The 72089-nt window shown below is 40.4% G+C and overlaps 1 protein-coding gene across 1 annotated transcript; it reads left to right on the top strand.

The window, feature by feature from the left end:
* Positions 1–14485: 14485 nt before the first annotated feature.
* On the top strand, positions 14486–70631 carry si:dkey-251i10.3 (uncharacterized protein LOC553498 homolog). Its single transcript, XM_060832262.1, has 14 exons — positions 14486–14568; positions 20193–20268; positions 22094–22164; positions 22615–22679; positions 27991–28139; positions 29273–29428; positions 34205–34324; positions 35397–35491; positions 41944–42067; positions 50972–51049; positions 54108–54980; positions 61219–61409; positions 65113–65212; positions 69436–70631. Exons 1-14 carry the CDS (start codon positions 14519–14521, stop codon positions 69691–69693), a joined length of 2406 nt encoding a protein of 801 aa, XP_060688245.1. The 5' UTR covers positions 14486–14518; the 3' UTR covers positions 69694–70631.
* The last annotated feature ends 1458 nt before the right edge of the window (positions 70632–72089 follow it).

Here is a 72089-nt window from a genome sequence, read left to right as displayed (position 1 = left end):
GATGTATGCAGATGAAAGGCATATCTGGAGTTGTGGAACCAATCATCATAATTTATTTGACAGATTTATCAGTTTAAAGCTTTGAATAAGCTTGTTCCTATTTTCACAAACTCTGCTGGTGATTGGAAATTGACTGATAAGGTATTTTTTGTTTGAGTTTATCCTTTTATTTGTAGGTAGGAAATACCTGAGTAATTTTTCACACTGTAAGATAGATGCTAGGATTATAGATGCACTGGAACAGCTTAGCTAGTGGGAAAGCTAGTTATATCGTAACTCATATAATATATCTACCAACCTGAAATGACTAAAATAAAATGCCTTTAAGTACCATGGATTTTTTTCCTCAGGTTTCTCTTCATCATATCAGTACTATCTATGTTCTTGTGATATGCAGATTCCTTAAGAAATGCACAGGAACAGTTTGCCTTGTGGGAAAGCTAGTTATAGTATAATTCCTACAGTATAGCTACCAACCTGAAATGACTAAAATAAAAGGTCTTTACGTGTCATGGAATTTTTTCCTCAGGTTTCTCTTCATCACATTGATAAATCTAAGTTACCGTGATGTGTGGATTCCTTAATAAATGTAGTCCAATTGATTACTTACAGCTTGAGCATAAAGGTCAATTGTATCAATGTATTTAACAAAGGATTTTGCATTCGGGAAATTACATGTGCAAACTCAAAATTTATATTTGAGGTAATATAATTACATTTTCAGCAAGCAAGCCTGTTATAATGGCAAACATCCACACATTATCAGACACTGCAATAATTGAAAGGACAAAAAATGTCACTAAGAAAGAAAGTATTGCAGCTAGAATTTAGTCTCCATTTATATCCCAAAAGGAATTATTACAGTGAAGGGTAGATTTCCTGCCTTGGTAGCAATCATCCTTGGTAGCAAGGATCCAGGACTATCTTGCCTTAGGCATAGCAATGACAGCTCAGAAGCTCATAAGTTCCACATTGGTAAGGGATGATATTCAGTCCCTTGCGTGGGAAAACCTAGAATCAGGGGATGTAGAGTCAGTATGGATAGAGTTGAGAAATTCTAAGGGCAAAAAGACCCTCTTGGAAGTTATCTACAGTCCCCCAAACAGTAGTCTGGATGTCGGATGTAAGTTGAATCAGGAGCTGAAATTGGCCTGTGGTAAAGATGTTATTACAGTTGTTATAGGGGATTTTAACATGCAGGTAGACTGGGAGAATCAGGCTGGTATGGGACCTCAAGAAAGAGACTTTGTGGAGTGCCTCTGAGATGAATTCTTAGAGCAGCTGGTGCTGGAGCCTACCAGGGAGAAGGCAATTCTGGATCTGGTATTGTGCAATGAACCAGAATTGATCAGGGACCTCGAAGTGAAGGAGCCATTGGGAAGTAGTAACCATAATACAATAAGTTTCAATCTGCAATTTGAGAGGGAGAGGGTACAATTGGAAATGACATTATTTCTGTTGAATAAAGGGAACTATGGAGCTATAATGGAGGAGCTGGCCAAAGTTCAATGGTGCAATACCTTAGCAGGGATGATAGTGGAGGAACAATGGCAGATATTTCTGTGTATAATGCAGAAGATGCAGGATCAGTTCATTCCAAAAAGGAAGAAAGATCCTAGGAGGAGGCATAGGTAGCCATGGCTGATGAGGGAAGTTAAGAAACATATAAAGTTAAAAGAGAAAAAGTATAACATAGCAAAGATAAGTGGGAAAACAGAGGACAGGGAAGCTTTCAAAGAGCAACAGAGGATTACTAAGAAGGAAATACGCAGAGAAAAAATGAGGTACAAAGGTAAATTGGCCAAAAATATAACAGAGGATAGTAAAAGCTTTTTTAGGTATGTGAAAGGCAAAAAAATGGTTAAGACTAAAATTGGGCCCTTGAAGACAGAAACAGGGGAATATATTATGGGGAAGAAAGAAATGGCAGAAGAATTGAATTGGTACTTCAGATCTGTGTTCACTGGGGAAGACACAAGCAATCTCCCTGAGGTAACAGTGTCTGAAGGACCTGAACTTAAGGGAATTTATATTTGCCAGGAATTGGTGTTGGAGAGACTGTTAGGTCTGAAGGTTGATAAGTCCCTAGAGCCTGATGGTCTACATCCCAGGGTACTGAATGAGGTGGCTTGAGAAATCGTGAATGCGTTGATGATTATTTTCCAGAGTTCAATAGATTTGGGATCAGTTCCTGTGGATTGGAGGGTGGCTAATGTTGTACCACTTTTTAAGAAAGGTGGGAGAGAGAAAGCAGGAAATTATAGACCAGTTAGTCTGACCTCAGTGGTGGGAAAGATGCTGGAGTCTATTATAAAGGATGAAATTATGACACATCAGGATAGTAGTAACAGGATAGGTCAGAGTCAGCATGGATTTATGAAGATGAAATCATGCTTGACTAATCTTCTGGAATTTTTTGAGGATGTAACTCTGAAGATGGACGAGGGAGATCCAGTAGATGTAGTGTACCTGGACTTTCAGAAACCTTTGATAAAGTCCCACATAGGAGGTTAGCGAGCAAAATTAGGACGCATGGTATTGGGGGCAAAGTACTAACTTGGATTGAAAGTTGGTTGGCTAACAGGAAACAAAGAGTAGTGATAAACGGCCCCATTTTGGAATAGCAGGCGGTGACCAGTGGGGTATCGCAGGGTTCAGTGCTTGGACTGCAGCTTTTTACCATATATATTAAGGATTTAGAAGATGGTATTAGTAATAACATTAGCAAATTTGCTGATAATACTAAGCTGGGTGGCAGGATCAAATGTGAGGAGGATGTTAGGAGATTACAGGGTGACCTGGACAGTTTAGCTGAGTGGTCAGATGCATGGCAGAAGCAGTTTAATGTGGGTAAATGTATGGCTATCCACTTTGGTGGCAAGAACAGGAAGGCAGATTACTACCTAAATGGAATCAATTTAGGTAAAGGGGCAGTACAAAGAGATCTGGGTGTTCTTGAACACCAGTCAATGAAGGTAAGCATGCAGGTACAGCAGGTAGTGAAGAAGGCTAATAGCATGCTGGCCTTCATAACAAGAGGGATTGAGTATAGAAGCAAAGAGATTCTTCTGCAGCTGTACAGGGCCCTGGTGAGACCACACCTGGAGTATTGTGTGCAGTTCTGGTCTCCAAATTTGAGGAAAGACATTCTGGCTATTGAGGGAGTGCAGCATAGGTTCACGAGATCAATTCCTGGAATGGCGGGACTACCTTACGCTGAAAGACTGGAGCGACTGGGCTTGGGTTTAGACGACTGAGAGGGGATCTGATTGAGACATATAAGATTATTAAAGGATTGGACACTCTGGAGGCAGGAAACATGTTTCCGCTGATGGGTGAGTGCCGAACCAGAGGATACAGCTTAAAAATACGGGTAGACCATTTAGGACAGAGATAAGGAGAAACTTCTTCACCCAGAGAGTGATGGCTGTGTGGAATGCTCTGCCCCAGAGGGCAGTGGAGTCCCAGTCTCTGGATTCATTTAAGAAAGAGTTGGATAGAGCTCTCAAGGATAGTGGAATCAAGGGTTATGGAGATAAGGCAGGAACAGGATACCGATTAAGGATGATCAGTCATGCTCATATTGAATGGTGGTGCAGGCTCGAAGGGCAGAATGGCCTACTCCTGCATCTATTGTCTGTTATCTATTTGTATTGTCTGTTAAATAATTCACAACAATGCACACATGAACTGATCTGCTAAATAATCTATCCAAGGCTAAGTCATTAATTGTTATTCTTTGCAAGCTGATTTCTTTCTCTTCAGTTATGTGTCTTGTTAGATTATTACTATTTGGGGAAGCCTGAAAGAACTCAGTCCATCCATTTGAATGTCACAGAGACATAGAGATGCACAGCACAGAAACAGCCATCTGTCCAACTCATCCATGCCAACCAGTTATCCCAACCTAATCTAGTCCCATTTGCCAGCACTTGACCCATATCCCTCTAAACCATTCCTATTCATTAACCTATCCAGATGCCTTTAAATGTTACAATTGTACCAGCCTCGACCATTTTCTTACACATAATACCCTCTGTGTGAAAAGGTTGCCCCTGAGGTCCCTTTTATATCATTTCCCTCTCACCCAAACCTATGTCCTCTAGTTCTGGACTCCCCCACCCCAGGTAAAAGACTTTGTCTATTTATTCTATCCATGCCCCTCTTGATTTTATAAATCGCTATAAGGTCACCACTCAGCCTCCGATACTCCAGGGAAAATAGCCCAACCTATTCAGCCTCTCCCTATAGCTGAAATCCTATAACCCTGGCATCATTCTTGTAAATCTTTTCTGAACCATTTCAAGTTTCACAACATCTTTCCGATAGGAAGGAGACCAGAATTGCACGCAATATTCCAACAGTGGCCTAACCAATGTTCTGTACAGGTGCAACACGACCTTCCAACTCCTATGCTCAATGGTCTGACCAATAAAGGAAAGCATACTAAACACTTTCTACACTATCCTATCTACCTGTGGATCTATTTTCAAGGAGCTGTGAACCTGCACTTATTGTTTAACAACACTCCCTAGGACATTACCATTAAGTGTATAAGTCCTGCTAAGATTTGCTTTCCCAAAATGCAGCACCTCACATTTATCTAAATAAAATTCCATCTGCCACTCCTCAGCCCATTGGCCCATCTGATCAAGATCCTGTTGTAATCTGAGGTAACCTTCTTCACTGTCCACTACACCTCCAATTTTGGTGTCATCTGCAAACTTACTAATATACTTCCTATGTTCACATCCAAATCATTTATAAAAATGATGAAAAATAGTGGATCCAGCACTGATCCTTAAGGCACTCCATTGGTCACGGGCCAGTCTGTAAAACCACCACCCTCTGTCTTCTACCTTTGAGCCAGTTCTGTATCCAAGTGGCTAGTTCTCCCTGTACTTCATGAGATCTAACCTTGCTAACCAGTCTCCCATGGGGAACCTTGTTAAACACTTTACTGGAAGTCCATATAGCTCACATCCACTGCTCTGTCCTCATCAATCCTCTTTGTTACTTCTTCAAAAAACTCAATCAAGTTTGTAAGACATGATTTCCCATGCACAAAGCCATGTTGACTATCCCTAATCAGTTCTTGCCTTTCCAAATACGTGTAAATCCTGTCCCTCAGGCTTCCCTCCAACAACTTGTCAAACAGCAACATCTGGCTCACTGGTCTATAGTTCCCTGGTTTGTCCTTACCACCTTTCTTAAATAGTGGTACCACGTTAGCCAACCTTCAGTCTCCTGGCACCGTACCAGTGTCTATCGATGATATAAATATCTCAGCAAGGGGCCCAGCAATCACTTCCCTAGCTTCACACAGCGTTCTCGGGTGCACCTGACCAGGTCCAGGCGATTTATCCACCTTTATGTATTTCAAGACATCCTGTACCTCCTCCTCTGTAATATGGACATTTTTCAAGAAGTCACCATCTATTTCCCTACATTCTATATCTTCATGTCCTTCTGCTTAGTAAATACTGATGCAAAATACTCACTTAGTATCTCTTTCATCTCCTGTGGCTTCATACAAAGGCTGCCTTGCTGATCTTTGTGGGGTCATATTCTCTCCCTAGTTCCTCTTTTGTCCTTAATGTATTTGTAAAATCCCTTTGGATTCTCCTTAACTCTATTTGCCAAAGCTATTTCATGTGCCTTTTTTGCCCTCCTGATTTCCCTCTTGAGTATACTCCAACTGCCTTTATACTCTTCTAAGGATTCACTTGACCTCTCTTGTCTACACCTAACATATGCTTCCTTCTTTTTCTTAAACAAAACCTCAATTTCTTTCGTCATCCGGCATTTCCTTTCACCTTAACAGGAATATACTGTCTCTGGACTCACGTTATCTAATTGCTGAAGGCTTCTCATTCTCCAGCCATTCCTTTACATGAGAACATCTGGCCCCAATCAGTTTTTGAAATGTTTTGCCTGATACCGTCAAAATTAGCCTTCTGCCAATTTAGAACTTTAACTTTAGATCTGGTCTATCCTTTTCCATCACTATTTTAAAACTAATAGAATTGTTTGAATGTGTGCAATCTCGCTATTAATAAGCTAGATTTTCAACTTTCCACATTGGCCTTGTGGATTAGAATCTGATATCGTGATCACCCAATTTCCATTCTATTCCAGATGAAATTTGGTAGTTAGACTATTGGCAATCTTTCGCATATCTTACAAGTCTACCATAGAAATGTTTTGTTTTATTCACTTACATGATGTGGGTGTTGCTGGCAAGGGCAGCATTTATTTTGCATTTCTTGTTGCTCTTTGGAAGATGGTAATGAACTATCTTCTTGAACCTCTGCTGTCCATTTGGTGTCAGTACTGTAACAATACTATGGCTTTAAGGGGTGTATTTTATTTTTTTTTTATTTGAAGTTTTATGACAGAGGGATTAAGCTGTCTATTTGAATCCAGTAAGGTGAACAGCTACTGAGGCCTTGGAGTTTTTTTTAAAGTTGGAATAATAGAAGTAGCCTGAATGGGTGGAGCCAAGCTCCCACAGAACCAAGAATTTTAATTTTAGTTTTCAGTAATGGTTGCTGGGTTCTTGAAGCTGAGTTTGGAAGCTGCAGTATATCACACTCTCAGAGTTTTCTCTTGTTTTTTTCCTCCTGGACTGGAGAATTGCATATGAGACAATCTATTTTACTGAAGTTGCCTTTGCCAAAGGTGTGTTTATGGAATATTACTGTATGGGAACAGTTACTGTTTAGTAGTTAAATAATTTATTGTTCTGTTAAGATTTCCAATAGAGTTGTTATTCCAATTTCTTCTTTTTGTCACTGTATTTTAACTATAGTTCATGAATAAAATGTGTTTTGCTTCAAGACTGGTAGTTTGATCAAGCAAATTGTATTTGGAATGCAATGACTGGCACTTGCCTTTAAAATAAGAAAATGTTAGGGTCTAGAGTATCTTCTTAATTTATTTTGAGGTTTGGACTGGTCAATAATAGTATACTATAATACAGTTAGGGAGAGTTCCAAGATTTTGACCAAATGATACTTAAGGAATGGCAATACTTTGACTAGCTTGGATGAGATCTTGCAGGTGGTGGTGTTCCCATGTATCTAATGACTTTGACCTTCTAGGTGGAAATGGTCATGGTTTTAGAAGTCTCTGTCTCAGGGACATTGGTGAATTTCTGCAGAGCATCTTGTACACGGTCCACACTGCTGCTCCTGTGTATCATTAGTTGGGGGGAGTGAATGCTTGTGGAAGTGGAGACAATCATGTAGACTACTGTGTCGTGGATAGTGTCCAGTTTCTTGAATGTTGTTGGAGCTGCACCCATCCATGTGGGGAGTATTCAATCCAGACTTGGTAGATAATAAAGCAATGGACGATCAGAAAGTGTTATTTACCTCAGAATTCCCAGTATTTGACATTGTAGCCATAATATCTATATGATTCGTCCACTATAGTTTCTGAACAGTGGTAGCACAGGGATATTGATTGTTGGAGATTCAGCAATGATGTTGCCATTGAATGTTTTGGAAGATGACTAGGTTTTCTGCATAGAGAATTCTTAATCATTACCTGGAACTTTAATACTGTGAATGCTACTTCCATCTGATCAGCCCAAGCCTGCATCTTGTCCAGGAAGCGCTGCTCATAGATATGGACTGCTTCAGTCCTTGAGGCATTCCTACTTCTGATCTTAAGATGGAGGGAAGGACACCAATGGAGCAGCTTAAGATGGCTGTCCCTAGGGAACAACTCTGAGGAATTAATGCAGTGATGTCCTGGAAATGAAATTATATACACCTAACAATTTTCCCAATTGGTGGAGTGATTTTTCTATAATTCCCATTGAGTCTAGTTTTTCCAGCCAGAGTCAAATGCTGCACGGAGTCAAGGACAATCATTCTTACCTCACCTCTGGAACTCAGTTCTTTGTGTATGTTTGGATCAAGGTTGTAATGAGGTCAGGAGCCAAGTGGCTCTTGTGAATTCTAAACAGAGCATTAGTGAGCAGGTTAAAGCTAAGTGTCCCTTGATAGCACTGTCAACAACTTATTCCCTGCAATATGCTGATAGTTGAGAGGAGGACAATAAGGCAATAATTAGCTTGGATTGGATCTGTGCTGCATTATCTGGCTAGGTCTTACCTAAGCAATTACTTATTTTGTCAGGTAAATGCCAGCAATGTCACTGTACGGAGAACTATTGTCAGAATGCTGTCAGGCACCGTAGCCCTTATAGCATACAATGCCTCCAGTCATTCCGTGATATCATGTGCAATGAATGAAATTGGCAATAGATTTTCATCTGTGATGTTAGGGACCTGAGGAGAAGATGGATGATCTACCTAGTATTTATGAATGAATAAGGTTAGAAATGCATCAGTATTGTCTTCCATCTACAAGACGTAATTCATCTGCATGTTGTAATGTTCTGCACTTGTCTGGATGAGTGTAGCTCCAAATACGTTCAAAGAGCTCTCCACCATTCAGGACAAACATTCATTGAATTGGCATCCCATCCACCACCTTAAACATTAACTCCTTTCATTAGCTTCACACCATGTTTGTACTGTTAATATGTTACACTTACTTCAGGAACTTATCCAGATTTCTTTGACAACAACTCTCAAGAAGAAACTTCTACTTCCTATTAACATAGGATAGGAGGTACATGCGATTACTAATACCTTCGAGTAAAAAATCTTCGACTAAAAAATGAGGTCTGCAGATGCTGGAGATCACAGCTGCAAATGTGTTGCTGGTCAAAGCACAGCAGGTTAGGCAGCATCTCAGGAATAGAGAATTCGACGTTTCGAGCATAAGCCCTTCATCAGGAATAAGGGCTTATGCTCGAAACGTCGAATTCTCTATTCCTGAGATGCTGCCTAACCTGCTGTGCTTTGACCAGCAACACATTTGCAGCCGATTACTAATACCAACAAGTTCCCCTCCCATCATATTGCATGTTTTGTCCAATGTGAATTGGCTATAGTGCAACTGACGAATTGTGGACACTGTTTGGATAATGCAAACTTTCTACTGAACAGGTACAGCGATTCTCCATAACGATCTTCTACAGCACGATTTTCTTTAGCGGTTTTCCATAGCACAATTTTTCAAAACAGGAGGGTGCAGAAGAATGTGTTATGGACCAGACCTTACCCCTCAAAACATTTTAAGCAGGAAGCTGAAACCGTAACTTTGTTATTTATTTAGGTAAGTGTATATTGGATATTCCTGGAGTGAATTAGCTGATTCGACCGCCAAGTTTTAAACAAACACTTTATTTACAAAGTTTCGGAATGAAACACAAAGAACAAAAAATAGAATATCGGATAACTTATCCCATCCAAAAACCCGACAGACTATCCCGACTTAATGATGCTGTTCTGAAAATACACGCAACAATCTCCATAAACAGACCCCTTAGCACAAAGAGTAAACATGACACAAAAAGCTTTTAGGTTACAAAGTCAAAAGGGCAGAAGGAGGGAAAGAACCAGCAGCCTTTCTTCACACACACTGCTGCTGAACTGAATTAAAACCTCTCATCTAAACGAAGGCTAGTTATACATTCCCCTTTGATTTACCGTTTTCTTTTAAGACATGAAAGTCTTAGGCTGGAGGCATTATCTGTTAGAAGTAAACAAAAAGGGCCTTAATAAACCTTTCAAACCTAGCCTAGTTGGAGCCTAGCCAATTACCCCCTCTCTGGGAAAAAACTTAAGGGCATGGAAACCTTGTAAAAAGACCAACGTTGTGACAAATGCAACTGTCGCGTTAAACAAGAACACACTTTATACCATTCTGACTCACAAATATATTGCTGTTTCTTCAATATCAAAGAACCAAAATCTCAGAACTCCCTTCTTAACAACACTGAGAGTACCCACTTCACAAGGACTGTGTTGGTTCAAGAAAGCAGTTCACCACTACCTTCCTAAAGGTAATTCGAAATGAACAATAATATTAGTCTTGCCAGTGATTCCAATATCCCATGAATAACTGGGAAAACATATTGAGAGGTTGCAGGAAAATAATAATTTTAGAGCAGCAATCATGACATCAATGGGGAGACAAGGCACCGTGGTGATGCTACTAGTTATCCAAAATTCCGGGATAATATTTTGTAATAATAGTTTTTAATTGCATCATGGAAAATGATGTTAATTGTATATCAATCAATCTGGTTCACTAATGTCCATTAGGGAAGGAAATTTACCATTCTTCCACAGAATGCTGATGTAAGACTCCAGACCCTCAGCAATGTGGTTCACTCTTAACAGCTGTCTTAAATGGCCTAGCAAACCACTCAATTCCAGGGTATAGAATTAGGCAAGAAATGCTGGACTAGCCAGCAACACCCAAAACCCATAACAGCATAACACCTAGGAGCAGGAGTAGGCAATTCAGCTCCTCATTACTGCTCCCCCATGTAATACGATCATGGTTGACCTCATCTCGGCCTCAACTCAAATTTCCTGCATGCTTCCCATAACCCTTTTGATCCATTACTAATTCAAAATTTATCTATACAGTGTCCTGACATCCATTGCACACTGTGACATTTATTTTGATAGATCCACGACCATTTGAAATAAATAACTGTTCATCATCTCTGTTTTAAAATTGCCACCCCTTAGCCTAAAAATATAACCTTTCATTCTATGTATCGATATTAAAAAATAGGTGCTACATGGTGCTAACTTCTTAAGATTGCTGTGCGGTGAACAATTTAGGACAAAGAGGAATATTTTCGTCAAAAGGTGGCTGAACATGATAACACCTGTCATGCCATTTTTCTTATTTTAAATATGTCCTTGTAACATCATGCATTTTCCCCAACATGACTTTCCCTTGCTTCAATGTTTATCTCTTAACCAACATTGCCAAAACAAATTATCCAATCATTTACCTTATTGCCACTTATGGGATCTCAAATTTGTGTTCCCTTTAAAACAACTCTTCAAACACACTTTCATCAGCTGAAAAGCTCTTTGGGAATTCCAGAGATGATTTAAGATACCATTCTTGATTGCACATGAATGAGTTTCACTTTGTTTTTATTCTTCACAATGAAGAATTTGCTTCCATTCAGAGACTTCTCTTGGATACACACATCGCTACTCAACATGATACACTGCTTCGGACTTCTTTAGTCCCCGTTCACAGGGTGACACTAAGCAATTCCAATTTTTCTTGCAGGACAAGCTGGAAAATAGTAGATAGGAAACTCTAAGAACAAAGGGAGCTACAACTACTTGCTTTCTTTATGATCATCTTGGTGATTTTCTCTGATGCTTCAGCCTTTCCATTTGACTGGAGATAATCTGGAGATGAAGTAGTGTTGAACATCCCAAACTATTGTGAAGTGGCTGAGTTCTTCACTCATGAATAATGAGTTATCAATTATCTTAATGTCTGGAAAGCCTTAATGACTGAAGTATGCTTTTAAGTATGCTACAATCTCACTGGTAGTTTTTGAAGTTAGCTGGACTATTTGCTAATAGTCAGCACAGTAGTCAACGGTGATAAGATAATCAATTCGTACAAAAAAATGGTCTATTTCAAACTTCATCCATGTCACACATCATAACACATTTTCAGCCATCATAGCTTGTTATGTGTCATTGCACTGGCTGATGTGGTCTTTCAGTCTTATTACTCATGTCAGGCTGTACAACCATTCTCTAGCATTCCTCAGATTTGAGTTAATTAATTGATGGTTTACATAGATGCACTTCAGCATCTTTTTTCTTATTCCTTGAGGAAAATGACTGTTTCTTTTGTACAAGATGACAGTTCAGGTTGTCAACTCATCTTTCACGTGGATTGCGGTCATGCTCCATGTCACTTTTTCTCTCCCAGCTATTTATTGAAATGTTCACAAAAAAGACAAAAGTTATCTCTCTGAGTGTTATTATGTCTCACTGGAGTGGCACACTGGAAATAAAGCCCTGCTACTCTTCGAATCATCAGAGAAGTCAAAGATTTTTTTTAGTGTGGAAAGTCCTAATTTCTTCTCAGAAGAAGGGTTAGCAAACCTGAAACATTACATTTGCTTTCTCTTCACAGATGCTGCCAGACCTGCTGGGTTTTCCCAGCAATTTCTGTTTTTGTTTCTGATTTTCAGCATCCGCAGTTCTTTGTATTTTTTTCCCCCAATTTACCTTTTTTCTAGACCATGATTGACAGAATGCATGGACCAGTTTCCATACCTAATAGAATTACTATTTATGACAAGTAGTTAGGCTCTAGCAACAGATAAATTATCATGAACCACCAGCACATCAGAGTTACTTGTCCAAGCTTTAGACTTGCTTCAATTGAGATTGGTGGATTTTGCTGAAAATCTATTGTAGATCTTTATTCTTCCCATCCTATTGGGCTCTCAGCTTTATTTGTTCTTTTGGGATGAGTATCTTATAACCATACAGCCTCAAGCTCACCACTGTGGGCTTTATTTTGGATCACCACCTTGCGTGACCTATTTCGCACAGATCTAAGGAGGTCATCTTCCAGTTGTCTAAGTTCTCAGGATTCCATGAGATGTATCAGTGCAATCATATGCTGATTAATAGTTTTTCTCTCCATCGAGCTCGGTTGTTGAATAGATACTGCTGCTAAGTCTTCAAAATTTGAAAAGTTTCTTCTATGTGGCATTTCTCCTCCATAGAGATTTAAGCCACAAACAGCTGGTACCACACTTTCTTTAGTATCGACAGCTGGATTGTTACTCTTAATTGCTCAAAATTAAGTATGTAGCTAATTCATGGTTTTGCCACTCAAGTTGTGGAAAAAAAACTAATTCTGTTTCATATCTCCTTTCATTTCCACAGCAGCATGAAGTGAAAAATATGTGGCCTTATTTTAAAAAAAATCTTCCTTTCTGTTTCTTTTAGTTCCTGGCTCTCTTGCAGCTTTGAAAATCCACATATTTTCAGGCACACTGTTTTGACACCATGTTTCAAGTGAAATGTTTTTAATGACTGCACACAAGGCATTGACAGCATAGGTAGAGTTCACATGACAACGCAAGCTAGCCAGTACACTAAGGGTACAATTTCTTTCATCAATGAGCAGGGATCTTTCATGAATGGGAAAGGAGCAGAGGGATACCAATCCTTGGAAAATTGACGACAGGTTTAGATAGAGGATCTGGATTGGTGCAGGCTTGGAGGGCCGAAGGACCTGTTCCTGTGCTGTAATATTATTTGTTCTACATTTTGAAAGGCTCTTGTCGTGTAATGATAATACCCCTACTTCTGTACCAGGAAGTCTGGCTTCAAGTCCTACTTACTCCTTAGGTATGTAATATACCTTTGAACAGATTAATTAGAAAATGCCTACAATAGAATTATGAGGGGCTGTTGTAGTGCAGTGGTCACATCCTCAGTTCAGGTGTCATCTGGTCCAAGAAGTTTAGATTAGATTAGATTACTTACAATGTGGAAACAGGCCCTTCGCCCCAACAAGTCCACACCGACCCACCGAAGCGCAACCCACCCACTCCCCTCCATTTACCGAACACTATGGCAATTTAGCATGGCCAATTCACCTGGCCCGCACATCTTTGGACTGTGGGAGGAAACCGGAGCACCCGGAGGAAACCCATGCAGACACAGGGAGAATGTGCAAACTCCACACCGTCAGTCGCCTGAGTCGGGAATTGAACCTGGGTCTCAGGCGCTGTGAGGCAGCAGTGCTAACCACTGTGCCACCATGCCGTCCACAAGTGTGGCATAACACATCTGAACAGCAATATGTAGAGGTCTTGTGACGTGTTAGTGGTGTCACCTCTGGGTTCAAATCCCACCTGCCCTGTAGGTGTAATAACATACCTGAATGCATTGACTAACAAATATATACAACTGCATTTTGAGGGACTCAAATGGTGCAGTGAGAATGTCCCTACCTCTAGGTTATGTTCAGGTCCCACGTGTTCTAGAGGTGTGTCACAGTATCTCTGAATTGATTGATCTGAAAACATCTCAAATTACATTTTTCCAAACAGCTACTTTCCTACATTCGGTTTGTTCAAGCAGGTCTTTATAGTTATGCAAAATATATTTACTGCAAATATCTATTATTCTTTTGCCATTTTTAACAAATACGTTTGCAACTTTAAAACAAACATCAAATATTATAGCCAATATTGCACATTGCAGTCAAATCTTGTTCAATGAGTTGAAACAGTCCAATTTTCAGAACCTAAATTGTAAAATAAAACCTAATTTGACGCATTTTTTTATTTTAAAAAAAATATTTAAAATGTTTTTAAATTACAAAGCTCACTGGATTGCTATAGGCATTCTACCTGCTTCACATTCAAATCCACATTCATAAGATTATTCTTGTAGTGTGTGACAGTAGAACCTGCTCCTGCTGCATGTCTGGGCCGTTGAAGCTGCCAGCCTGTTGCCATGGTTACCCTTACGCCTGGCCAGATTTACGGCAGGCCGCCCGTACATTGCGACAGTTGGTCGTCAGCGGAAGTGCGTGGCTTGACGGCGGTTGGATCCATGCGCGGGGCCTGAGGGATGGTGGAGGAGATGGAGCCGGTGCTGGGACAGCGGGGAGGATTGTGCCGGTAAGACCGAGTTTGTGGTTTCCCTCTGCGCTGAGTGTCGATGATCCTGCGGCATGTTCGTGGCAACAGGAGGTGTCTGGGTGAAGACCCATCAGTCAGTAATTCAGAGAGGGTGGTGATACCAAACCGGTCCGCAGGCCTGTCACACTTCCCTGGGCTAAAGTCAAGTTGCACCTTTACTGGTGACGTGACTGACTCTGATCATCGCTGGACATAAAATCAGGGGGTAAAAAGTGAGGTCTGCAGATCAGAGCTGAAAATGTGTTGCTGCTTAAAGCACAGCAGGTCAGGCAGCATCCAAGGAGCAGGAGAGTCGACGTTTCGGGCCAGAGCCCTCCATCAGGAAGATCAGGTCTGCTAATGGCTGGTGACAACGCAGCACATGGTGGAACTGAGATTGAATTCGCCCCTCCAACTAATATAAGTTCACCTGTTGACATAGCAGCAGCTTCGTGGCGTTTCTCCCAAGTGTTGGAGCAAGTTAGCTTTAGAAAGTAAATTGAACGAGTAGTTCTTTTCAGAGATATGCTATAATAGGCCAGATGAAGCGCATGCATCTTTTAGGTACCATCAGAATTAATTATTCAATGATTGTCACCTGAAAACAAAGTTTCCAATTATTTGAGTTTTGCCAAGACATCATTTCCTGATGAAGGGCTTATGCCTGAAACGTCGAATTTCCTATTCCTCGGATGCTGCCTGACCTGCTGTGCTTTAACCAGCAACACATTTTCATCATTGCAGCATTGTTTGCCTCTGTGATAAAATCTCTGCTTCGAAGTGTAATTAATTTTCTGATGACTGACACACAGGGCAGAAGAAGTGCCAGTATTCTTTTCTTGCAGTGCACAGTTTGCTCATAGTTACATGTTCAGAAGTGGAAGGGTATTTTATGTAATCTGTGTTTTGATCTCCTGTGCTTGCAAGTCCAATAAAGAATAAAGTGCTGTTCATGTTTCAATGCAGACAGGCAGAAGGCTGGAAGAACACAGCAAGCTAAGCAGCATCAGGAGGTGGAGAAGTCGACATTTCGGGTGTAATCTTTCTTTAGGACTGGGAGTGGGTGTAGGGGAAGCTGCAGATAAAAGGGTGGTGGGGCAGGGTGGTGAAGATAAGTAAAGGGTACAACCTGATGTTTCAATGGCAATGATTAGCACAGCCAGCCTACACAATTCAAAGATCAATTGCAACTCATTTCTGTTTTCAATCAACTTCCTCCTCTTTACCAACGAAAAACAGGCTTCAGTTCAAACTCACCGGCCAACTTTGCTTTCTTTCCAAGAGCGTCTTCCCTTTCTTTAGCCCTATCTCAGACCAACTGAAGTATTCACAATTTAGGTGTCTTTTTCAACTTTAATCTTAAGTTTTGGACTCCATTTATTTGTTATCGAGGCTACTCTGATCTCTACCTCGGAACATAGAATTTTACAGTACAGAACGGCATGGTGGCTCAGAGGTTAGCACTGTTGCCTCACAGCACCAGGTACCCAGGTCCGATTCCAGTCTTGGGCAACTGTCTGTGTGGAGTTTGCACATTTTCCCTGTGTCTGCATGAGTTCGCTCCGGTTACCACCTACATTCCAAAGATGTACAAATTAGGTGTATTGGCTGTGCTAATTTGTCCATAGTATTCAGGGATGTTTTAATTTGGGGTAAATGCAAAGTAATAGGGTACGGGTTTGGGTGGGATACTCTTCACAGGGTCGGTGTGGACTTATAAAGCTGAAGGGACTGTTTCTGCACAGTAGGGAATATATGGTTCTATGAAGAATGCCATTCGACCCATTGTTTGTACTGGCTCCTGAAAGAGTTACCAGTAAGTCCTGTTCTCCGGCCCTATCTCCGTAGCCCTCTAACTTTATCTTTTTCAAATATAAATCCAGTTCTGTTTTGAAACCTCCTATGAAACCTCCACTCTCCCAGGCAGTACATTCCAAGTCTTAACAATTCAGTAAAGAATTTTCTCCTCATGTTACTTCTAGCTGTCTTGCTAACAGTCTTGAAGTTGTGACTCCTACTTCCTGACTAATGAAGAAAGAAGATCCTTTTTTACACTGTCAAAATTGTCCATAAATTTGAACACTTCAAATGTTCTTCTCTGCTCCAAGGAGAACAAGCCCAGTCTGTCTAATCTTTCCTTACAACTAAGATCCTTAATTCCTGGTATCATTTGAGAAAATCTCCATTGAACTCTTTCCAGGGTTATAACATCCTTCCTTACATAATGTGTCCAGAGTTGAACACAATACTCTGAATGTGGCCTGACCAATGATTTGTTGAGGGATAGCATCACTTCATTGCTTTTATACTCTGCCTCTATTTATAAACCTGTGGATCCTATAAGCCTTTTCACAGCTGCTTCAACTTGCCTGGCCACCCCAAGGTCCCTCTGCTCCCGTACTCTCCTCAATGTTGTACCATTAAGCGTGTATTGTCTCTCTGTATTGCTTCTGCCATAATGCAATCCCTCACATTTCTGTGCATTGAATTATATCTACCAGGCGTCTACCCATATGGCCAACTTGTCAATGTCCCTCGGTACACATGGTACCGAAGTCACACGGTATCAGACCCACAATTTACTATTCTCTTGAGCTTGGTATCATCTGCAAGTGTAGAGGTTTTGCCCTTAACACTCATCTCCAAATCCTTTATATCAATCAGAAAAAGCAAGGGTCCTTACACTGATATCTGGGGAACACTGCATTCAACTCATCTCCATTCTAAGAAATGCCCATCTATACCTACTCTCTTTCCTAACCTTCAGCCAGCAACTAATCCATGCTGCCAAAGAACTATCAATTTCAAACATTTCTGGTTCACTAATGGACTTGTCATGTGGCACCTCACAGCATTTTTTTCTTTTGTACCTCTACCCCGTTCACTCTGAAACTTGTGTCCTTCTGTAAAAGATTGCTTAAGTGTGGCTTTGCTACTTTCACTAGCCACAAAATTCAATTAGTAAAATTTCTGGTAACTTCCTTTCATAAACATCCAAATTTTTGCTGATCTATAAGATCTATATTAAATTTCATATCGTTTGTATTATTTAATCATGCATGATCTATCCCAATCTGTCTCAAAAACCTTCTCCAGTTCTATATCCAGCCCTTTCAGCTCTCTGTTCCTCTAATTCTGACCTCGCAGAATATGCATTCCTCCCTTGCACCTATGTCTTTAGTAATGTTAATTGTTTATTTGTTTGAAGTGTGACATTTTTGCATGTGTTCTGTTGAATGTATGACAAAAACACTCTGGTAACGGGTCTGCCTTTTCGACAACATTTAAGTCCTAGCTTCTGGAATTCCCTTGCTATACTTCATTGCCATTTCTTTAAAAATGGCTTCCCAAAATCCACCTGTCACCAAGGTTTCAGCGTTGGTGTCTCCTTAGTCTGAAGAATATTTTCTGAGGGGCTGAGTGAAATTTTCATACTAAACAAATTTATAAACGATCTGCTTTTATGAAGCATTTCTGCTGAAACTGGGGATATTACTTCAAGAAATCTGTAGATCCAATTGCTGTTTTTCAAGAGGTGATGTGTTTTTCTTTTGTATTTCTGTTGTCGAGCCATGTATCTTTCCATTATTTAAGTTCACATACTGAGAAGCCTAGATAATTCAAGATTGACTCTGACTCTGAGGTGTTCTCGGAGAAAGTGAGGACTTCAGATACCGGTGATTAGAGTTGGAGAGTGTGGTGCTGGAAAAGCACAGCCAGTCAGGCAGCATCCGAGGAGCAGGATAATCAATGTTTCGGGCATAAGCTCTTCATCAGCAATGAGGCTTGCGGGGCAAGGGGGCTCCCCCTTATCCCAGTCCCTACCTTCCAACTTGGCACCGCTCTCTTGCACGTTCCTACCTGTCCATCCTACTTCTCACCTATCTGCTCCATCCTCCTCTTCAACCTATCAGTTCCACCTCCCCCTTCATCTACCTATCACAGTCCCAGCTACCTTCCCCTTCATCTCCACCTCCCTCCCATTTATCTCTTAGCCCCCTAAGCCGACACGCCTCATTCCTGATAAGGGCTTATGCCCAAAATATCGATTCTCCTGCTTCTTGGGTGCTGCAAGACCAGGTGTCCTTTTCTATCACCACACTCTTCGACTCTAAGCTGTTGTATTCAGTATAACAGAACATAAGAGACTGGGTAAATTAGAATGCTTTAGTGCCTGTCTTTCATTTTCATTCATCTGGTAACTTCATGAACTTCTGCATACGTTGATCATGTTCCTTTCATTATACATTATGATCAGATTAATAATAAGTATCCACAGATACCAGCAGAAGCAGTTTTAGTCTGTGATCTGGTTCCCCTTCTGTATTATGGGCTTGATTCCAAATCTATTTGCTGTAATGTAGATGTAATCCTTCAGTTACTGCCAGTGCTGGAATTAAACCTCTCCGAATTCTGTCTCTTTTCATCTTCCTCTGTGCAGAAGGAAAAAATCTACAATGTTTGCAGAATACAGAACAAGAGTTGTCACACAATTTCAAAATCCATTCAAATGTTGTGTAACTGCATTTTGAGTGTGATCTGAACATTCGAGTCTGTTTAGATGAGCGACAAATGACTCTCAGCATTTTCCTCTGCTGAATTATGTTCTGTCAGGTGTTGTTCTTCGTGGATATGAACAAAATCAGAGCTGAAGATTCTGACAATAATGTAGGAAACTGCAGTCTTGGAAGTTTTTGTTTCTCCTTGCAGCCAAAAGCATAACATTTGCTGTCAGCTGCATTTTTGCAGTTCCGACTTAAGATATATTTATGAGGTGGTTTGTTCAAACAACTTGAAAGGGTTCAGAAAAGGTTTACAAGCACACTGCCAGGGTTGGAGGATTTGAGCTACAGAGGTTTAACAGGCTGGGGCTGTTTTCCCTTGAGCATCAGAGGCTGAGGGGTGACTTTATAGAGGTTTATAAAATCATGAGGGGCATGGGTGGGACAAATAGTTAAAGTCTCTTCCTTGGGTGGGGGAGTCCAGAGCTAGAGGGCATAGGTTTAGGGTGAGAGAGGAAAGATATAAAAGAGATCTAAGGGGCAACTTTTTCATGTGTATGGAATAGGTTGCCAGAGGAAGTGTTGGAGGCTAGTACAATTGCAACATTTAAAAGGCATCTGGATTGGTATATGAATAGAAAGGGTTTTGAGGGACTTGGGCCGGGTGCTGGCAGGTGGGACTATATTGGGTTTGGATATCTAGTCGGCATGGACAAGTTGGACCTAAGGGTCTGTTTCTGTGCTGTACACCTCTATGACTCTAATACTGTACTGTATATTTTATTGATCCATATGAGTTGGCAAAGAGATGAAGCTGTCAGACGGTAGAATGACTGCCATTATTCAATGCTTGCCACTCCTTAAGATGGTATTCCCTACCTATGAAAGCAATACCATGGTTGTACAAAACTGGGTCAGGAATTGGTTTATGTTATTCTTGCCCAGAAAACATTCTAAAATTCTTACATGTTTCATAAAAGTTCAGCTGTCCTTTAGAATAATTTAATTAATGTCAATTTTACCCAACCCCTCTCAAAACAAATTGTTCTGTTATAAATATTTTAGTTTTGAATTATTCAATCTGTGGGACTGTCAATGACCTTGTAAATTTCTGATTCTCAGAGATTTACTTTTACTTGGAATGGAAGAGGAGGATTTGCTTCAAACTGAACATGTCTTGACTGCCAGTGAGGATGAGGTACTACTTTGTTTCTCGGAAGTTTTTTTTAATCCATCACTTAGGTTTGTTACTGTAAAGCAGAAATAATCAAATTATGGCTCATGGGTGACGTGAATGCTCCAAGCATCAGAAATCTGAACATTAAAGTTTTTGTAACTCTTTCTGAATGCTTCTGTGTCTTAATCACCAGTTTGCCTTGTTAAGGTTTGAGAGGTTGAAGGTGTGGAAGGAACTGTTCTTAGTACTCTTACCTTATTGGTGAAACAATGAAACAGAAAACCCCTTGACATTTGCAGCTTGGTGACACAAATTAAAAGGAGCATTGTCATTGGAATATTTGTGTGATTATTGAGACATTAAAGGCCACAGCAGGAGTCACCAGCCCGATCAACAGAAACAAAGTGAGATAACTTTGGAATTAATCATCAGATTGTAACCAATGGATATCCTTGGGTATTGAGAAGAACTGGAAATTCAACTGTCAGTTATCTGTTACAATTCTTTATCCTGTAATTGTTGAACTTCTTGGTGTGCTTGTATTTAAAAGAAACCTTTCACTGCTGCTAATTCTGTTTCAGTAGTTGCTACTGCCTTTAGGCTAAGGAGTGTCTGGGTTTATATTTAGATCAGTATATTTTGATGAAGAAACATTTGATGCATACAGAATTAGGCGGCCAAAAGACTTAGGAGCAAAAGTAGTGCATTCAGCCCATCGAGTATACTCTGCCGTTCAATGAGATCATGGCTGATTTGGTAATGCTCAACTCCACTTTCCTGTCTTTTCCTTACAACTCTTGATTCACTTACTGACTAAAAATCTATTTGTTTCAGCTTAGAATATACTTAATGAGCCAGCTACAATAACCCTCTGTAGTAAAGAATTCCACAACTTCACTACCCTCTGAGGGAAGAAATTCCTCCTGATCGTTGTCTTAAACGTGTGACCCTTTTATTCTGAGATTACAGCCTCCAGTCCTAGATACTACCATGAGGGAAAACAATCTTTCCACATCTACGCTGACAACTCCCCTAAGAATCTTGTATGTTTTGCTAAGTTTACATCTCATTCTTCTTAATTCTAATTCCAGGCCTAACCTCTTCCAACCAATATATTGTCCAGAAGCTCCATCTACTAGACCTATCCTCATAAGACAGCCCTTCATATCTGCTTTCAACGTAGTGAACATTCTGTATGCTTCCTCCAATGCCAATGTATCTTCCATTGGATAAGGAGCCCAAAATACTGGATTCCAGATGTGGTCTGACTAGTGCCTTGTACAGTTTTACTTTTGTACTCCATTTCTTTAAAATAAGCATACCGTTTGCCTTCCCTACTACCTGCTGAATTTGGATGTTAGCTTTTTACAATTCATGGACGAAGACTGTCAAATCCCTCTCTTCTGTAGCTTTTGCAGTCTTTCGCCATTTAAGTAATATTCAGCTCCTCTCTTCTACCTGCTGAAGTGCATAACCTTGGACGAGATGCACATTTTGGGTTATAAAAATTGAAGATGTTAGAAAGGCATTGCACCTGTGCATAGAGTTAGTGCTGACTTAGGGGAGGTAGATATCACATGAACAACATGTTCTGCACTGTCCCTCATTTTTCAAGCAACTTATGACTGAATATAATCAGAAATCGAACTGAGCTGTACTGATTTGCATGTGACTGAATCCTAGATTCCGTAATAGTGCTGATATTTCCTGGTAGATGAAGACAGCTTAAAATGTAGCAGTTGCAAAACTTGAACCTACACCTCTAGTACTGATTGCTTAATCTGTTGCTATAGTTATCCTTTTTATGGAGTCACTGATTCAGATTATTACTTTCTACATTTTTCAGGATGGCAGTGATGATGAGAGGAGGCATCAAAAACTATTGGAGGCAATTAGTTCCCTCGGCGGCAAGAGAAAGTAAGGACATCAAAGGCCTTTTCAAACCACAGTAAAAATAGAGATGACCGTTTGTGTGTGGCAAATAGTGTTTATAAATCATTGAACAAATATTAACCCTAATAAGGAGTGCAATTGTACTTGTTATTGAGAAGCTTATAGTGAAAATTTGGAATAGGATTGTTCACTGGCTATACACAACAGCTAAATTAATCTTTTGCAGTGAGCTTGCAATGCTCTAATGTTGACATTGTGAGTAAAGCAGCATTCTATGTATTTGTATAATTTTCATAATGTTCAGCATGAGAACTAATCACTTCACCATTCTATATATCTGCTGTTATTTTTTTTAAATTAGTGTACAATCAAAATTCAAAAGAAATCTATCTGAGTAGTATTTATCAAAAATATGTAAATATTTTCTTCAAATAAACAATTAGACTTTGTTTTTTATTTTCATTTCTATTTTAGGAAGAAATTGGCAGAGAGGACGGAAGCCAGCTTACAAGTGTCAGAATTCACTGTCAGTTCAGAAGGTACAGTACTCAAAAGTTTCTGCGCAAATAAGAGTTCAAATTAATATGTGTAACGATGCAGTCATGTGTTAAGAACTCATGCTTTTGTTTTTCTTTGCCTGCTGGTCTCCTTTGTCACTGTTTCAAATTCATATTTTGTTTGCACACACTGATGTAGTTGCCTAATAGCTTCTCTTGGCTGAGAGCAGAAAGCTTCAGGAAAGCACAACAATGTCTCTACTTCCTCAGGAGGCTAAGGAAATTTAGCATGTCCATAAAAGCTCTTGCCAATTTTTATAGATGCACCATAGAAAATGTTCTATCTGGATGCATCACAGTTTGGTATGGCAACTGCTCTGCCCATGACTATACAAACTATGGAGTTGTGAACACAGCCCAATCCATCATACAAGCCAACCTTCCATCCATTGACTCCATCAGTACTTCTTGCTGCCTCTGGAAGGCAGCCAACATAATCAGAGACTCCTGCACCCCTGTAATAATCTCATCAAATCTCTTCTGTTTGGCTGAGGTTACGAAAAAACGCAAGCATCAACAGATTGAAGGTCTTCCCCACTGTTAAGACATTTGCATGGACCTCTCACATTAATATTAATATTGATCTCACTCTTTGTGCCTCTTCTGTGCTGCCGTAACATTGCATTCTTCACTGTTCTATTACCCTAATTCACTTTATATGGTATGATTTGTCTGTACTGCATGCAAAACAAACGTTTCACTGTACCTAGGTACATGTGGCAATAATAAATCAAATAAAAAGTAATAGAAACCCATAGTTTTTTTTCTTGCAGTCCATTTTGTTTTGCTTACATTTCTGCTACACATGATCATTCATTTTCAGCCAGTCAAAAAGCAGCTACCAAATTATTCTACAGCATAGACTGGACTGGCCTTTGTTTATTAACCTACTCAGCTTTTCAACCTCAGAAATCCAATTGAAGTTAGAATGTACCGAATTGTAATGATAAACCTGCTTCCTTTTATAAATGTGATGAAAACATGAATGTGTCTGTATCATGATCTGATATCTATTTCCTCTTATATGCATCTGGATTTGCATCTTATGACATTTGCCATATGATATCAATAGTGGCTACCACATTAGAGACCTTAGAGTCAATGTCCTACATTTGAGGTCGGGTGAACTGACCGTGTCAATCATTCTTTGTGCTTAAGTATAACCATGCATAAAAGCAAAGCTTTACATGAACTTTTATAGTAGAACTTAATCAAAAATCCAAAACAGCTTAATACCCTCTTCAGGAGGTCTGGGATCTCTTTGAACAGGACAAGCAACTGTGTAAAATCCTTCATCAGATTGAAGATTTCTTGCTGAGACATGCAGTACTTGAACGAGGTAGTGGAATTTAGAATAGATAATTCAATGCCAAGTCATGTTCAAGAAGTAAAATAATGTGAGGAAAAGAAAGATGAGATTGAGAGAAAGATAAAGTAACGTAGATATGTTTTAAATCTCTTAACAGTAGTTAAAATCTGAAGGATTGAAACTCCAGACCTGATTTCCACATTTAACAGTGCACATCTGATCATCAGAAGTTACTGTCTAAATTGGTCTTTAATAATATAGTGAGCATTACATTTACTTCAAACCTCTGGTTATTATTTCTGAATCAATGGATTGATAACATCCCAAAATCAACTGTTCTAATCTGAAGCTAATATTTTGACCAAATCAGTTATGATTTAGGTGTTTTGTCAGTTTGTCACTGGGGAGCCAGACTAAAGAAAATTCCAGATTGGATTTCAAGTATGCCAAATTAGTTCAATTTGGATTGCAGTAAAGCCCTGCATATACAAACATGAAGCATGGCAAATAGAATTAAAGAGAATCCAAAGAGTTTTTACAAATACATTAAGGACAAAAGGGTAACGAGGGAGAGAATAGGGCCCCTCAAAGATCAGCAAGACGGCCTTTGTGTGGAGCTGCAAAGTACTCATTTAGTATCTCCCCAATTTTCTGCAACAGTATTTACTGTAGAAAAGGATATGGAAGATACAGACTGGAGGGAAATAGATGGTGACATCTTGCTGAATGTCCAGATTGCAGAGGAGGAAGTGCTGGATGTCTTGAAACAGGTAAAGGTGGATAAATCCCCAGGACCTGATCAGGTGTACTCTAGAACTCTGTGGGAAGCTAGAGAAGTGATTGCTGGACCTCTTGCTGAGATATTTGTATCATCGCTAGTTGCAGGTGAGGTGCCGGAAGACTGGAGGTTGGCTAACGTGGTGCCACTGTTTAAGAAGGGTGGTAAGGACAAGCCAGGGAACTGTAGACCAGGGAGACTGATGTCAGTGGTGGGCAAGTTGTTCGAGGGAATTCTGAGGTATTTGGAAAGGCAAGGACTGATCAGGGATAGTCAACGTGGCTTTGTGCGTGGGAAATCGTCTCTCAAACTTGATGATTAGATTACTTACAGATTAGATTAAATTACTTACAATGTGGAAACAGGCCCTTCGGCCGAACAAGTCCACACCGACCCGCCGAAGCACAACCCACCCAGACCCATTCCCTTACATTTACTCCTTCACCTAACACGACGGGCAATTTAGCCTCGCCAGTACACCCAACCTGCACGTTTTTTTTGGATTGTGAGAGAAAACCGGAGCACCCGGAGGAAACCCACGCAGACACGGGGAGATTGTGCAAGCTCCACACAGAGAGCCACATGAGGCGGGAATTGAACCCGGGTCTCTGGCACTGGTGAGGCAGTAGTACTAACCACTGTGCCACCGTGCAGCCCACGTTGATTAAGGCATTCGACAAGGTTCCCCATGCATGACTGGTGAGCAAGGTTAGATCTCATGGAATACAGGGTGAACTAGCCATTTAGATACAGAATTGATTCAAAGGTAGAAGCCAGAGGGTGGTGGTGGTGGGTTGTTTTTCATACTGGAGGCCTGTGACCAGTGGAGTTCCACAGGATCGGTGCTGTCTTGTCTACTTTTGGTCATTTACATGAATGATTTAGATGTGAGCATATGTGGTATAGTTAGTAAGTTTGCAGATGACACCAAAATTGGAGGTGTAGTGGACAGCAAAGAGGGTTACCTCAGATTACAACAGGATCTTGACTAGATGGGCCGATGGGCTGAGAAGTGGCAGATGGGGTTTAATTCTGATAAATGCGAGGTGCTGCATTTTGGAAAAGCAAATCTTAGCAGGACTTATACACTTAATGGTAAAGTCTTTGGGAGTGTTGCTGAACAAAGAGACCTTGGAGTGCAGGTTCATAGCTCCTTGAAAATGGAGTTGCAGGTAGATAGGATAGTGAAGAAGGTATTTGGTATGCGTTTGTTTATTGGTCAGAGTATTGAGTACAGGAGTTGGGAGGTCATGTTGCAACTGTACAGGACATTGGTTAGGCCACTGTTGTAATATTGCGTGCACTTCTGGTCTCCTTCCTATCGGAAAGATGTTGTGAAACTTGAAAGGGTTCAGAAAAGATTTACAAGGATGTTGCTGGGGTTGGAGGATTTGAGCTACAGGGAGAGGCTGAACAGGCTGGGGCTGTTATCCCTGTAGCATTTTGGCTGACGGGTGACTTCATAGAGGTTTACAAAATTGAAGGGCATGGATAGGATAAATAGGCAAAGTCTTTTCCCTGGGGTCAGGGAGTCCAGAACTAGAGGGCATAGGTTTAGGGTGAGAGGGGAAAGATGTGAAAGAGATCTACGGGGCAACTTTTTCACACAGAGGGTGGTACGTGTATGGAATGAGTTGCCAGAGGAAGTGATGGAGACTGGTACAATTGTAATATTTGAGGCATTTTGGATGGGTATATGAATAGGAAGAGTTTGGAGGGATATGGGCCGGGTGCTGACAGGTGGGACTAGATTGGGTTGGGATATCTGGTCGGCATGGACAGGTTTGACTGAAGGATCTGTTTCCATGATGTACGTCTTTATGACTCTATAAGTGCTGGAGACACTCAGCAAGTCTTGAAGCCTCTGTGTAGAGAAAAACAGAATTAGCATTTCGAGCCCAGTATGACTCCAATTTCAGTGTTCAATTTTTTAAAATTCCTATACGGGATGAGGATGTTGCTGGCTGGGCAGGATTTATTACCCATCCCTAATTGCCCAGAGCGCAATTAAGAGTCAACCACATTGTTGTGGGTAGGGCTGACCTGGTAAGGATGACGGTTTCCTTCCCTGAAGGACATTAGTGAACCAGATGGGTTTTTCTGGCAATCGACAGTGGATTCGTGGCCATATTAGACTCTTAACTCCAGATTTTCTTCTTATTGAATTCAAATTCCACCATCTCCTGTGGCAGGATTTGAACCCGGGTCCCCAGAACATTACCTGGGTCTCTGGATTAACCATTCGACCACTGCATCCCCTCAGGGGAAAGCTTTGTGGTTGGGTTTGTCTCTGTGGGCTTTATGATGTGGAGGAGCCGGTGTTGGTCTGTGGTTGACAAAGTTTAAAAATCACACAACACCAAGATATAGTCCAAGGTTTATTTGCAAGCACGAGCTTTCGGAGCACTGCTCTTACAGAAGGGCAACCGCTTAATGAAGGCGCAGCATTCCAAAAGCCAGTGCTTGCAACTAAACCTTTTTGGACTGTAACCTGATGTTGTGGTTTTTAATTGCGGGCTCCAGAGTTATCTCCCATGGTTCTCCACTGTTCACATCATAATGTATCCATTAAATTTGTACTGCCCTTGGGTTGAGGAAGGAAGAAAATTTGCATTTGTTTTATAGTTTAGTAGCCAGAGTTGGTTGCTGCTAAGACCTCCTATATTGCACATTTTAGAAAAGATATGCCTTTTCTTGGAGTTAGAGTATTCATTATAGCTGCTCTCATTATAATGTTGGATGGGGGATTACAGGATTCTGACCTGGCAGGAACTGCAGAGTGGTAGTATTTGTTCAAGATAGTATGTGGCTTGTATTATTTTGATGGCATAGCTGCTCTTTACTAGGCAGTATTACTTGCTGGAGTGGAATGCATTTTGACATTTGGTGTAAAAAAAGAGGAGAGATTTCAGCTGTGAATTCTACCTCCTACAGCACATAAGTAGCCTTCTGACAATTGGCAAAGCATGCTGCAAGAAAGCAGCTGGTGTGCTGCTGCAGCAAACATGAGAGGAAGAGCACACAAAATTTGTGACAGAAGAAGTCTGGGGAGAGGTTTGGTTTTATATAAACTAATGAGCAAAATTATGCACAGCAACATTTCATTCTGGCTGCCTGAATGAATGCCATGTTAGATAAGATAATTATTCACCATTTGTTGCTGAAGATTTTTAATTTATTTAATCAACACTCACACTTTCTTCCAGGTGCTAATGAGAAGATTGAGCTATCAGATCTGCTGCGAACCATTCGACCATCCCTTTCATCACTGAGTACAGTGAGAAAACAGCTCAAGACATTTGAGAAGACAAACAAAACCCTAGATTTACCTCTGAGCAAACAGCAAAGCGAAAAGGTAAATTTATTTTATGATTCATATAGCTAGGGTTGCATTTGGAATTATGAGTTTTGTGCTATGATACAGCATGGTAAGAAATAAATTGATGTTTCAAATGAATTAAAAATACGAAACTGTTCCGGATGGGAGAAATAAAGGTATCGGTGACTTCTCTTCATTTTTTTTAAGCTGAAATTGTTTGGTTTGACTCATTTTTGAAAAAGGAGATGATGAGGTCTGCAGATGCTGGAGATCAGAGTAGAATGTGTGTTGCTGGAAAAACACAGCAGATCAGGCAGTATCCGAGAAACAGAAAAATCATCGTTTCAGGCTGGTGCCCTTCATCAGGAATTCCTGTTGAAGGGCTCTGGCCCGAAACATTGATTTTCCTGCTTGGATGCTGCCTGACCTGCTGTGCTTTTCCAGCAACACACATTCAACTCGTTAGTGAAAAATAAAAATCATGTCAACATTATTCAGTGCCCTCGTGTTTCCTTAAGTCAGTGACTAGCAATGTCGCCCCAAATCTATTTTGTAATGTACGTAAGTGTGCGGGGCCGGTAATAGCTTTTGTCTGGCCATGTGAGTTCAGTTATTCAAAATGGGTCATTTTGTGCTCAGCCTGTAGGAAACTTCTGGATTGTTGCATAGCCAGACAATTTAGAACAAACGCTTCTTAGTCATGTGATATACAGGATAGTTCCATCATTTTACAGGTAAAAAATGAGGTCTGCAGATGCTGGAGACCACAGCTGAAAATGTGCCGCTGGCAGGGCTTATGCCCGAAACGTCGAATTTCCTATTCCTTGGATGCTGCCTGACCTGCTGTGCTTTAACCAGCGGCACATTTTCAGCAGCCATCATTTTACAGGTAATATGTTAGGTCTGTCCAATCGACATGGCAAAACCATTAAATGTTCTGAATGAATTGGATGTTCATCAGCATCTGAAATACATATCTTGGAATTTGTAGGTATATAATATCGAAATTCGAACACTCATTATTCTGAAAAAAATTTTCCTAATACAATATTGGTAATTATATAAATAGTATATACCCAAAAGAGTGAAATTATTTCAACTTTGTCAGTTTATCAATGTAGATTGATTGATTATTTGAACATTCTCAAACTGTTTGTTTCTGTCAAAAGATTCAACGGTCTTTGGCATATGAGAAAACATCAAAAGAGGTTACAAAGTGGAATCATACTGTGCTACAGAACCGGAAAGCGGAGCAGCTCATCTTTCCACTAAATGCAGAAGGACTTACTGTCAAACCAGTGGAAGAAATGATAGCCGGCTGGAAGGTATGGTGCAGCATGTGGTGCTTCGAGGATGATTTTTGGAAAGTGTTGCTTTGCTGTGCTCATGACATGAATTAAGGCAAAAATAAAATTTCCTAGTCAGCCTGTAATCATAGGTTGGATATAGTTGGGATTGTTAAGTAACTTTCCAAAAGCCAAGAACAGCATTGTACGATTCCTATGGATGAAGTCTTAGCATTCATACTTTTGTTGATTTGCTAATGGTGCTAAACAGTTTTTTTTAAGAAAAGCACCATTTAGTAAGCATTTGTTCAAAAATAAAATCATTATAAACTGGGAGCAGGAGTAGACCATTCAACACTTCAAGCCTACAGCAATATTCAGTTTGGCCATGGATAATTCTCGATTTCAATATCATATTCTCACTTTCTTCCCAAAGCCCTAATTGTCTTTAAGATCTAAAGATGTATGTATTTCTTTTTTGGAATAGATTCAGGGAGGTGCATTCAAGCTGGGAATTCAGCAGGCAGGAAATCATTGATACAAAGCAATATCCAATTTCTCTCAGTTGTTTTGTGCACATTCTTTCTCTGAAATATATGCATCATAACTGAGTAAAAATATGTGACTCAATTGATGGCAAGTTTTGAGAAGATTTGTAGCTCAGGTTGAGGTTCTGGATGTAGGTTTGCTCGTTGAGCTGCAAGGTTCATTTTCGGATGTTTCGCCACCATACTATGTAACGTTTTCAGTGAGCCTCCAGATAAAGCACTGCTGGTGTTTCCTGCTTTCTATTTATATGTTTGGGTTTCCTTTGGTTAGTGATGCCATTTCCTGTGGTGACATCATTTCCCGTTCATTTTCTCAGGGGGTGGTAAATGGGGTCCAAGTCAATGTGTTTTTGTTGATATAGTTCTGGTTGGAATGCCATGCCTCTAGGAATTCTTATGTATGTGTCTGTTTGGCTTGTCCTAGAATGGATGTGTTGTCCCAGTCGAAGTGATGTCATCCTTATCTGGATGTAAGGATACTAGTGAGAAGGGGTCATATTGTTTTATGGCTAGTTGATGTTCATGTATCCTGGTGGCTAGTTTTCTGCCTGTTTGTCCAATGTAGTGTTTGTTATAATTCCTCCACAGTATTCTGTAAAGGACATTTGTTTTGCTTGTCTGCATAGATTCTTTCAAGTTCATTAGCTGCTGTTTTAGTATGTTGATGGGTTTGTGGGTTACCATGATGCCAAGGCGTCTGAGTAGTCTGGCTGTCATTTCCGAAATGTGTTTGATGTAGGGGAGAGTGGCTAGGGTGTCTGGACGTGTTTTGTCTGCTTGTTTGGGGTTTTTGCTGAGAAATCGGTGGACTATGTTAATTGGGTACTCATTCTTTTTGAATATACTGTGGAGGTGATTTTCCTCTGGTCTTCGTAATTCCTCTGTGCTGCAGTGTGTTGTGGCTCGTTAAAATAATGTGCTGATGCAGCTTCGTTTGTGGATGTTGGGATGATTGTTTCTATAGTTCAATATTTGGTCCGTATGTGGTGTTTTCCTATAGGCGCCAGTTTGAAGTTCCCCATTGGCTGTTTGCTCTACTGTGACATCTAGGAATGGCAGCTTTTTGTTGTTTTCCTCCTGTTTAGTGAATTTTATGCCAGTAAGGGTATTATTGATGATCTTGAAGGTTTCCTTTAATTTGTTTTGTTTAGTGATTACAAAGGTGTCATCCACATAGCAGACCCAGAGTTTGGGTTGGATGGTTGGCAGAGCTGTTTGTTTGAGTCTCTGCATTACTGTCTCTGCTAAGAATTCTGATATTGGAGATCCCATGGGTGTTCCGTTGGTTTGTCTGTAGGTTTAGTTGTTGAAGGTGAAGTGAGTGGTAAGGCATAGGTCCACTAGCTTGGCAGTACTGTCAGCCTTGCTGATGAAGTTGGTGGTTTTTGATGGATGTGTCTTTGGGTTTTCTAATAGTGTAGTCAGTGATTCCTTGACCAGGTTGATGTTGATTAATGTGAACAGGGCTGTTACATCAAAGGAGACCACTGTTTCATCCTCTTCTATCTTGGTGTCTTTGCTCTTCAGGAATTCTTGGGTAGGGTGGATGGAGTGGTGTGAGTCTTCTACTAAGTGTTTTAGTCTTTGGTGTAGCTCCTTGGCCAATCTGTAAGTTGGTGTTTTCAGGTAGTGAGATTATGGGTCTATATAAATAGAAAGCAGGAAAAACCAGCAGTGCTTCATCCGGAGGATCACTGAAGATGTTACCTTCTATGGTGACAAAACATCTGAAAATGAACTTTCCAGCTCAACAAGCAAATCTACATCCAGACTCACTTAATGTCTGTCCAGTTCAGGCAACTGAGCCAAATATCAAAAGACTCTAACTTCAGTAATTAATAGTGACTTTTATTAATCTCTCCAGAGCCAGTGCATAGAATCTTTTTAGATTAGATTAGATTACTTACAGTGTGGAAACAGGCCTTTCGGCCCAGCAAGTCCACACCGACCCGCCGAAGTGCAACCCACCCAGACCCATTCCCTTACATTTACCCATTCACCTAACACTATGGGCAATTTAGCAATTCACCTAACCTGCACATTTTTGGACTGTGGGAGGAAACCGGAGCACCCGGTGGAAACCCACGCAGACACTGGGAGAACGTATGTGGAGTTTGCACAGAGTCGCCTGAGGCGGGAACTGAACCCGGCTCTCTGGCACTGTGAGGCAGCAGTGCTAACCACTGTGCCACTGTGCCGCCCACCAATCTTACAGCTGATTTCAATAGTTTAAAATCTGATTGAAGATTTGTAGCTCGGGTATCCGTTGTTGTGGTTCTGCTCGCCGAGCTGGAAGTTTTTGCTGCAAACGTTTCGTTCCCTGGCTAGGGAACATCATCAGTGCTGTTGGAGCCTCGTGTGAAGCGCTGCTTTGATATTTCTTCCGGTATTTATATTGGTTTGTTCTTGCCGCTTCCGGGTGTCAGTTTCAGCTGCAGTGATTTGTATGTGGGGTCCAGGTCGATGTGTCTGTTGATGGATGTTCTTGCCGTTTCCGGGTGTCAGTTTCAGCTGTAGTGGTTTGTATATGGTGTCCAGGTCAATGTGTCTGTTGATGGAGTTTGGGGATGAATGCCATGCTTCTAGGAATTCTCTGGCTGTTCTCTGTCTGGCTTGTCCTATGATGGTGGTGTTTTCCCAGTCAAATTCATGTTGCTGGTTGTCTGAGTGTATGGCTACTAGAGATAGCTGGTCGTGTCGTTTTGTGGCTAGCTGATGTTAATGGATGCGGATTGTTAGCTGTCTTCCTGTTTGTCCTATATAGTGATTTCAATAGCTCAGGGCAAGGAATGGTTGTTTTTCTGTCATCCCATGGTTGACGTCTAATTGGTTAATTAGAAATTAATTTCCATGGCCTTGTATCACTCCTTGTTGCAAACTGTGTAAATACTGAGTAAGGACAGAATTGGTCTTTGTGATGCTTTCTGTGGTGAAAAAGCTGGCTGATATTCACTTTTTAAACTTGCGTATTTATAATGGTCATATGAGGGATTTTATGTTAAAAAAAAGTCCAAAATAAGCCATGAATTTGTTTCCAGTGAAATTTTACTACTCCAATTCTTGCCCACATTCCAATTTTGCTTGAGAAAGAATAATCAGTTATTCAATTTTTTTTCTAATGGTTTGTGTTTCAGAACAGTCTGTAGCAACAGTTAGACTTTTTAACAATTGTCCTGGATTGTAATTTTTTTTTCTTTTTATTTTATTATCTACACGTTTTAATGTCCATATTGCATCTGCAGAAACAAATTGTTACCACCCTTATCATTATTCTTCAAAATTACAGACTTGAAAATAAGATTATTCAGCCTTTGAGCCTGCTTCATGATTCAGAAGTCGGTTGTTGATCTGTTTGTATTACGGTCCCATCTAACCCCGCATCACCCTTGATTTCCTCGCCTAACAAGAATCTATCCACCTCTACCTTAAAAATATTTGTTGACCCTGTTTCCGCTGCCTTCTGAGGCAAAATTGCACATCCTTCTGAGAAAAGCAAAATTCTCATCACTGCCGTGAAAAGCAACTCTTGATTTTAAAACCAGGTTCTCCTAGTTCCACATTCCCCAGCAAGCCAATCTTCGATGCATGCTAATATGTAATCTCCTACATAGAGTTTTTATTTTCACCAGTGATCTTTGATGAGGCAACTTATCAAATTCGTTTTGGAAATCCAAGTACTGTACTCCTGTACGCCCTCTTTTATCCAAAACACATGCTGCTACTTCAAAGAATACTAATAGTCTTGTCAGTTCACAACTGTAACATTTAAACTTTAGTGAATTTGCAATGCCCTTGAATTCCATTTGTCTATTTTCATGCATGGTCTTGTGCACAAAAGCATTGCTTAAAATCTTACCATCACAACCTAATACCTCTACATAGTCTATTGTATTGTTTTACTTAATTTCCACACATTTACTAATCTGCTTGTTCATCTCTGCTGTTCTGTATTGCTTAAAACCATTGTCACAATTTGCCATAATGCCATTGGATGTCATTAGCAAATTGGAATCCCTAGTTATTTCCATGGAGTATCTTTCAATTCCTATGCCTCAAGTGCTCATGTCTCAAATTAATAAGACAAATCTCAACAATGATTATGTCTTTCCAATCTGAGAGCATTGCCTTGATTTAAATTTTGTTTTCTTTAATCTAGCCTTCTTACCATATATGCGACCAAATTTCCCTTCAATTTCATGGGTGAGGTGTAATATGTGCTCATTGTCTGTTTCTACAAGATAATTTGTCCTTAATTTATTTATTCAAGGCACGTACACCCTTGGAACAGGAGATTTTCGACTTACTTCACAAGAACAAGCAGCCAGTGTCTGTTCCAGCATTGACAGCTGCAGAACAAGCTTCTGTCCGAGCTATGAGTCTAGAAGAGGTACACTTCATATCTAAGCATGTATACGTGTTGCAAAGAAGTTTTATCACTTGCCTACATTGTGCTTAAAACTGGGCTATATTAAACCCTTATCCCTTAGTCTCCAAAGTCTAGCTTGACACAAGGAAAGATGGATTGTTGGAGACCAGTAGTCCTAGATCATTTGCTGCATGAGGTCATCAGGGTGATGTCTGAGGATGAACCACTTTCAGATCATTCACCATAGATCATTCCTATATCTTGAGGTCAGAAAAGGAGATATTTGCTGATTATACAATGTTCAATTACAGTGGTGGTGACTCAGATCATGAAGCTTCCTGTATCCTTTTGCAACAAGAGTTGGACAACTTCCAGGCTTGGACTGAAAAGTGGCATGTAACATTCATGCCACACAAATGCTGAACAATAACCATGTCAAATAAGAGAAAATCTAACCGTCTCCCCATAACAGTGGCATGTCAAGGCATTACCATTGCTGATTATGAACTGGACCAACTAGTATCAATACAATGACTTCCAAGAACAAATCAGAGGCTGGGAATTTTGCAATAAGTAACTATCCTCCTGACTCCTGAAAGCCTGTCCACTGTGAACAAGGCACAAGTCAGGACAGTGAAGGAATGTTCTCTCTTGTCTAACTGAGTGCACCCATAGTTCGTAAAATAGCCTGCTATCCATCACAAACAGTCAGTTTTCCCCCCTACTGATGCATAGTGGCAGCATCGTATACAGTCTTCAAGATGTACTAACACAACTTGTCATGATTCCTTAAAACAGCACCTTCTGGGCTCCTATGACCTAAAAGGACAAGAGCAGCAGATGCATGGGAAAGCTGTCCCATGTAAGTTCCACTCTAAACCACGCTTGGAACTTGGAACTATGCTGCCATTTCTTTGCTGCTGAGTCAAAATCCGGGAACTACCTAGCAGCACTGTGGTTGGATCTTACCCTGACACCAGGTCTGCAGTGGTTCAAGAATGCACCTCATTATCCCTTCCTGAGGGCATTTAAGGAAGTCATCAACATCTCCATTCTTGTGGAGAATAAGAACATGTTTTCTGTTTCATTTAAGGCAAAGGAACGTCGAGCTGAACTGCAGAAAGCAAGGGTCCTTCAGTCATACTATGAAGCTAAAGCAAAAAGATCAAGGAAAATCAAGAGCAAAAAGTAAGACTTTCAGTTTCAAAATTAGCTTTACAATTGAGAGAAGCTAATGCTCAGCTGATGAAATTGTGGGCTGAATCTTGCTGGAGAAAGATAATTGCTCACTTATTTCTCTACACGCTTCAACTTCAGCCACTTTTACATTATGACTTCATGGAAGTGAGAGCTAATGATGTACAAGAGGACATAATATAAATCAGGGAAAGAAAAGGCATGTAAGAAATGCACTATCAATATAACCATGAGGGGACTTCAGTTCACAGGTGGACTAGGAAATTTTGGTAGTGTTTCGCAGCAAAAGAAAATTGTTTGATTGCTTGAGAGATGGGTTTTGTTTTTGGAGCTGCTCATGATCAAGCCCAATAGGGATCAGGCACTTCTGAACTTTGAGTATTGAGGCAAACTTGATTGTGGAGCTTAAGGTGAATCAAACTCTCGGGGGCAACAACTGGACTATGATAGAATTTGCCCTGAAGTTTGAGGGGGAGAAGCTGGAATCAAATGTAATGGTATGACAGTTGAGTAAAACTAATTAGAAATGAGGGAGGAGCTGCCAAGAATGGATTGGAAAGGGAACCTGGCAGGGAAGACAGTGGAGCAGCAATGGCAGGATTTTCTGGGGATAATTCAGGAGGCACAACAAAAAATGATCCCAAGATAGAATAAGCATACATAGGGGAGAAGAAAGAAACCATGGCTGACCAGGGAAGTCGGGGATAGCATAAAAACAAAAGAGGATGCAGACAATGTGGTGAACATTAATGAGTAGCCAGAGGATTGGGAAATCTTTAAAATGCATGAGAAGAGAAATTTAAAGCAATAAGGGGGAGAAGATGAAATATGAGGTTAAGTTAGCTAAATAATGTGAAATAAGATTGCAAGAGTTTCTTTAAATATATAAAAAGTAAGCAAGAGGCAAGAGTGGACATTAGACCACTGGAAAATGCACTGGAACAGTGGCAATGGGAACAAATAAATAGTGGGAAATTTCGCATCAGCTATCATAGTGGAAGATGCCAGCAACATATTAGAATTTCAGGCGAGACGGGGGCCGAGGTGAGAGTAGTGGCCAAACGAAGGACAATTTTCTAACAAAACTGAAAAGTATGAAGTTAGATAAATCACTTGAACCAAATGGACTGTACCCAGAATTCAAAAGGAGATAGCTGAGAAAATTGTAGAGACATTGGTACTGATCTTTGAGGAATCCCTGGAGTCCGGGAAGGTCCTCAAGGATTGGAAAATGGCTAATGTAACACCCCTGTATAAGGAGGGAGAGAGGCAAAAGACAGGAAATTATAGGCCAGTTAGCCTGACCTTGATCATTGGCAAGATTATTATGGATGAGATTGTGGAATTCTTGGAGGTGCATGGTAAAATAGGCTGGGGCAGCTTCATCATGGGGATGTCATGCTGAACAAATCTTTGAGGAGGTAAGAAGCAAGTTAGACAAAGGAGAGCCAGTGGACATAATCTATTTGGGTTTCTAGAAGGCTTTTGACAAGGTGCAGCATGAGAGGCAGATAGTAAGACAACTTCCACCCTGCCCTTGAATTCATGTGGTCTATCTCGGTCACCTGCCTCCCCTTTCTTGACCCCTTCATTTCTATCTCTGGCATTAGTCTACAAGCAGACATTTACTATAAACCCACAGACTCCCATAACTACCTGGACTACACTACCTTTCACCCAGTATCCTGCAAGAACTCCATCCCGCTTTCCCAATACCTCCGTCTCTACCTCATCTGTTTGGATGAGGAGACTTTGCACTCCCAAGCTTCTCGGATGTCCACTTAGTTTGAACAACGTGTTATCCTTTAAAAAAACTAGTTGTCACGATTTAATTGTAATTATTTGAAATAATGTTTCAACCCTTTACCCCTATTATGACCTTTTCAGACACTCGTACCTCAGTAAGGGTTACCCACCGTCTTGTTGAGCTGGAACAGCTGTTTCCTTCTCAGCAAGGTTTTGCGCATACACTGCTGTTTTCTTTAGTCAAGGTCTCTTCCTGAGACCTTTAAACAAATTGCTGATTCTCCTTACTCTCTGCTTAAGGTGTGTTCTTTAACTCATGTCTTCAACTGCCTTTTGTCGATTTTTTTTATTTCTCTAACACCTCATCAGTCTTCTGTTTCTGGAGCTTTTCTCTGACTGATTTCTAAACTGCTCATAACTTCTGTTCAGCGCAGATTGCTTGTAGCCTGTGTTAACTGCACCTGTCTATCAGGGATGTCTTCTGTCTGAATGAACCTGCATACTCCTGACTACTACTGGATTGTTCTGATTTTCTCTTTTACTGGACTCCAGTTACTAAGCAGCAGCGGTTTGTTTCTCTCTTCTGTCCTTTTCCTTATTGCACTGAACTGTTCACCTCGATTTAAAGGTCAAATTAAAGTGCATGTAAACCAAGCATGCCTTCAAGCATCTTGTAACTACTCAGAACAAATCAAAAATGAAACGAGAAAACTAATTTGCTTTACAACAAAATAAAAATACAATTTCAAATTATAAATTGTTCTTACATTTTAGAACCCAAGCTTTTAATCAATAAAGTATTGTGAAGCTGCTTCATAGGACTGGAGAGATTGATGTTAGTCTTGCACTATTATTGTGCCTTAGAAATGATACATGTGCTGTCAATTACCAGAAATAACTTTCTGTGATGAGTTTGATAATTGAAATACAAATAAAGGCAAGCTGTTAAAAGCAAAAAGAGGCTGAGGGCAAGCTGCTGCTTCTGCACAGATATCTTTGGAATGATGTGACTTGACCAGTAGGTTCTGTGATTTGTAGCAGCTCACATGGTATTTCTTAGTCTCATGACATCTTTTCCTATCACTCAAGCATTGACATGGTTCAGAACAAAGCACCCTACTCCATCAGCATTCCACCATCTTAAGCATTCACTCCCTCCATCCCAGTGTTCCACTTATAAGATGCATTGGAGCAATTTGGTAAACTTTCTTAGAATCTTCCAAGTGCATAACCAGTATCCTTTAGAAGAACAAGTTCAGACCATTTAATGAAAACTACTAATTAACAATCTTATTGTAAAAGAATTTTTTTGTGATAAATGAACGTAATATGATGAAATATTTCATTATGTTTGAAAGTGAGGTAGTTCATTCTGAAACAAGAGTGTTAATTGGAAAATATAAAAGATGAGGTGCAAATGGCAGAGGTAGGCTGGGAAAATCAGTTGAGGCAATCTTTAGGCAATGAATAATTTTTAAAAATCTGTGCATGATTTACAGCGACTTTGCCACAGTTGACTGATCTTTTCTAACAGAGGAGTTCATGATTGCACAAGGTTAGAAGAAATCTAGGAGAAAGTGAGGACTGCAGCTGCTGGACATCAGAGCTGAAAATGTGTTGCTGGAAAGGCGCAGCCGGTCAGGCAGCATCCAAGGAGCAGGCGAATCAACATTTTGGGCATGAGCCTGAAGAAGGGCTCATGCCCAAAACATCGATTCTCCTGTTCCTTGGATGCTGCCTGACCTGCTGCGCCTTTCCAGCAACGCATTTTCAGCTAAGGTTAGAAGAAGGGCTTATGAAGTTTCCAGAACTGGCATTAATTCTGAAGATTGAGTTTTACAGAATACAACAAAGGAGAACCAAGAATCTGAGGAAAGGGAGAATAGAACATGAATATTTTCCACAAGAAAGCAAAAATGAACTAGCTGCATTAAAAGGAGATGTTTGGCTATAACGAATGTGAATTTTCACTAAGGAAGGTACCAGAAAACCACTGACAAACAAAGATCCAAGTGGCACAGGAGAATGTGGGGTTAAGTGAAATTAGAATTAAGAAAATTCTACTGGATAAATTAATAGGGCTAAATGTTAATAAATATCCAGGAGCACCTTCATCCCAGAGCATTGAAGGAAGTGGCGACAGACATGATCAATGCATTGGTGATTATCTTCAGAAATTCTATAGATTCTGGAATGAATGGATGATTTTATACACATATACATCTTGAAGCTACAGTGAGAGGTGTTTTGTCGCGACAGTCTGGCTCCATTTTGAGCTATAAAAAGAAATTTTAAATATTATTTAACCAGCAATTCACCTTCTGTTCAAATTGGATCTCACTCTGGCTGCAGGGCTTCTGCAAGGGCTCTGGAAGGTGTTCCAGTCCTCAAGGACTGCAGATTGGAAAATAATAAATGTCACCCCACTATTTAAGAAGGGAGCGAGTGAGAAAGCTATGAACCATAGATCACTGTTCGCCTTACATCAGCAGTAGGGAAGATGCTAGAATCTATTAATGAATAGCTAGCTGATTGAACTTAGTCACCATGGATTTGTGAATGGAAAATTGTACTTGATGAACTTTCTTGCAGTCTTTTGAAGATGTTACTGACAAAAATCAGTAAAGGAGAACTTTTGGACATAAGGGTTTATGTACTGGCATGGATTAGTGACTAGCTAACAGAAGATTAAGTAGAAATAAATAGTTCGTTCCCTTGTTGACAACTGTGACTAGTGGTGTACTACAAGGATTGGTACATGGGCTGTACCTGTTTAGAGTATAAGTCAATGATTCGGAAGTGGGGACCAAATGTCATGTTTTCCAAGTTTGTGGATGGTACCAAATAATGTGTTGCGAAGAATATGTAAAACATCTTCAGCTTCAGGAAAATTTGGTTAAATTTAGTGAATGAGCAAAAATATGGAATATATAATGTGGAAAAATGTGAGGCTATCCGATGCAGTACACAAAACAGGTATGTAAAGTATTTCTAAAATAGTAAGGAGTTAGATATGCAAAAGGGTCTAGTTATCCTTGTTGGTGAATCACTGAAAGCTAATGTGCGGATGCTTCAAGCCATTGGGATGATTACTGGAATGTTAGCCTTTATTACAAGAGAATTTGATCAATGTGTAGTGAAAGAGTAATAAGAGCTTGGTTTGGTTTTGGTCTGGACTTTGATTTTGGTCTCCTTACCTCAGGAAAGATGTATTCCCATTGAGGGAATACAACAAAGTTTCATCAGACTTTTTTATTTGGCTGTGGGGCTGTCCCGTGAAGAGAGAGTGTGCAAAATTGGAGTTTTGACAAATGACATTTGATCTCGGCCTAACGTACAAAGTAGTTAATGAAATAGTCAGAGTTGATGCAGGTCAAATACATTCCATTTCAAACTGGGGTGCAAGTTAAAAATAAGGGGATTGGTCCTTACGTATGAGATGAGAAATTTATTTGCGTGGAGATTTATGAGCCTTTAGAATTCAGAACCATATACATGTCTTTGAGTCTGTTTAAGAGATTGATAGATTTCTGATTATCATCAACCTGTATGCCATTGGTTAAAAGGGGTTAGTGTTTGATCAGACATGATCCTATTGAATAGCAGAGTGATCTGGGCATGCTAAATGTCTGTCCTATTTTTGTTGTTATTGCCCAACCCCTCTCTCTTCTCCCCTCCACACACACACACACACACACACACACACACAGCTACTCCCCACTTTCTGAGGCAAAGTGTTTCAAGGTTGCACAGTCCTCTCCAAGTTTTTTCTCTTCATCGCTGTCCTAAAAAGTGACCTCTAATTTTAAAGTGATGCCCCCTATTTCTGGACTCTCCTTTCTATGTCCACCATGCCAGAGCCACTCAGAATCTTGTACAACTCAAGGAAGCCACTTCTCATTCTTCTAAACTCAAGTGGAAACAAGCCCAATTTGTCCAACATATCTTCATAAAGCAATCCACACATTTTGGTAAACCTTTCTGTCTCCAATGTGTTTACATACATCCTTTAAATAAGGAGACCAATGCTGCACGCAATATTCAAAATGTGGTCTTACCAATGCACATAGCTGAAACAGAACATCCTTCCGTTTGTGTTCATAATTTATTCTAATAAAGGATGGCATTACATTAGCATGCTTGATTATGTGCTATACCTGCATGCTAACATTTTCAGATCATGGAGTAAAACACTTAAGATTCTGCTGCACCTTGTAATTCTGCAGTTGTTCTCTGTTTAAGTAACACTGCTGTTTATTCTTCCAATCACAGTGAACAATCCATCACATTTTTCTACATTGTACTCAGTCTGCCAAGTTTGTTTTGCTCACTCACTCGACCTAGATGGAAGTCTGCAACTTTTCAGTCTTTTTCACAACATACTTTGCTACCTATCTTTCTGACATCTGCAGGTTTGGTAACCATGCCTTTGCTCCCCTTATGTATGTCATTGATGTAAATTGTGAAATATTGCGGGCTCAGCATGGATCCCCAAGTGACTCCACTCGTTACATCATATGTTAGTGGCATGGAAAAGTTGAGTTTTAAAGAAATATTTAAAACCACAGAAGTATGAATAAGCATAAGAAGATCAATGCACAATACAGTACTTTGTCAAAATGAATCTGTGTTGTAATGCTTTGAATACTTGACTTCCTGGAAATAGTTCCTTATATTTTTCAATATTCCCCATATAGATTCCACAAAGTGATGAAGAAAATTAAGCAGAAGGAGATTTTGAAGCAGTTCGAAGAATTAAAGAAAACTAAGCCTGAGGAAGCTCTTGAAGAACTGAATAAAATGGAGCAAAGACGAATGGAGGTGGGGGAAAAATAAGTCCTTTTAATTACAACAACTACTGAATCATAGTAGATTTCATATGCATTTCTGCCAGTTAATTTAGTCCATCCAAAAACAAAAGAGCGGTGCCATTGTTAACTTTTAAAGCTTGAATGAAAGCTAGACATTCCTTAATTGGCACATGGCGGAGGAGCAATTTGGTGAAATGTAGATAAACTCTACTAAATGCCCTTAGTATTTGCCAAGATTGTTCGCTGCAGTTGATTTGTTTTTGTTCTAGAATTTTAACAATTTTTTTTTAATCAGTCATTTTAATTTATAGAATCCATTTCTGTCTCTTGTTGAAGTGGTAAACTGTTTTCTACATCAGAAATGGTGATTATGCAACTCAATTACTCCATTTTCTGTAAATTACATGATGCCTTGAAGTTGTGAACACGTGTATGTAAGTGCAAGCCTTTTTCACAATAGAGTTGCTATATGAAAGAAATGTTCCTTCCTCCTCCTCCTTCCCTCCGGCCACAGACAGAATCAATCACTCCAACATCTCCAAATCACTCTGTTATCCACTTTGGTGGGCTATTCTTGCTTAGTCACACTCATAACACTCAAACCCAAGGCCATCTTCAACAATGATGTTTCTTCCCATCCCCACCACATCTGTTGTGAATTTCTCAAATGATCTACATTTGACCCATCCATCCACTTCCTCCTCTAAGTGCTATCCCTTGGTGAATTATTTGATAGCATTAGGGTCATCATTCATTTGCATGTCACATGTAAGCATACATCTATATTGATTAGCTGCAGGGGCAGATCATTTGATCTCTCAAGCCTTCTGTACCATTTGATAAGATTATGGCTGATCTGCTTGTGGCCTGAACTTAACCTTCCTGTCTGCCCCCTTGATCTTTTGACACCCTTGTAGATCAAGAGTCTCTTTTACTCAGCCTTAAAAATATTCAGTGATCCTTCCATTTAAATGGTCTTCAGCACTGTCTGGGAAAGAGAATTCCAAAGACCAATGACCAGTGAGAAAACAACATTTCTCCTTATTCTTGAGAAACGCCTAATTATTTAGAGTCATTTGGTAAAATATGGAAACAAACCCTTTGGTTCAACTCATCCACGCTGGCCAGATATTCCAACCCAATCTAGTCCCCCTGCCAGCACCCAGCCCATATCACTCCAAACCCTTCCTATTCATATACCCATACAAATGCCTCTTAAATGTTACAATTGTACCAGCCTCCACAACATCTTCTGGCAGCTCATTCCATATGCGCACCACCCTCTGTGAAAAAGTTGCCCCTTAGGTCTCTTTTATATCTTTCCCCTCTCACCCTAAACCTATGGTGAGCACTTCGGGGACAGTGACCACAACTCGGTGACTTTTACTTTAGTAATGGAGAGGGATAATCGTGTGCCGCAGGGCAAGAGTTATAGCTGGGGGCAGGGAAATTATGATGCAGTGAGGCATGACTTAGGATGTGTGGATTGGAAAAACAGGCTTCAAGAGAAGAACACTAATGAGATGTGGGGATTGTTCAAGGAGCAGCTACTGCGTGTCCTCGATAGGTATGTACCAGTCAGGCATGGTGTAAAGGGCCTTGTGAGGCAGCCGTGGTTTAGTAAGGAATTGGAGTCCCTTGTGAAAGGGAAGAAGGTGGCATATGTAAAGATGAGGCGTGAAGGTTCAGTAGGGGCGATTGAGAGTTATAAGGTAGCCAGGAAGGAGCTAAAGAGGGAGCTAAGAGAAGCGAGAAGGGGACATGAAAAGTCTTTAGCTGGTAGGATTAGGGAAAACCCAAAGGCTTTCTATAGGTATGTCAAGAATAAAAGGATGACTAGGGTAGGTATCGGTCCAGTCAAGGATAGTAGTGGGAAGTTGTGTGTGGAGGCGGAGGAGATTGGAGAGACATTAAATCAGTACTTTTCATCAGTATTCACTCAGGAACAGGACACTGTTGCTGATGTGAATATGGAATCACAAATAATTAGAATGGATGCCCTGGAAATATGCAGGGAAGAGGTTTTGGGAATATTGGAAAGGATGAATATAGATAAGTCTCCTGGGCCTGATGGCATTTACCCCAGGATCCTATGGGAAGCTAGGGAGGAGATAGCAGAGCCATTGGCCTGGATTTTTATGTCGTCATTGTCAACGGGAATAGTACCAGAGGACTGGAGGATAGCGAATGTGGTCCCATTGTTCAAGAAAGGGAGTAGGGATAGCCCTAGTAACTATAGGCCAGTGAGTCTGACTTCAGTGGTGGGCAAAGTCTTCGAGAGAATGGTAAGGGATAAGATTTATGAACATCTGGGTAGGAATAACGTGATCAGGGATAGCCAGCATGGTTTTGTGAAGGGCAGGTCGTGCCTCACAAACCTTATTGAGTTCTTTGAGAAGGTGACTAAGGAAGTGGACGAGGGTAAAGCAGTAGATGTTGTGTATATGGATTTTAGTAAGGCGTTCGACAAGGTTCCCCATGGTAGGCTAATGCTAAAACTACAGAGGTATGGCATTGAGGATACATTAGAGGTTTGGATTAGGAATTGGCTGGCTGGAAGGAGACAGAGGGTAGTAGTTGATGGATTATGTTCATCTTGGAGCGCAGTTACTAGCGGTGTACCACAAGGATCTGTTTTGGGACCATTGCTTTTTGTTATCTTTATAAATGATCTAGAGGAAGGACTTGAAAGCTGGGTAAGCAAGTTTGCGGATGACACAAAAGTCGGTGGAGTTGTGGATAGTGAGGAAGGAAGTGGTAGGTTACAGCGGGATATAGATAAGTTGCAGAGCTGGGCGGAAATGTGGCAAATGGAATTCAATGTAGCTAAGTGCGAAGTCGTTCACTTTGGTAGGAATAACAAGATGATGGATTACTGGGCTAATGGTAGGCTACTTGGTAGTGTGGATGAGCAGAGGGATCTTGGTGTCCATGTACACAGATCTCTGAAAGTTGCCACCCAGGTAAATAGTGCTGTGAGGAAGGCATATGGTGTACTGGGCTTTATTGGTAGAGGAATTGAGTTCCGGAGTCCTGAGGTCATGTTGCAGTTGTATAAGACTCTGGTGAGGCCTCATCTGGAGTATTGTGTGCAGTTTTGGACGCCATACTATAGGAAGGATGTGGAAGCTTTAGAACGAGTGCAGAGGAGGTTTACCAGGATGTTGCCTGGAATGGTAGGAAAATCTTATGAGGAAAGGCTGAGGCACTTGGGGCTGTTCTCATTGGAGAAGAGAAGGTTTAGGGGAGATCTGATAGAAGTGTATAAGATGATTAGGGGTTTAGATAGGGTAGATACTAAGAACCTTTTACCGCTAATGGAGTCAGGTGTTACTAGGGGACATAGCTTTAAATTAAGGGGTGGTAGGTATAGGACAGATGTTAGGGGTAGATTCTTCACACAGCGGGTTGTGAGTTCATGGAATGCCCTGCCCGTATCAGTGGTGAACTCTCCTTCTTTATGGTCATTTAAGCGGGCATTGGATAGGCATTTGGAAGTTATTGGGCTAGTATAGGTTAGGTAGGATTCGGTCGGCGCAACATCGAGGGCCGAAGGGCCTGTACTGCGCTGTATCCTTCTATGTTCTATGTTCTATGCCCTTAGTTCTGGACTCCCCGACCCCAAGGAAAAGACTTTGCCGATTTATCCTATTTATCCATGCCCCTCATAATTTTGTAAACCTCTATAAGGTCATCCCTCAGCCTCTGAAGCTCCAGGGAAAACAGGCCCAGCTTGTTCAGACTCTCCCTATAGCTCAATCCTCCAACACTGGCAATATCCTTGTAAATCTTTTCTGAACCCTTTCAAGTTTCACAACAACCTTCCGATAGGAAGAAGACCAAATGTGCACACGATATTCCAACAGTGGCCTAACCAATGCCCTGTACCGCCGCAATATGTTCTCCCAACTCCTATACTCAATACTCTGACCAACAAGGAAAGCATACCAAACGCCTTCTTCACTATCCTATCCACCTGCGACTCCACTTTCAAGGAGCTATGAATCTGCACTCCAAGGTCTCTTTGTTCAGCAACACTCCATAGGACCTTACCATTAAGTATATAAGTCCTGCTAAGATTTGCTTTCCCAAAATGCAGCACCTCACATTTGTCTGAATTAACCTCCATCTACCACTTCTCAGCCCATTCGCCCATCTGGTCCAGATCCTGTTGTAATCTGAGGTAACCCTCTTCGCTGTCCACTACACCTCCAGTTTTGGTGTCATCTGCAAACTTACTAATTGTACCTCTTATGCTCACATCCAAATTATTTGTGTAAATGACAAAAAGTAGAGGAGACAGCACCGATCCTTGTGGCACTCCACTGGTCACAGGCCTCCAGTCTGAAAAATAACCCTCCACCGCCACCCTCTGTCTTCTATCTTTGAGCCAGTTCTGTATGCAAATGGCGAGTTCTCCCTGTATTCCGTGAGATCTAACCTTGTCTCCCATGAGGAACCTTGTCAAATGCTTTACTGAAGTCCATATAAATCACATCTACCGCTCAGCCCTCATCAGTCCTCTTTGTTACTTGTTCAAAAACTCAATCAAGTTTGTGAAACATGATTTCCCACGCACAAAGCCATGTTGACTATCCCTAATCAGTCCTTGCCTTTCCAAATACATGTACAATCCTGTCCCTCAGGATTCCCTCCAATTTATTGCCCACCAGCGACATCACGCTCACTGGTCTATAGTTCCCTGGCTTGTCCTTACCACCCTTCTTAAACAGTGGCACCACGTTTGCCAATCTCCAGTCTTCCAGCACCTCACCTGTGACTATCGATGATACAAATATCTCAGCAAGAGGCCCAGCAATCACTTCCCTAGCTTCCCACAGAGTTTTACAATACACCTGACCAGGTCCTGGGGATTTATCCACTTTTAACCGTTTCAAGACATCCAGCACTTCCTCCTCTGTAATCTGGACATTTTGCAAGATGTCACCATCTATTTTGCTACAGTCTGTACCTTCCAAATCCTTTTCCACAGTAAATACTGATGCAACATACTCATTTAGTATCTCGATTAGAGGTTACTAATCCTGCTTCTCTGATGCTGCCTGAACTGTTGTGCTTTTCCAGCACCACTCTAATCTAGAATCTGGTTTCCTGCATCTGCAGTCCTTGTTTTATCTCATTTAGTATCGCCCCCATTTTCTACGGCTCTACAAGTGGAAGCATCCAGCCTGACAATTCCCCTCAGGATCTTGCATGTTTCAATAATCTCATTCTTCAAAGTCATAATTGATGCAGACACAAACTATCCAACCTTTCCTCCAAAGATAATCTGTTCGTCCCAGTTTCATGAACTTTCTCTGAATTGCTTATCTGCCTATCATTTCTGAAGTAAGGAGAGCTAACCTGTATATTGTATCTCAATATGGTCTCAATAATATCTGTTTTGGAATTCTAGCAAAACTTTGCTGCTTTTCTATTCTACACTCCATGCAATTAATGATGACATTTAATTCCTCAATCACTTTGTATCCTTGCTTGTTAACTTTGTGATTGTGTACTAAGATAGCCATAATATGCTGCTTTTCTATTCTGACTGTAAAATTGGGCAAGTTCATGTTTTCCCCCATATATTCTGTCTATTAAATATTTACCCCTCCATTTGTTTCAGGAGTCTGCAGAGATATGGATATGTTGCATTCCCTTTATAGCTTGGGTTTCCTACCTCTCTTTGTGTCATCAGCAAATTTACCAGCCTAAATTTGGTTGCTTCATCCAAGTGATTTCTATGATTTGTAAATACTGTGGAAATTTGTGCCTCCAACATACCAACCAGAAGATGACACATTTATCCGTCTTTGATTCCTGTCAGAGGATATGTTGTCCTCTAACAATGAGCTTATCTTCCGTACACAACCTTTGTTGTGCCATTATTTACAAATGTCTTCTGGAAATCCACGTACACCACACCTAGAAGTTTCCCTTTGTCCATGTTGCTCATTATTTCTTCAAATAACTCTAGTAAATTAGTCAAATATGATTTCCCTTTCACAAAATCATGCTGACCTTACCTGATTGTATTACCACTTTCTAAGTGCCCTTTCTAGTCTCCTTTATAATAAATGCTACAAATTTGCCAATGACAGATCTTAAGATAATTAGGTTGCAGTTATCTGTTTTCTGTTTTGTTCCGTTGTTGAAAAGCAGAGCTATATTTGCAATTGACCAATCCAATGGGACTTTTAATGGAGCAATACAAAAATGATGGCTTTGCTATGTCAAAATGCAGTATAGCAGATAGCCAAGGGAACACACTACATGACAGAGAGGTAAAAGTTGGGATTAGCTCACAAAAATAAAAGTCTTGAAAAGTGCAGCACTTTAGGGAGGGAGGAATCATAGCATGTAGTGAGATTTTAAGAAGAAAGATCAGCAAGGTACCTGGGAAGATAAATTTATGGCATTTTGGGACAGCTGCATCTTTTTGATTCAGCTGTTCGAGATCTCCTTGAGTGCAATGATCGTATAGTAAAGGTGCCTTTAAGAAGTGGCAGTGATTGTAACATGATTGAAGTTCATCTTCAATTTGAAGGAGAGAAGACTTGGTCTAAGTGTAACATCTTAAACTTATGAAAATGCAGCTGGCTAAGGTTTAAACATTGTAGCAAATGTTTAAGCACATACTTAATTTTGTTCAACAAAAGATGAATTCCAATGAGAAAGATCTGACTTCTGCAGAATAAAGGAAATTTTAGAAAATTGCATCCCATGTATCTACTGTCTCTCAAACCTAGGATCCTGTGGTGAAATCCATTGAATCCTGGTAACTTGACAACCTTTAATCTTAATACTTTTCTCAGTGCCTTATCTGTGGGGAATTGTTTTAGCTCCTCCCTCCCTTTCACCCCATGTTGTTATTTATTTTTGTGTTGTTAATAATGTATTTACAGTGAATAGAGAGGCATGATATCTGTGCAACAAAACTGCCATTTTCCTTTTTCTCTCTACTAATTCCTCACATTCTGTTTTAGAGAACTCTGTTTCACTTTTTCCTTTATGAATACTTGTGGAAGCTGTTACAATCTATTTTTAAAATCTAACTGGCTTTCTCTCCTAATAAATTTTTAGTCATTGTTTGCTTTTTTTTTAAAAAAAACAATCTATCTACTGACCTATCACATCATTAGAGTTGTGCACTTTTTCTTTGAATTTGATATACACTTTAACAAGGTTAGTTAACCACAAATGATACATCCTTCTTGAATCTTCCTTATTGGAATTTCTCTTTTGTTGAACATAATGAAATATAAATTTAAATGTTTCAGGCATAAGCCCTTCATCAGAGTAATGTCAAGTCATAGTTAAACCCTGATTATATTCGGCATTCTTATTTAATCAAACGTGTGAAGTTGTGGAATGTTTCATTCGTCCTGTTTTAATGGTAGCTAATGGCACAGGGAATTTTCTTATTCGTTCTCAGATTAAATTCTGTTGATGATTGACGTAACTTAGCAGGAACAATAACAACTTTAAAAATCAATGCTCATAAATGAATTTTACTACTTATCAAATGATGGTTTTGAAATTGTTGCACCAGATATTAAACTTATTAATGTGTTTGTTTACCTTTCAAATAATTTGTCATTAATTTCAGCCACCACATCAAGCATACAGTTTGTAGTAATTTAACTTAGAATCTTTTGTGCAATCAAGTGGTCAGTAAAATTTTGCAGCAGGTAACTTGGAATAATGGCATTGCTTAGTTATAAGAAATTTACAAGAACAGCTACCATTAACACGAAGAGATGTGTGGAAAGTGGAAATGAGGCAAAGAACTAAGACAGGAATGAGCTATGGGAAAGGGAGCAAAGCAGGAAGAGAGAGAGAGAGAACACATGCAGGCAAAGAAAATATTTGCCTGGGCTTAGAAGGTTGAAGAGAGAGTGATGGGAGGCAGAGTAGAATTTTGATTTTAATTGGATAGTTTCAGAGTGAGCATGTTGCATATCTCCTAAGCTATGCAAGGATTCAGAACGACTTCTGTTAAGTATTTGTAGTGGTAGTATGAATATCAACTAACTGTCTCAAAAATACAGGAATTTCCGTACAGAGACCAGTGAAGTTTAATCTGCTATCAGGTCACAATGCTTCCTGTTCAGAATCCTTTCAACTGGTACTTCATTGAAATTATACAGCATGGGCAAGTGATTAAAATAATTAATATATTTCTGTGCTATGTAGCAGAACATTAAAACAATTCACCATTTCTATATTTTAGTGTATTTTTCTTGTATGGAGGAAAACAAATAATCAGATACAACCTCTCAAGGATACCTGTAATTGGCAGATCATAAGGTTGCTGGTACATAATGACACCAGGGATGCTTATGTGCTTATAATATTTCACATTGACACAGATTCATGCTTCTGCTTGGCACTGACACAGCATTCATTCAGAATTGCCTACGAAATCATGAACATAACATTCACTCAGCTTTATTCAAGAAAACACGTCATTGTTTCTATAAAAATATGTTTGTTTTAGAAAGACTGGCTCATCAAGGTTTGTGATTAAATCCAAAGACACAGCAAAAAGATTGTTTAATTTCAGAAACACAATCCATCAGCCTTTGACATAAATGAGGAACATGAGAATTTGGAGAAGAAACCAACTGACTGAGTTGCTTTGAGGGTTGCAATTTGTTGCACCATGTAGTTTGAGGTTAACTTTTTACGTTATGGAAGTCTTTGGATAGCTTGACTCTTAAAAAGCTTATACCAGCGCAATGTTTTTGAATTAATAATTCAGGATCTTGTCTGAAATCATTATGAATTTCCTCTTCAGCTGTGAAATGGAAAATTCGCTACACTTATAGTGCTCAGTCTACGATTTACAAGGAATATATCTGTTATAAAGCTGCATTTTTGTCACAGTTGTTTTTTTTCTCATTGATAGGAACGAATGACACTTCGACATCAAAACAGTGGAAAGTGGGCCAAATCTAAGGTTATCATGGCAAAATATGATACTGAGGTAGAGTATTCTTCTGTACTTGATAGCAATGCCTTGTGCCTTGCACAATCTAGCTAATCCATTAATGTTTCTGCTAAGGTGTGGCTTTGTAAGTAAAGCAGAAATTTCTGGAAGTGCAAGTTTGGTCAGTGGTAATGTTTGGTTCTTTCCAAATTTTTAGCTAGTTTCTCCATGCCCATAAATTTTTCTGCAACAAAAGATATTTGTTGACTCTTAACAGATCTAACAAGGTATGTGGCTTTACAACATTCCAATTCAATTTGTAAGTGTTTCAGCTCTCCTCAAGGTTGATATTTTTGCATGTTGGAGCTGTAATTTTACAGGCTTCATAAAATGTTATGCATTACACAATGTAGTTGATCATTGGAATCACTTTATATACACATGCAGAGAATCTAGCCTTGCCTTGCAGTTAACTTGCATTATGAAATACACAAAATTGCAGACTTGCAACCTTCAAATGGCATGAATCCAGAGTGGAAATCAATTTTAGTGAAGAAAGAATTTTTAAAAATTATCCTCCTCCTCCAGTGAACGCCTGCCCCCCCTACCACCACCACCACCACCACCAAGCAAAAGCAAAATGAGTTCCAGATCCGTGATCACAAAGCGTATTACCTAATATTTCCCCTACTCTACACAGTGATATCTTCCTTAGTTAGGATTGTAAGAAGTAGGAACACGAGTATGCCAATCAGCCCCTCAAATCTGATCTTGTCATTCAGTAAGCTATTGACTGATCATTGACTTACATTGCATTTTCTGCCCAATCCCCTTGATTCTATTAGAGTCCAGAAGTCTATCTCCACCTCAAACGTATTAAATGATGTAACATCCACAACATTTTGGGATGCAGCATTCCAAAGATTCACAACTGCTGAGTGAATAAATTCCTCCTCCTGTCAGTCTTAAGAGTCATAGGGGGCACTCTCTTTATCCTGGCACTTTGTCCCCTACTTGTAATTTCTAAAGCAGTGGAACAACCTTGAAATATCAACCTTGTTAAAATCTTAAGTTACAATGGATCAACTGTCATTCTAAATCCAGAGTATAGGTCCAATCAGGCCATTTTGCATCTTCAGCCAGTCATTTTGTGCTAGGAATCAATCTAGATGAACTCATCCAGAGTTGCAACAAATTCACACTGCCTAGACTAGCAGAAAACCTGTTCTAGAGGTCAGTGAATCAGGACAAAACCAAATCTTTTTTTTTCTGGCTTATAGCCTGTTTCTGTTCATCTCTATCATGCATAATCTCTCTTTATGATTTTGTCTAATTCAAGTAGCGTATCCACACAAAGTCTGGTCTTCGAATTATTTTAATCAAATCTGTCCAAAATTGAAGTTTTTCTCTAAGTATCTTGACCCAGGTCTGTAATCCTGCCATTTTGGGGCAGCACGGTCGCTCAGTAGTTAGCATTGCTGCCTCACAGCGCCAGGGACCTGGGTTCAATTCCTGCCTCTGGTGATTGTCTGTGTAGAGTTTGAATGTTCTTCTCATGTCTGTGTGGGTTTCCTCACACAATCCATAGATGTGCAGGTTAGGTGAATTGGCCATGCTAGATTGCCCATAGTGTTAGATGCATTAGTCAGGGGTAAATGTAGGGGAATGGGTATGAGTGGGTTACTCTTCGGAGGCTCGGTGTGGATTTTTTGGACCAAATGGCCTGTTTCCATACTGTAGGGAATCTAATATTAACAAGAGTCTTTTAAAATTTTCCTCATTCTTGTCGTCTTCCTCTGAACCAAGACAACATCTCCTACAATATGAGCAAACTAAAACTGTCCACTGTATTCTAGATGAGGACTAGCCAAAGTCATTTTTAAGTCTGTAGATAAATATTGAATTGTCCTAATAGTATGTACAATACTCTTGGCCAATATTATATGCTCACAGAGTCATCCAGCACAGAAGCAGATCCTTCCGTCTAATCAGTTGATGCCAACCATATGGGGTGCAGGTCAAGAACTTTGGAAACTTATTAGGTCCTCCACATATTCAACAGACATCAGATGTTTGCATATATGAGCCTAGTCGTATGTCTGTGGATCATCGTAGATGTTATCAATAAATGCTACCTGACCAATCTGAGTCTTTAATTCTCATCTGTATTTCCAACCTTAGCAAAATCACTTATCGGGGAATTTAAATGCCTGTTCCCTGAATGCCTTAATCCAAATTATAATCAAGTGCAAAAATGCTAATGCTCTTCCTCAAGGATTTAGACAGAACTCAGTATCATCGCACAGTCACTGTCATTGACCAACCTTCTGGCTATAAGATCGCAATTATTTTTTCTTTCATACCCATGGGATCTGCTCCTTTAATCCAATGGGACTTTATCTTATACATTAGCCTTTTGTGTGGCAACTTGCAGAAAACCAAATATTGACAGAAATATCTAAATACTATTTAGAGGAGAAGGAAGCTGGCAAGTCTTAACTGTCTCTGCACTCTTTTCCTGTCTGGAGCCATTTCACCCCAGCTCAATTAGCTGAATGTGCAAAGTCAAGGCCTCTATTGCAACCATTGTAGCTGTTTAGGAAAACCATTTTTTATTTGCAGCATAAATTTCCATTTCAGTAGAAATATTACTTGTTCTGAGAAGTGTAATATTGTATATTTGTCTTTCAATAGACTCATTTCCTTGCAATATCAATCATTCCTTTTAACTAAAAGTGATGCTTTTACTGGTACATGATGATGGCACATGATAGTAGAATAGTGGATGTGTATGTTGATGAAATCAAGTTTGTTATGAATTAGAGCATTTCACAAAGTGTGCATACTGATAGAAGTACAAGTTGTGGATTAGCGCCGAAAATGAATTGTTAAGTTTGAGTGGTCTCCTATCTAAGTGCAGGGAATTTCTTACACTTTATTAAAGATTGTATTTTTGAGACCTGCTGTCAAAATTCCTGATTTGCAAATTATGTTTGGCAAATGAACTTATTATTTAATGGAATTGAAGTGCATCAGTTAGCTGTATGGCCTACGCCAAGAAATCAAAAGCAGATTTAATTTAACTTATTCTGTTAATTTGGTCTATTTTGCCTAGGCCCGCAGTGCAATTCAGAAGCAACTGGAGCAGAATAAAAGGCTCACAACAAAAGTGCAAGCTCCATCAGAAAGTGAGGATGAAGTTGAACCTGAGGACAACAGGGATGAGACTGTTCCAGATTTTGTGAATGACGCTGAGATGAATACAGTAGCAAATCCTTGGATGCTGGGAAAATTGAGTGCCAATCCCAAGCGTTTTGAAGCGCGAGAAACTGAGATTGTCGCTCCTGAAAAGATTGATGAGAATGAAGGCTCAGATGATGAGGAGAACCTTTCTGAAGATGAGTTATTGCTGCAAGAGTTTGAGAAACGGCGGAGAATTCGTAAAGAAGGTGATGGTGAACTGGCTGGATCATCTGTTATTGTAGATGAGAGCAAAGGTGAGGAAAGTGTGAGAAATAATGAAGACAAGGAAAGGGGGGCAGTCCCTGAGGAAAGTGAGAAAGAGCAGCATCTTGAAGACGTGAATGAGTTTAATCACCTTTTTCAGAAATTGATTGAGAACAAATCTGATCCGATGTCAAGAAACCCTAAAAAGTATCAAAGAAAAAATAAGAAAATGGCACTTGAGAAAAGTGAGGAGGATGTGCAGATGCTAGAAAAAGCAGAAGAACCCATACTAGATGAACAGTTAGAGCGCAAAAGGACAGTGGAAGATTTGGAAACTTTGATTCAGGAAGAATGTCATGATCTTAATGAGGCCTCAGCCTTGGATACACCACAGATCAGTGGAGATGCAGTCGATTCAGAAAATAAACCAAATGCTACAACTGAAGGTAGAATGAACCAGCTCATCAATCCTAAGAACGTATTGAATGTTACATCCAAAAGCATTAAAATGCCTTTGGTTCCTACAGCAGTAGAAGAGGAGGTAAGAGAATTAGTGATGAGATTTCCCTGAATTTAATATATGTTAACTAATTGATTATTGATAGAGATAAGAAGGATCTCTGGTTCCTGTTTTTTGATTCTTCAGTTCACTGGTCACTTTCCAGTTTTGTTTTGGCGAATAATCTAATGGTCATTACAGGAACAGGCCAATCATTACCTTTAAGCTTAATCCAGAGTCAGTACTAACAATGCTAGAGCAATGGTGCACTTTGTTGTATCTTATCAGTCTGCTTCATTAATAAAAATAATCCTGGAAACATAATGTTTAAAAAATTTTCTACCATTGTGAAAATTAAGACGCATTCTAATTGTGTAAATGATAGTTAAATTTGGATGTGATTCTACTTAAGCACTGGGGCAATCCTGTTTCCAATATAATATTGTTGCTGTTAATAGAGAGATTCATTTTAACTTTAGTATTTTGTTGCAGTACTGCAAACAACATCCCAATAGATTTCTGTTTTGAAATGCAGTCAATCCTCTGTGTGTGAAATCCCAATTTGCCTATCCAAAAATAAATAACAACAAAAATCAACTTTCATGGGCCAAAATCACCCATCTGCAATTTTTAGTCCTATCTTAAACAAACTCTGCACATGAATTTCTTCATTCACGGGCGTTTGTTGGAACAGAACCCTCACAGGAGAAACAACTGTGTAGCTGTATTAAAATAGTTGTATCACCTCCTATCGTAAGTTTTTGGCTTATTGTTTAACTTCCATTTATTTTCTAGTATTGAAAAGATTGTCAAGATATAGCATGTAATTTGTCTCATCTTTCCCTGCCAGCTACAGTCATAAAGGTTGTTTGGCATTGGGAAACTACTTTGGCATTGAGCACTCATTATCATATCTGTTTGCTATGGGTAACAAGACCAATAATTTTAGATATGTCTGCATTGGTCCATTTTCTCTCAATTTGGTATGTATATAAAGGCAAATTAAATCTACAATTATCTATCAATTTGAATTTGATTGAAAGTTTTATGTGATGCTGTGTGGGTCTGTTTCTATCTGACTTTGTGCTATTTTTACTCTTTTTGTTTTGGGTAACTGTACTGGTTATTCTCATGTGAGTTTTACATTGAACATTCAACCAATCAAGTTCAATTATTATCCAAGATACCCTCAGAATTATAAAATTCCAAGAAATTTTAAACACCAAAATATGTTAAATTGTTTTAACCTGTCTTGTAATATGGCATTTGTAGGTAACATAGTACTTTGGTGCTGTATTCATTTAGACTCACAAAATCCCTATAGTGTGGAAGTAGGCCATTCGGCCCATAGGGTCTACACCAACCATCCTAAGAGCATCCCACCTAGATCCACCCATCATTGTAACCCTACATTTCCCACGGCTAATCTGCAAACCCTGGAAAATTTAGCATGGCAAATATCCCTAACCTGCGCATCTTTCGACAGTGGGAGGAAACCCATACAGACACTGAGAATGTGCAAACTCCACACAGACAATTGCCGAAGGAATCAATCATGAGTCCCTGGCCCTGTGAGACAGCAATGCTGACCACTGAGCCCCTGTGCCACCCATTTATTTTTAGAATCTCTACAGTGTGTAACCAGCATCTTGTCATGAAACAAAAGGAGTTATGGAATGAAGGATGAAATAAAAGCGCTAACTTGGCGTTAAAAAAAATTAATGTTGGGAACTTTCTTCATACAAACCTTACCTCTCTGTGCAGCCCAGTCCCTAAAGTTGCAGTCGGTAGTCTCCAAGGCACTTTTTGTGTTCTGTAAGGCTTTCAATTTGTCATGGAAGAATATGTACAATTCAAGTGAGTACTTTGTGAGCATTTCAGTTGCCATCATTGAGCTTAATTAAAAATGAATGTAGAAAGATGATTTTGGGGTAACCAAATAATAAGAAATGACCTGACCAAACTTGTCCCCTTATTCTTTCTGTTATGGTAATCCATAATTATTATAACAGTAAACTAAATTTGAACCAATCCAACAATTCTAATTCAATTATTTTAATTAGAATTTCTGGAGAAATTGTGACTGAATTCATAGGCATATTAATGCTTTGTAACAGAAAAAACATAAAAACTGATCTGGTCAATCACCAAAGTAAAAACAATGACTGCAGATGCTGGAAACTAGATTCTGGATCAGTGGTGCTGGAAGAGCACAGCAGGTCAGGCAGCATCCGAGGAGCAGCAAAATCGACGTTTCGGGCAAAAGCCCTTCATCAGGAATAACGGTGGAGAGCCTGAAGTGTGGAGAGATAAGCTAGAGGAGGGTGGGGGTGGGGAGAAAGTAGCATAGAGCACAATAGGTGAGTGGGGGGGTGGGATGAAAGTGATAAGTCAGGGAGGAGGGTGCAGTGGATAAATGGAAAAGAAGATAGGCAGGTCGGACAGGTCATGGGGACAGTGCTGAGTTGGAAGTTTGGAACTAGGATGAGGTGGGGGAAGGGGAAATGAGGAAACTGGTGAAGTCCACATTGATGCCCTGGGGTTGAAGTGTTCCGAGGCGGAAGATGAGGCGTTCTTCCTCCAGGTGTCTGGTGGTGAGGGAGCAGTGGTTAAGGAGGCCCAGGATCTCTATGTCCTCGGCAGAGTGGGAGGGGGAGTTGAAATGTTGGGCCGTAGGGCGGTGTGGTTGATTGTGCGGGTGTCCCAGAGATGTTCCCTAAAGTGCTCTCCTAGGAGGCATCCAGTCTCCCCAATGTAGAGGAGACCGCATCGGGTTCAACGGATGCAATAAATGATATTAGTGGATGTTCAGGTAAAACTTTGATGGATGTGGAAGGCTCCTTTAGGACCTTGGATAGAGGTGAGGGAGAAGGTGTGGGCACAGGTTTTACAGTTCCTGCGGTGGCAGGGGAAGGTGCCAGGTTGGGAGGGTGGGTTGTTGGAGGGCATGGACCTGACCAGGTAGTCACGGAGGGAACGGTTTTTGCGGAAGGCGGAAAGGGGTGGGGAGGGAAATATATCCCTGGTGGTGGGGTCTTTTTGGAGGTGGCGGAAATATTGGCAGATGATTTGGTTTGTGCGAAGGTTGGTAGGGTGAGCACCAGGCACGTTCTGTCCTTGTTACGGTTGGAGGGGTGGGGTCTGAGGGCAGAGGTGCGGGATGAGGACGAGATGCGTTGGAGGGCATCTTTAACCACATGGGAAGGGCAATTCTGGTCTCTAAAGAAGGAGGCCATCTGGTGTGTTCTGTGGTGGAACTGATCCTCCTGAGAGCAGATACAGCGGAGGCAGAGGAATTGGGAATAAGGGATGGCATTTTTGCAAGAGGTAGGGTGGGAAGAGGTGTAATTCAGGTAGCTGTGGGAGTTGGTGGGTTTATAAAAAATGTCAGTGTCAAGTTGGTCGTCATTAATGGAGATGGAGAGGTCCAGGAAGGGGAGGGAGGTGTCAGAGTTGGTCCAGGTAAATTTAAGGTCAGGGTGGAATGCGTTGGTGACGTTGATGAATTGCTCAACCTCCTCGTGGGAGCATGAGGTGGCACCAATGCAGTCATAAATGTAGTGGAGGAAGAGGTGGGAAGTGGTGCCGGTATAATTACGGAAGATCGCCTGTTCTATGTAGCCAACAAAGAGACAGGCATAGCTGGGGCCCATACGTGTGCCCATGGCTACCCCTTTGGTCTGGAGGAAGTGGGAGGGTTCGAAGGAGAAATTGTTAAGGGTGAGGACCAGTTCGGCCAAACGAATGAGAGTGTTGGTGGAAGGGTACTGTTGGGGACGTCGGGAGAGGAAATAAAAGGAGGTCTTGGAGGCCTTGGTCGTGGCAGATGGAGGTATAGAGGAATTGGATATCCATGGTGAAGATGAGACATTGAGGGCCAGTGTAACGGAAGTCTTGGAGGAGGTGGAGGGCGTGGGTGGTATCTCGAATGTACGTGGGGAGCTCCTGGACTAGGGGGGATAGGACAGTGTCAAGGTAGGTAGAGATGGGTTCAGTGGAGCAGGAGCACAATGGGTCGGCCAGGGTGGTCAGGCTTGTGGATCTTGGGAAGGAGGTAGAATCGGGCAATGCGGGGTTCCCGGACTATAAGGTTGGAAGCTGTGGGTGGGAGATCTCCTGAGGTGATGAGGTTCTGTATGGTCTGGGAGATGATGGTTTGGTGATGGAGGTGGGGTCATGGTCGAGAGGGCGATAGGAAGAGGTGTCCTCGAGTTGGCATTTGGCTTCAGAGGTGTAGAGATCAGTGCGCCAGACTACCACTGCGCCCCCTTTATCTGCTGGCTTGATGGTGAGATGGTCAATCACCACACAGTGCCTACTCTCAGATATCAGTAAAGTGGGGGCATCACCTGTGCAGTCAAGCAGTGCTCACTGATGCACAGTTTTGGTTCCACTAGAGCGACTCAACTCCTGACTTCAGTAGAACCTTAGTTCAAATGTGAACATGAAGTGAATCCCAGAGGGATGATGAATGTTTGCCATTGTCATCAATGTCTGAGTTTGGCATCAAGGAGCCCTGGCAAAACTAGAGTCCGTGGGAATCAAGGGGTGATCAGTGTACGGAGTCATGTCTAGCATAAGGGAAAAGATGGTTGTGGTTGTTACAAGTCAGTCACCTTAGATCCAGAGCATCTCTAATGGAATTCCTGTGAGTGAGATCCTTCCATGGCTGCTATGTCACTAGTCTTCTGACCAGTGGGCGGCACAGTGGCTCAATGGTTAGCACTGCTGCCTCACAGCATAAGGGGCCTGGCTTCGACCCCCCCCCCCCCTCCCTCAGACAACTGTCTGCGTGGAGTTTGCACATTCTCCCCCATGTCTGCATAGGTTTCCTCTGGGTGCTCCGGTTTTGTGTCTCAGTCCAAAGATGTGCAGGTTAGGTGAATTGGCCATGTTAAATTGCCTATAGTGTTAGGTACATTAGTCAGGGGTAAATACAGGGTAGGGGTGTGGGTCTAGGTGGGTTACTCTTCGGAGGGTCGGTATGGACTTGTTAGGCCGAAGGGCCAGTTTCCATATTGTAGAGAATCTAATCTAATCTAATCTAATCCAATCATTGGAAGGTAGTGGTGATCAATCTAAGTGAACAATGTTCAGCTTCATTTGCAACTCCTCAGTACTGACGTCCATGTCCAAATGAAGCAAGACCTGCTCTATATCCCAATTGGGCAGACCTGACCCAATAGCATTCATGCCACACAAGTGTCAGGTAGTGACCATCTCCCACAAGACTGAATTTTAACGATTGCCCCTTGACATTCAATAACGCTACCATCACTGAATCCCTTATCAACATTCTGGTCAATGAACATTGACCAGAAACCCAACTAGCCATATAAATACAGTGGCTACAAGAGCAGGTCCAAAGCTAGGAATCTTGAAGGGAGTAACTCACCTGCTCACTCTCCAAAGTCTATCCCCACCACCTTTAAGGCACAAATCTGGAGTGTACTGGAATATTCTCCACTTGCTGGATCAGTGCAAATCCAAAAACACTCCAGCTTGACATGATCCAGCACAAAAGCAGTCCAATTAGTTGTCACCACATCCACAGACATTCAGTCTCCCCACCACTGATTTTCAGTAGCAGTAAGTGTATACTATCTGTGCACTGCAGAAGTTCACCAAGGCTTCATAGACAACACTTTCCAAAACCATGACCACTATCACGCAGAACTAAGGCAGCAGATATGTGGGAACACTGCCAGCTGCAAGTTCCTCTCCAAGCCACTCACCATCTTGGGAGTTCCTTCAGTGTTGGTCAAAATCCTGCAACTCCCTCCTTACCAGTGTCAATGGTAGACCTACCTCAGATGGCTGGCAGTGGTCAATAATGCAGCTCACCACAACCTTTTCAAGGGCACCTAGAAATGGCAACAGAGGCTGAAACACAGTAAGCAAGATTGTTACAAACTATGAAGGAGTCATGTTACACTATCTAGCTGAAAGTTTTCTTTTCAGCAAAGATTTGGATGTTTGAGAAGTCTCTTGCTTCTATGTGCACAACTAAAATTAGACTTAGAACTTTGTGAGCAGTCTTGTAGTTGTTTCAGTATCGCTGAGAATGATCCAGGAGCAAAATGATGGAGATTATGACTCTCAACAAGAAATCAATGAGTAACTTTGACAAATAACAGCAACATACATAATTAAAATATTGCATGTTGAATTACTTAATAGTGCACTTCAAATTGAGGTATAAAACATGATTGGTAAATAGAACATCTATTTAAAAATTACATTGACCCTCTGTTGACATAATTTTCAACTTCTTTATTAGAATGAAGAATATGAAGACCAGCGCATGGTCATTCAGGAGGCCTTTGCATCAGATGATGTCATTGATGATTTCGTAAAAGATAAACAGAAGCATGTTGATGCTAGCAAACCGAAAGACATTGACTTAACCTTACCGGGGTGGGGTGAGTGGGGAGGTCAAGGTATCCGACCAAGTGCAAAGAAAAGAAAAAGGTAGGTCCTTTGGGAAGTGATCATGCTGTGGACGGTTCGCTGCTGGTTAATTACAATATAAATTTTAGCCTTTGTCTGATGAAATATTCAATGTTCACTCCAGTTGCAACCAATATTAATTCTAAGTCAGTTGATATCTTTTAAAAGTGATTTGATTCAATAACCATGAAAAAAAAGAGTAAAGATAGTATGAGGAAATCAATATTGGGTAGACCTACCTCCACGGCCACCAGCAGTTTTAATGATGCTGTGGAAGATGTTCATTTGCAACCAAAAGACTGGCATTTTCAAAGCTCTTGAAAACCAAATAGGAAAGAAACTATAGTGTCAAATGGATGGACATCACTGCAGCATTTCTGATTTGTTCTTCTCAACTTACTAATTACAATATTTTTATCCAATTATTGCATAATTTTCTTAGAGTACCTTGCCCTATCTATCAAGAATTAGGATCGGAATCTAGAAATGGGCTAAGATTTGCAGATACTGCACAGAAATTAGGAAAATGTTGAGAATGACTATGTAAAACAGTATTTCCTGAGGTGATTACAGGCCTGTGTTGAGGAAAGTTTTGGTGTATCTCCAAATTAATTTCAAACCATGTGGATGAAGAGAAAAAAGTTAGAAGCTGCAAACAGTGATTTTGGAGATGTGTCAAGTGCTTCAAATATTTTATCAAGTTCTTTTAGATCAGTGTCTGAATTATGTAGACTTGCAATCAAACACTGATTTTAGACCATATCTTGGCCTCCATCTTGTTTTTTTTTGTTTTGCATTTTCAGTCTAATATGAGTGCTTTCAAGGTTTGTGCGAAGATTTGTAGCTCGGGTGCTCGTTGTTGTGGTTCTGTTCGCCGAGCTGGAAGTTTTTGTTGCAAATGTTTCGTCCCCTGGCTAGGCGACATCATCAGTGCTCTGGAGCCTCCTGCGAAGCACTTCTTTGATGTTTCTTCCGGTATTTATAGTGGTCTGTCCTTGCCGCTTCCGGGTGTCAGTTTCAGCTGTCTGCTGTAGTGGTTGGTATATTGGGTCCAGGTCGATGTTTTTGTTGATGGAGTTTGTGGATGAATGCCATGCCTCTAGAAATTCCCTGGCTGTTCTCTGTCTGGCTTGCCCTATTATAGTAGTGTTTTCCCAGTTGAATTCATGTTGCTTGTTGTCTGAGTGTGTGGCTTCTAGGGATAGCTGGTCGTGTCGTTTCGTGGCTAGTTGATGTTCATGTATGCGGATTGTTAGCTGTCTTCCTGTTTGTCCTATATGGTGTTTTGTGCAGTCCTTCCATGGTATTTTGTAAACTACATTAGTTTTGCTCATGTTGGGTATCGGGTCCTTTGTTCTAGTAAGTTGTTGTCTGAGCGTGGCTGTTGGTTTGTGTGCCGTTATGAGTCCTAAGGGTCGCAGTAGTCTGGCTGTCAGTTCTGAAACGCTCCTGATGTATGGTAGTGTGGCTAGTCCTTTTGGTTGTGGCATGTCCTTGTTCCGTGGTCTATCTCTTAGGCATCTGTTGATAAAGTTGCGCGGGTATCCGTTTTTGGCGAATACCTTGTATAGGTGTTCCTCTTCCTCTTTTCGCAGTTCTGGTGTACTGCAGTGTGTTGTGGCTCTTTTGAATAGTGTCCTGATGCAGCTTCGTTTGTGTTTATTGGGGTGGTTACTTTCATAGTTTAGGACTTGGTCTGTGTGTGTTGTTTTCCTGTGTACCCTTGTGGTGAATTCTCCGTTCGGTGTTCTCGTCTAGGAATGGGAGTTGGCTATCCTTTTCTTCTTCTCTCGTGAATCGGATTCCTGTGAGTGTGGCGTTGATGATCCGGTGTGTTTTTTCTATTTCGGTGTTTTTGATGATTACAAACGTGTCATCGACATATCTGACCCAGAGTTTGGGTTGAATTTGTGGTAGGGCTGTTTGTTCTAACCTTTGCATAACTGCCTCTGCTATGAGTCCCGAGATTGGTGATCCCATGGATGTTCCGTTGATTTGTTCGTATGTCTGATTGTTGAATGTAAAGTGTGTAGTGAGGCACAAGTCCAGTAGTTTAAGTATGCCGTCTTTGTTGATAGGTTCCGCCTCCTGTTTTCTGTTATGTATGTCCAGTAGGTTGGCTATTGTTTCTCTGGCTAGGGTTTTGTCAATCGAAGTGAACAGTGCCGTCACGTCGAATGAGATCATGGTTTCTTCTTTGTCTATGTGTGTATTCCTGATGGCGTCCAAGAATTCCTGTGTTGATTGTATGGAGTGTTTGGATCCGCTGACCAGGTGTTTCAGTTTCTGTTGTAGTTCTTTGGCCAGTTTGTATGCTGGTGTCCCTGGTAGTGATACTATGGGTCTGAGTGGGATGTCTGGTTTGTGTACATTGGGTAGTCTATAGAATCTGGGGGTGTTGTTGCTTTCCGGTTTCATTCTTTGTAGGTCAGCTTTGGTTATCTGTCCGTTTTTTTGTAGATTCCTTAGTGTGTTATTTATTCTATTGGTGAGTTGTGGTGTGGGGTCAGAATCCTTCATTTGGTAGGTGATGGTATCAACCACTACAGCGGACAGCTGAAACTGACACCCGGAAGCGGCAAGGACAGACCACTATAAATACCGGAAGAAACATCAAAGAAGCGCTTCGCAGGAGGCTCCAGAGCATTGATGATGTCGCCTAGCCAGGGGACGAAACGTTTGCAACAAAAACTTCCAGCTCGGCGAACAGAACCACAACAATGAGTTCTTTCTTAATCTCTTCGTGGTATACAGATTTTTTTTTTAATGTAGCAATTTGGATATGACTTTTGATTATACCTGTCATGACTTTTTTTTTCTGTTAGTGAAATATTTTTATTTCATTTTCCTTCTCTTCACCCATCGCAATTCATCTTTGTTTTCCCTGCCCCATCCCTTCCACTAGTTTAAAAACTTTATCATTTCTGTTTTGATTTCTTCCTATTATATTGCTGTCTGATACGCATTTTCCCAGCATCTGTTTTTATTTTATAATTTCCAGTATCCAAAATAATTTTTTTTGTTAGCTTAAGCAAATGTTATCCATAATTGCAAAGGATGTTAAAGTGGAAATGGTACTAAATATTTTGAGAAGTAAAAGAAAAACGAAGAGTGTTAGTAATTGTTCTTTTTAAAAATAGATGAAAATGATGCTTTGAATGTGTAAAAGCATATTTTGAGGGTTCCGAAATTCTCAAAATTAGACGTTTGAAAGCAGTTGCTCAAGTGCGTAAGACAATAAAGATTGGCCAATACTGGCCTTTATGGCAAAAGGTATAGAATGTAAGATCGTAAATATAGTACTGTGGGTAGTTTTGGGTTACAGAGTAGAAGTAGAATTGAAATAATTGAATCTATAGTATGGATTCACTCCTAAGCTGTTTGGAATGAGGGAATGCAAATGTAGAAACAATTCAAATTCTTTTGTCTGTCTTCCTTCCAATAGAAGGAAGTGTGATTGAGGTGTTCAAAATTCTGAAATTATTGAACAGGGAAGATTGAAACCAGTTACTTTGTTTTCTATGGTGTGGCATGATGATTATGTGATTTAGAACAGTATCTGCGAGAGCATCAAAACAAAATGGTATTTCCATATTTGAACAAATCTAAAATTGAAACAGAATATTTGGTAAATGTATTTGTTTTTTTGGGGGAGTGGGGGTGGTATCTGTGGGTAACATCATCTTGCCTCGCTCTGATTGTACTCTCGCTGTTGCTTCTCTAGGTTCCGCATTAAAGCTGCTCCACCTCCACCCAGGAAGGATCAACATTTACCGAATGTTATAATCAATGAGAAGCGAGACATTGGAGTTGCAGCACACCAAGTGAGGGGGAATTTGCACTCTTATTCTCAAGATTTGATAAATATACAGTCCATTTCATGGAATAAATAAGTATGGCATTCAAACTTGAAAACTTTGACAGTCAATTCAGGAAATCTATTTTTGCTAGTAAATTAATAACTGGAGCCCATAATTTTGAGGTTACTGTCAGTATTGATTACAGTTGATTTGGGTGGGGAGGGAAGAAATATTGAGCAACAGTGGTGTGATGCAGAGAATCTTAACCTATAATTTGCGATAAATCCAGTTCACGGCCCACCCCAGTACTCGCTGAACCTCCTTGGCTCCTCGTTAAAATTCCCATTCTTGTTTAAAATCTCTCCTTGCTCCCAGCCCATCCTATTTCTGTAATTTCCTCCAGCCCTATAGCTCATTGACATTTTTACGCTGTCTCATTCTAGTCACTGCAGTATATCTGATTTTAATTGTTTTGTCATTAATTGGGAATTCAGTTTAGCAGTTGAATTCCTAATCTCTGAAATTGCCTTTTTAAAACTCTCCACTCTCCTTTGCTTTCCACCTTTTAAAACTGATTTGTTGTCAAGCTTTTGTTGATCTGCTAAATGTCTTGTTATTTGGCCTAGTGTCACATTTTGCTTTAGTGCTCCCTTGAAGCACTGTAGGATGTCCAAAAATGTTGAAAGTTAAATATGTTATTAATATATTGCCTTGTCAAAGATAATAGAAGCAGAATCTACAAAAGCTTTCAAAACAAGCAAATTAATAATTGAAAAGAGAATGGAAAATACAGTCGTGTATGAGAAAAAAAAGCCATCATTTCCAGCAAACTGGATAGATTAGTGAACAGGCACAGATCTAGGCCTCCGACTATGCTGTCAAATTCTGTAGCACTGACTTTACGTAGATTTTACTTGCGGTTCTTACATTCCTACATGGGCTACTTAAGATTTTTTTTGAATTCGCATCCTGTATTACACCGCTAAAAAGATTTTTCAAGAAAATGCAGCAAATTAAGCTTGAAGAGTCCTATTGTTCATTTGAATCTCTGCTATAGTTTTCTCAAAGAGTGATAGTTCTCTGTGCCAGCCCTCAGTTCTGAAGTGGAGCATGTGATGAGGGTGCACAGAATTAGTCTCATTGTTTTACACCTTCATAAGAGTGTTGTCATTGATCCTTCACTGCCATTTGTGAATAATAGGTAAATTCAAAATGGAAGGAAGCTCCAGATTTTTTTACAGTATTCTTTTAAACTATTGCTGGGCCTCTTGCTAAGATATTTGTATCATCGATAGTCACAGGTGAGGTGCCGGAAGACAGGAGGTTGGCTAACATTGTGCCACTCTTTAAGAAGGGTAGTAAGGACAAGCCAGGATACTATAGAACAGTCAGCCTGACGTTGGTAGTGGGCAAGTCGTTGGAGTGATTCCTGACGGACGGGATGAACGTGTATATGGAAAGGCAAGGACTGATTAGGGATAGTCAACATGGCTTTGTGCGTGGGAAATCATGTCTGACAAACTTGATTGAGTTTTTTGAAGAAGTAGCAAAAAGGATTGATGAGGGCAGAGTGGTAGATGTGATCTATATGGACTTCAGTAAGGCATTTGACAAGGTTCCCCATGGGAGACTGGTTTGCAAGGTTAGATCTCTCGGAATAAAGGGAGAACTAGCCATTTGGATATAGAACTGGATCAAAGGTGGAAGACTGGGGGGAGGGGGGGTGGCGGGGGGGGGGGGGGGGGTGGGGGGTGGAGGATTGTTTTTCAAACTGGAGGCCTGTGACCAGTGGTGTATCACAAGGATTGGTGCTGGGTCCTCTACTTTTTATCATTTACATAAATGATTTGAATGCGAGATAAGGGGTATAGTTAGTAAGTTTGCAGATGACACCAAAATTGAAGGTGTAGTCGACAGTGAAGAAGGTTACCTCAGATTACAACAGGATCTTGATCAGATGGGCCGATTGGCTAAGAAGTGGCAGATGGAGTTCAATTCAGATAAATGCAAGGTGCTGCATTTTGGGAAAGCAAATCTTAGCAGGACTTATACACTTAATGGGAAGGTCCTAGAGAGTGTTGCTGAACAAAGAGACCTTGGAGTGCAGGTTCATAGCTCCTTGAAAGTAGAGTCGCAGGTAGACAGGATAGTGAAAAAGGCATTTGGTATGTTTCCTTTATTGGTCAGAATATTGAGCACAGGGGTTGGGAGGTCATGTTGTGGCTGTACAGGAATTGGTTGGAATATTGTGTGCAGTTCTGTTCTCCTTCCTATCGGAAAGACGTTGTGAACTTGAAAGGGTTCAGAAAAGATTTACAAAGATGTTGCCAGGATTGGAGGATTTGAGCTCTGGGGAAAGGCTGAACCGGCTGGGGCTGTTTTCCCTGGAGCGTCGGAGGCTGAGGTTTACAAAATTGAGGGGCGTGGATAGGATAAATAGACAGTCTTTTCCCTGAGATGGGGGGAGTCCAGAACTAGAGGGCATAGATTTCAGGTGAGAGGGGAAAGCTATAAAAGGGACCTATGGGGCAACCTTTTCATGTAGAGGGTGTTACGTGTTTGGAATGAGCTGTCAAAGGAAGTGGTGGAGGCTGGTACAATTGCAACATTAAAAGGCATTTTAATGGGTATATGAATAGGAAGTGTTTGGTAGAATATGGTCCGAGTGCTGCCAGGTGGGACTAGATTGAGTTGGCATATCCGGTCGGGATGGAAGGGTTGGACCGAAGGGTCTGTTTCCATGCCGTACATCTCTATGACTCTAAATGTGTCAAGTGTTGTAAATCTCTGCTTTTCTTGACCTTCTCAGTGCACTGTTACGCTCTTAAATAATCATAAACAGTTTCTAAAGAACTGGTCAGTGACTCTTCCATTGCATTCTGTCATTGGATTCCTCACTCAATTGAGCAGTCTTCATGCATGTCTTATCAGTACAAGTTGGTAAACCAGTCCATTTCGAAGGTATCATGCTGTTCCTGACATCAGCATATGCACTTTTCAGCAATGGTTACTGAAGAAATGACAGTATTTCCTACCATACGAGTGCTGAGCTCAATGTATCTCTTCTATCATCACTTTGTATTACCTAATTGATAATCACTATTTCTTGAGATTGTACTTGAGACATTTTTAATCTGTGCAGACCCATTTTTTACTGGTCAGTAAAATTAGTGTTTGGAAAGCAGGCAAGAAGCAAAGACTAAATGTAATTAGGTCATTCTTAAGGTGGCAGTCTGTGATTGGAGGAGTGCCCCAAAAATCTGTACTCTGGTTCTTTAATGCCTGTGAACACAGATTGTAACATATTAATTTGCTGACAACACAAAACAAAGTAGAAACGTGAGTTGTGAGGAGAGCCTGTGGAATGCTCTACCACTGTAGGTTGTGGAGGCCAACTCACTGAATACAGTCAAGAAGGAGGTATATTTTTAGGTTGTAAAGGTAACAAGGGATATGGGGAGAATGCAGGAGTATGGCATTGAACTAGATGATCAGCCATGATCACATTGAATGGTAGAGTAAACACCAAATAGTCTACTCCGGCTTTAAATTTGTGTCTAGTTTTGATCTCCATATTTAAGGGATGATATACTTGCATTGGAGGCAGTATGGTATGTTATGTTTTCACTAGATAAATCCTAAGGCTGAAAGAGGTGTCTTAAGAGAGGCTTATACTGCCTGGAGTTTGGAAGAATGAGGTGACCTGATTTAACATAGATTCTGAAGTGATTTGACAGGATAGATATTAGTTAGTTGTTTTTGCTGGCTGGACAATCTAAAATACGTAGTCATGTTATTAGAATGTGTTGTTGATTATTTAGCAGTGCAAAACACAGGAAAAAATGTCTTTGCTCAAAGGGGTGTGATCTTTACAATTCTGAAGTAGAGTTCAAGATACTCAGTCACAGGTTATGTTTAAGCATGTGAGAAACAAAATTTTGGTCTCTGAGATCTGAGGAATGTGGAGAGATCAAGAAAGTGGAGTTAAAACCCAAAAAGAGTCATGATTACATTGAATGGCAAAACATGCTTTATGAGCCACGTAGTCTACTGTTTGTCTGTTTTCATGTCTGAACTGTTAATAGCTAAGACTGTAATTTTAGTAAAATGCATATAATCCTTGCTAAGTTCTATTTTGACAGTCTTTATGTATCAATTACTTGATGAGAATAGACTCCATCACCTTGTGATTAGTGTATAAATTATTTTGTCTGGTACTAAACACTGAATTATTTGTTTTGATGCAGGTAAATGAACTGCCTTTCCCATACTCGCATCAGAATCAGTTTGAAAAGAGTATCTGTGTCCCTATTGGGAGTACATGGAATACTGAGAAAGTCGTGCAGAAGTTAACGCTGCCAAAGGTTGTGACAAAAATGGGCACAATAATTGAACCAATCTCTGAAGATGATTTGCTTCAAGAGAAGAAGAAAACTATGAAATCAAAAGTCAAACGGAACCCTCGTAAACACAGAAAAATACAGAATGCATCATCTCACCGATGAACAGCATTATTGCTTACTGTCATTTCTAGAGTGTCCAACTGATGGTGATCATGGATTTTTATCATTCCATTACAGAGTGTAGTTAAATCCAGCAACCGGACCAGAATTTTGTCATGGCATTACTGCAAATTGTGCTATAGCCCTATAGCTGTCATCTTTAGTGGAATGATGAATGAACAGATAGAAACATGTCAGCTCACATCACAATAAAAGCAGCTTTATAATTATCATTTGGAAAGTCTTTATCTTATTATGCAGGGGAGGCTCACTTGTGATGGCCCCTATTATCGCAGAAGAGCCTCATGACTGTACTACACCAGAGAATGTTAAGACACTACTGGATAGATCGGAAGATCCATAAAGTATAAAGCATAACATTTTGTACTAAAAAGAGCAATATTCCTCCCAATAAAACTGCAATGTTACAATGTGTACCTCCTACCATACCAAGAATAGAGATGGAGAGGTGTGGTTTTTAATGACCACTTCTTCCCCTTTCATGAAATGTTTCCCTATCATTACACAGTTGACGTATTTTACAAATGTCTTTTAATAATATGAAATCTCAGTCACTGTTAGTGGATTTAAACTGAAGTGAGTCTAAATTGGTCCCATACTTGAATTTCCCCTGAGAATTGGGGAAGAGTGAGAGTACAAGTGAGAAATGGGCTCGGAAACAAAAAGGTGAGTGAATCCGGTAGAACTATATCTCAGTGTGTATATATACTGCAGAAAAGGAGGAATAACGAGAGTGTTGATAACAATCATCCGGTTTAATGGGTCAAATAACATGAACTAAGGTCTGCTCTGAGTAGCTTTGAGCAGTTAGAATTACGGATATATAATTAAACTTTGTTAAGAATGGGATGTTATCTATTATTTTTACACAACTGGATGTTATAATAGTGAACAGAAATTAAATACTATTGCTGATGAAAGCCAGTCATGTGAAATACTTTTTTGTTTAAATATAGCTTTCGAATTGAAGAGTTGTGAAGTGCCCTCTGTTGGTTTTGTAATCCATTTAATTCAAACTATGATTTTTCATTGTGTGGCAGTAGCACCCCCTACAGAACTTGGTGCTTTATTGCACCAAATAGTTTCACCTTAATAATTCAGGAACAGTAACAGTGGTCTAAGTGAGGAGGAGCTCAGCAGGAGGGGTGGTACCTGTAGTATAGAAAATAAAAGGGTTAAAAGCTAAAAGCGATTCATTTACAGTGTTGTGGTACACTTGATTTAGGGGGGGATTGTGATCCACATCAGGAACATTGCCTCTGGCCTTTTGCCAAAAAGATGTTCCACCTGTGTAATCATCGGTACAGAATGTTGTTGGATAATAGTGGTCACTGAGCAATATCTCCAGTGCTGCAATTATTCTGTATTCTCCTTCTAAGTTACATCTCATCTGACTCCAATCTCTTAATTGTTCTCTCCTCCTTCATCCCACAATCAAATGCGGCTTCAGTTAACCAGCTGCAAAACTCTGAGATTTCCATCTCCATTTTCACTTCAATGCCCTTCTTTCAGATATTTCTTAAAATCTATCTCAGATTTTCCCATGAGTTTGGAGCAGTAGTAGGCTGCCTGGTACCTGCACCATGCTCTGACATTCAAAAGGATCATAAATGATCTGATTATTCCTCATTCCTACCAGTAATTGTTCTACTCCCCACTTTAAAACCTGTTGTCCGGTACACCTCCAATGTTGGTGTCATCTGCAAACTTACTATACCTCGTATGTTCACATCCAAATCCTTCATATAAATGACAAAAAGCAGTGGACCCAGCGCGACTTCTTTTGACACACCATTGGTCACAGGCTTCCAGTCTGAAAAGCAACCCTCCAACCAACCACCCACTATCTTCTAAGAAGTGGTGGAGGCTGGTACAATTACCGCATTTAAATTCATCTGGATGGGTATATGAATAGGAAGGGTTTGGAGGGATATGGGCCAAGTGCTTGCAAATGAGATTAGATTAGTTTAGGATATCTGGTTGACATGACTAGTTGAGTCAAAGAGTCTGTTTCTGTGCTGTACATCTCTATGACCCATTTACTATCTTTTAAAATTATCTGAAAACTCTGCTCTCACCATCTTGAGAGGCAAAGAATGCCAAAGACACTCAACCTTTTGAGCAATTAATACCTCATCTCTGATTTACATGGCTGACCCCTTAGCTTGAAACCATAAGACGTAGGAGCAAGAGTAGGTCATTAAGCCCCTCAAGCCAGTTCCACCATTCAATAGGATCGTGGCTGAACTGACATTCCTCGCATTCACTTTCCAGCCCTTTTCCCATAACCCTTGATTCCCCTCTTTGTGAAAATCTTATATATCTCGGCCTAAATTCTTCCCCTACAGTTCTCTGTGACAAGGAATTCCAAAGACATT

This window comes from Hemiscyllium ocellatum, chromosome 11, assembly GCF_020745735.1.
Source record: "Hemiscyllium ocellatum isolate sHemOce1 chromosome 11, sHemOce1.pat.X.cur, whole genome shotgun sequence".
NCBI classification, from domain to species: domain Eukaryota; kingdom Metazoa; phylum Chordata; class Chondrichthyes; order Orectolobiformes; family Hemiscylliidae; genus Hemiscyllium; species Hemiscyllium ocellatum.
This window is presented reverse-complemented; position numbering and strand designations above follow the sequence as displayed.

Coding starts and splice junctions, on each gene's coding strand:
- si:dkey-251i10.3 (XM_060832262.1), top strand. CDS start 14,519: ATGGTGGAGGAGATGGAGCCGGTGCTGGGACAGCGGGGAGGATTGTGC. Junction 28,140..29,272: donor GCAAACAGCAAAGCGAAAAG/GTAAATTTATTT, acceptor TTCTGTCAAAAG/ATTCAACGGTCTTTGGCATA. Junction 54,981..61,218: donor CTACAGCAGTAGAAGAGGAG/GTAAGAGAATTA, acceptor CTTCTTTATTAG/AATGAAGAATATGAAGACCA.